Raw genomic sequence first — 72,089 nt, 5'->3', positions numbered from 1 at the left:
AGAATATAGAAAATGCTGGTTCTTCTAAGATAGCAAATGCCTTGTATGAATAACTGGCTGGAAACCTGTTGGTCTTTCTGAAGGATAATACCATAGTGGGGACTCAAGAGTTGTTCTCTGCTCCAGGCCGTTTGGGTATTTGGTGACAATGGTAGCTAATCTGTCTTGGTAAGTGGGAGTTCATATTCCCGGACCCATATAAAGCCTCTATCTCTGCCTCCATGGCTACTTAATTTATAAGCGCATTGTACTAACACTGGGGTGGTCAAGATGGACTGCCTGAAGTCCAGTAGCTGTGTCATTTTATCCAGCTGGTTTCTGGGATCCCCCGATCTTATGACTTCGCTGGTCTCACGCAATCCAGCCTATGATGGGCATTTACATCTGCACAGTCATTTGATGACTCATGTTCAGACTCTCTTACTGACAGCAGGAGCCTGACTGCACACCAAGAGCTGTTTTTCAAATGTGTATAATCCCTGATGCACTTGTTGTGGTCTTGTTCCAAAACCTTAGTAGGGCACATTATGATACTCCCATCGGTGCTTATAATAAACTATTCAAAACATCGTTTCCCATGAATGGGGTTGGTAATATCATAGCATCTGCTGGATCACATGGGTCAGGCATCAGGGCTATTTATACCACAGCCTGCACCTACTGCAAACCTCGTCCTCCTTTGAGCTCCTTTCAAAGCTGGCAAATTTTTGTGTCACCCAGTATACGGGTCAAAACAGTACTCCCAGAGAAATGTAATATTCTGCCTCAGAAACTGAGAGTAACAGTGTCTCCTTCCTCCTCGTGAGATGTACAAGGTACAACTAGTTGTCTTTGGATGATATTCTAGCATGTTCCTGGCCTCTGAACTCACTTAAGATTTTACATATGTGGCAGGCCCTGAAGTATTTTCTCTCTCACCCTTTAGAGAAACTGTTTCCCAAGACTTCCAAAATGCTAGCCATTTCTTGCTCATTTTGTCCAAACATTATGATTTCACCGATAAAGCACACCCCTAAGGAACTACCAAGATAGTCCAGATCCCTTGGGACTATATTGTGGGAGAACTCAGGATGTTTAACAAACCTCTGTGACAAAATTTAAAATGTATACAATTGCCAGTGATGTGAATGCAAACTGGTTTTAATCTTTTCTGATAAGGACGGAACCCTTTGCCACATCAATGGCTGCAGTGTATGTATCAAAGGTCATTTTAACCCTCTCCAATCAGGATGCTACATCTAGCACAGGAGCAGTAATTAGAGCTACTAACTACCACCTGGTTGCATCTGCAGGAATCTTCTAGTATTCTCCAGTTTCCCTTTTATTCCCCCAAGTACTGTTGAAATTCATGGAGATATAAGCGAAAACAACTCTTGAATCTCTGAGATATTTCAAGGTGATACTAATCCCTGCCGTGAAACCTGAGATGTGAGGCTGTTTTTCATTTTTCATCATGCTTAAAATAGAGAAGACCAGCGTAGAGGCTTCCATTTGGCCTTTCCTAATATCTCAGCTCTAATCCCAAAGACTAAGCAACGATTTTGGTGCTTGTGCTAATGAACAAGCACGCTGACTTGGAGATTGTATAAATGACCAAAGGGTGAGCCTAGAATTCAAATGGACACACTACGAGCCAAACATGGGGAAGGACTTCATTTATGACTTGACCCCAAAAATGCTCCCTAATAGACTGACCCTGATGATATTTTGGTCAACTTTCTTCCTGTGTTCAACAGTGCTGACAAGTTTGGAGGATTCCCCTTCACCTAGTGCCCAGTTAATCAAGTAAAAGGCCATACTCCCTGCAGACAAGGACTTGGAAGCAACGCCAGGTACCCTTGCAATGTTTCACACTCCCTCTCTTCCTGGTGACTTAGTCTCTTTAATCTGAGTCTGAAAGCTCAAATTTTGACATGGAGAAAGGCATATTAAGTTTTTATTGGGGTAATGGCCTTCAGCCTCTTGACTACTCTTGATTTCTTTCAATTGTTCAGATTGACTTGTATTTTTTGATTGCCCATATATTTTGTGCCGTGTTTTATTAACCATCTCTAACTCTTTGAAGGTCAGGCCACTCAATTCTGCCACTCATTGTGATAACTGTGACCACCAGTCTTCTGATGATGAGTGATAGGTCCTGTCCTCTATTGCTGTGGTGGTCCCGTCACACCCATTGCCGATAGTTGTTGTACGGAAGAATCTCCTACCATCAATCCTGGCATACAGAGCAAAACCACCCCTGAATTTCTACATGATTCTATTTTCCCTCTTGCCAGAGCATTAGACAGGGTCCCAAGTAAACTGGGATTACATTATTTTCAGGAGAATCCCCCCTGATGTTTCCCTCTTGTATGTCAAGATCCCATTCCATCTTAACCAGCTTCTTGACCTTGGCATAGCAAACTGGCCCGTATTAATAGTTGAAACTTCTTTTGGGCTCACCCACTCTTAAGTTCTGGTCCCCAAGCCTTTTCTGTCCTATCACCACAGGAGATGAGGACTCCTTTTACATGATATGAAGGAAGGCTTCCAAGTTTAACATTTAGCTTTGAATTTCCAGTTAATTGATCAACTTTTCATTACCTTTTCTTCCCCCTTAGCAACAGTCATCTGATTCCATTGTAACTGTAGTTACTATTTCATCCATATTTCTCAAATCCTTGAGAAATCATACCAGCCAATGGATTTCTTTCCATTGCTATAGCATCTCAGTTCTCCAGTGGGGAAGTTCAACAGTTGCATTGCCACTGTGTGCCAAAGGTGAACAGTGCTTTACTTACCACTTGCAGCGTGGTCCTCCTTACCAGCTGGTGGCAAATGATCGAGCTCCAAATCCCATCCCTGTGGCTGCTTTCTTATATCCCTCTTAGTTCCAATCATCAAAATTTGGGTTCCCTGGAAAACAGAACTCTCGCTTTTTAGAATGAAAGGGTGCCCTAGTCTGCTTAAGCTGTCACACCAATACCAAACCTAGGGGGACTGAACAATGGAGATGTATGGTCTTACAGTTCTGGAGGATGAAAAGTCAAAGATCAAGGTTCCAGCAAGGTTCAGTTTCTTGTGAGAGTGCTCTTCTTGCCTCAGAGAAGTCTACCTCCTCACTTTGCCCTCATATGGCAGAGAAAGAGTCGGGTCTGGTGTTTCTTCCTCTTTTATGAGGATGCCAGTTGTACTGGATCAGGGCCTTGCCCTTATGACCTCATTGAACTCATTAAACACCTCCTTAGAGGGCTCATCTCTAATACAGACATATAGGGAGTTAAGGTTTTAATACATAAATTGGGCATTATACAATTCCATAGCAAAGGGTCAGGTTTTTATACCCCCACATCAGGGGGTGTAGGCCACGTGGACTGTATCCTGGCCTAGGACAGGTTGGGCCTCTTCAGCTACGGGAATTTCCAAGGAACGCTGGCAACTGAGGCTACCTCCATTGGCACTCTGAGCATCTCCAATCAGCTGCTCCCTCTGGGTAATTGCCCTCCACAGAGGAGAACAACCTCACAAAGGCCATGATTCATTCCTTTCTAAAGACGGCCTACATTCAATGACTGGTTGAGAGACACAGAAAAGGCCAGTCACCTTGCCCCAATTCAGCAAAATTCTGCAAGGCTCTCTTAGCTTTAGCGTTCCTGTAACCTTTCTTGAATCCTCGCTGTTACTGTTTCACAGAACCCTTCTCTTTCTGCCAAGAAAGAGTAGAAACCATTCCCTCCCTACTGCAGCTGCTGAGTATTCCCTAGAGTATTCCCCAGGAGACTGCACACTAATCTCCGTCTCAAGAGTTTGCTCCCTGAGGAACCTCCCCATGGACGTTGAAAATCAATAATATATTTTAAAAACTGAATTTTGAAGCAAGGAAGTTTCCTTGTTTCATGCAGTCTTTGCAGAGCAGAAAATTGCATAAAACACTATAAAATTAGCCATAAGAAACACATCCACAAAATATGTATTACACTGGCAACGAAAATGCAACTAAAACTATAATCACTATTTAATATGTATTGTGCAACGGTATCAGTTATGCAACAGTCTTTTTTTATGAACCAGCACTTTGCACTTGAAAGTGCAAAGTCAGTGAATTGCAACTCAGTGAATCACAAGCTTAAAGATTGAAATTCAAATTAAGTAACTTCTTTATTCATAGCCATGTATCATGATGAAAACCAGCTATTTTTATTAGAAAACAATTTAAGAAACACTTAGAAAATTGTTTAACCTAATATTTGCAAATGTATATATATATATTTTAATGTTATTTTTGAGAGAGAGAGAGAGAAAGGGGGTAGGGGCAGGGAGAGGGAGAGACAGAATCCAAAACAAGTTCCAGTCTCTGAGCTATCAAGACAAAGCCAATGTGGGGCTTGAACCCATGAACCATGAGATCACGACCTGAGCCAAAATCAGAGGCTTAACTGACCGAGCCACCCAGGCACCCCTGCAAATGTATATTTCTTACTAAATTTATATTCAGCTATACCTCTCAGACTATATATAGTCACAGTAAAGTTCTTTTATATGCCTTCCTAAATCTGACGATGAATATGATGTTAAAAATAGAGTAGACAAGATGATCTTTCGCAGCTTCCAAATTCCAGAAGGTCATTGCACACTACGAAAATATTTGAGTCTCAAAATCTTCCCATTACACAGGAAGAAATACAAATATCACTCAGGTCGCCCAAACGCAGTGTCATCTACATGAGACTTCTATTCTAGTTTAATTCAATCAAGTTTTTTTCAGCAAATAGTATTGTTCGGTGCTTATGAACTCAGAAATGTCAGAAATGAGAGGTCGAATTTTGGCTTGCCACTTTCCAGTAACCTCCGGTGACGAATTTAATCTCTCCCAGACTATTATCAGAATGATGATCATAATGCCTATACCAAAGAGATGTTTTTAGAATAAAATGGGGCACTGGATGTAAGGTTATTAGTGGGGCGTCTATCTGTAGCAAGCAATCAAGAAAGGTGAGCCCCTGCTATCTTGCCTTTTACTGAAAAGCTTATAAATTAGGTATTATTTACGAAAAGAGCTTCAGAAACTATAAATAGTAAGGGTTTGTTTAACTACCACCACCCAAGTCATAGCTCTATGACTAATAAGGAAAGCCAGTCTGTCACTGTGCCCAGACCAAGCTAATGATTAATAATCTTCATAACAGCCTTAAAATTAGGCTTCATTTGCTACATGTGAGAGCTTTGAAAATCGGAGGGGTAAATGATTTGTCCAAAGTCAAACTTCTGGCACATAGTGGAAGCCAGGGTCAAATGTACATCGTTCTGAATTCAGCTTGCAGCTCCTTCCTCATGCTGCATCAGCTTTCTAAAGAAAATGGTGACAATAAAGGCAATTAATTGCATTAGTTATTCTCTAAAAGCTCTTTCAATGTCAACATTTAAAGATGTTTTAATTGGTGAGTCTCTCGTGTCTTACTTTCTCACTCAATCGCAGATATTTACCACCAGGGGAAGTTGTAACTCATTGGCTGTGTGAGTTTTTATGCAGTCCAATTTATAAGGTCCATGTTTTTAATCTCAAAATTGCTGGCAATCTTATGGCTCATAATAAGACACTACACTATCCACTGGCAAAATACCAAAAGTGATGAAACGTGGGTATTCACGGGTCTGTATTTTCAACCCAGACACGGGACATGGTTTGCGGGTACAATAACGAATGTTTTTAAATGGTTAAAAGGAGGTGGAACTTTCTTCGTCTTATTCTTTCTCCTTTCACAATGAAATCATTGACTAGGGAGGAAGAACTGGGAAATCAAGTATTTTTTAAAGAGGCAGAGATAAAAAAGAAAGAACAACAAACGTTTAAAAGATTAGCTAGATGTCAGGCACAGGTGGTTTGCCACAGGGTCCCCGGCACCTTCGTAACTGTTGTAGGTGCCAAACGCAGATCTCACGAGAGTGTGCACGCACGCGTCACAGCCACAGTGTATATCTACCTATTATCTATCGATCTCACACCGACTCAGGGAGCTAGGGGGTAGGCCTTTTTGTTTCTCTTTTCTTTCCTTTTTAAAGAACATAAGGATAAAAGAGGTTTATTCATTTTTGGTCACAAAATTAAGGAGCTAGAATAGGCCCGTCTCTGTCTTCTCCCCTCCGGCCCCCAGGCGATTTTCTAGACAAACCTGTATTCTGAAAATAGGAACTGTTGCTCTGAATATAATGACAGGGAGGATGGAGCAATCCAGCCTTTCATGTATTTGTATATTTACTTATCCTTATTTGAGACAGTCCTTAAAAACTCTGAAACCAACTTTGTATAGATTCCTTATATCCCCTTAAAATTTATGTTTTATCTGCTTCTTAGCTCTGGATATGTAGTAAAGTAAGACAGAACACTAGAATAAAGAATAATTCACAACAATTATATATATTTGGTATGATGTTAACTGTTAATTACTCTTCACTAAGTACTAGGGCATTGGTGAAAGTCCTCCCTGGACCAGTCCATTATGTTTCTCTCCATTTTCATTCAAAAACACTTAGGGGTACCTGGGTGGTTCGGTCAGTTAAGTGTCCGACTTTGGCTCAGGTCATGATCTCATGTTTCATGAGTTTGAGCCCCGCATCGGGCTCTGTGCTAACAGCTGGATGCCTGGAGTCTGCTTTGGATTCTGTCTCCTTCTCTCTCTGCTCCTTCCCCGCTCACGCTCTGTCTCTCAAAAATAAGTAAACATTTTTTAAAAATTTAAGCCACTTAGTATCTTGTTGTCCTATTCTGGGTCTATACTACATGATCTATACTTTTATGTAATATTTGGACTAAGGTGGGTCTTTTACTTCTTGCTGAAAACATTCATTTCTAAGATTAAGTGTTTTTTTTTAAATATCTAAATAGTAAAGCTTTTTTTAAAGTTATTTATTTTTGAGAGGAGGGGAGACAGGGAGAAAGAGGGGGGAATAGGGAGGGAGGGGGGAGAGGGAGCGAGAGAGAGGCAGGGAGGGAGAGAGAGGGAGAGAAAGGGAGAAGGAGGGAGAATCCCAAGCAGACTCCACACTCAGCTCAATTTGGGGCTTGATCCCACAACCCTGGGATCATGACCTGACCCAAAATCTAGAGTCAGACGCTCAACAGACTCAGTCACCCAGGCATCCCGAATTTCAGAGACTATAATACTTAATCACTGCCTGGGTGGCTCAGTCAGTTAAGCGACCAACTCTGGATTTCGGGTTAGGTCATGATGTCCCAGTTCATGAGTTCGAGCCCTGAATCAGGCTTCACACTTGGCAGTGTGGAGTCTGCTTGGGATTTTGCCCCTCCTGCCCTCCTTCTCTCTCTCTCTCTCTCTCCCCACCGCCCTGCGTCCCCCCTCCCCCGCTCCAGCTCACTCTCTCTTTTTCAAAGCAAATAAACTTAAAAAAAAAGTGTTCTGATTATCGTCTCCAAAATGATTAGTTCACATCTACGAGTTGAATCGTTTACTTGAGCTTAGTAACTGTACTATTAGATCCTACCTTTTCCAGCTATATCCATGGAAATCTGTATCTTTTGAGTTAAGCTCCATTCAGCTCCTGAATCATTCATAACTAAGGCAAGCAGTATGTGAAGACTAGTGTATTCCACGGTGGCTGGATTCCAAATTACTGTTGTCTTCTTAAGATGGAAAATGTGCCCCCTCTGCCTATCTCCCTCTCCGGTGCATCACACTTTATGTAAGACGAATCAGTCTTTTCTCTTGCTTACATGCACAGTAAGTCATTGCTTTGTATTATTTCATGTTAGGGCTGACACCTAATTCCTGGCTTAGGTTTGTCCCTACAACCTAGAAAGGCGAATACCTATCTTTCATAATCCCAATTAACATTGGCACTTTTGCTACCAAGTGATCCTTCACCCAGAGCCACCATGCAATCAATCCAGGTGAACTTGATTATCAACCGTGCTCTGTATTTCTGCCATCTCACCCTGCCTCGTACGACCCTCGGAATAGAGCATTTATTTTTCAATATCAGGTCAGATCACGGTTACACCAGCATTTTTGGACACCAACGTTAGGTTTCTGGTTCTCATTGTGCTACTAATCCCAAATGCATGTTAAAGTTCACATTCAAATTCTATCTGTTCATCCCAACTCCCCTCCTGGCCTCCAGGTTCAGGAATTTGAACTAAGCTGCATAAAAGTTTACCAACTTCTTTTGAATAATTTTCTTACCAAGTCAAATCGAATAGTGGAGCAGAGGAATCTGCTCTGCCCTTGTTCCCAGCATGGTCTCCAAGATCCACCTGGTTCTCCAATTCTTCCCGCTCTTTGGTGAAAGGATAGAAAGATGACGATAGGTAGGTAGACACACAGCCAGACATAGACAAAATTGTATTCTCTGTGCTTATTAGAAAATCAATTCAGAAAACAAATAAGTGAAGGTTCTGTCTGCCCTTTGTAACTATTCCAAAAAAGTCACCCCTTTATACCATAAACTCAGTGGACGTTCTTTATCATTTCGCTTTGCCTTTGGAACACAGCAAAGATTCTTTTGAGGGATGATTGTCAGAACTCTGAAATTCTCCTGGAGAAATTCAAACCAAGGTATTAAGAATGCAAATATAAGGCTTGCCCCATTTTCAGGGAACTTAAGATCCATTGGAGTAGACCCCTAATATATTTGAAGTATACTTCCAATGCCAGGTATACTTCAAATCTTTGTAAACTTTATTTCATCTACCCTTAAATCTATGCATGTTATCTTGTCTTTATCACATGAGGTTCAGGATAGATGTGACAAGTGCCCCTTACAAAAGGAAGGTGTGCCTATAATGGAACTCTATCGGGTGAGGTCTTTACTCAAAGTAGCCAGAAAAAAAAAATAAGAAAATAAAAACGGAATACAATCCGAGTCCCTAGAGACAGAGGAGAGTCAAACTGTGGAAAGTTACAACATCTTCTGAAATCCAAGTTGTAAGTATCTAAATGATGAGAGGCAATGGAAAGATTCTGAAGAAAGAAAACATTGTAATAGACTGAATAATGTGTGTGAAAGGTAAAAAAGAAAAGAGCAAAGAAAAGAAAGGAAAAGAAAAAGGTCTCAAAGAAAATTATCTCTAAAAAAGTCAGAGTGCCTCATAGTTTCTTTAGCTAGCTATTAGTTTCTATTCTAAGACTACAGATCAAAATTATGATTCTCCTTTCTCCACACAACTTTGTCTTACATTTGCCAAGACAACTAACATATAAGCCTGTCGTATCCATGCCGAGAATACTGGAAGGTAATTTCCAGGTGATTTAGAACCATCATGGGTTGAAAGTTCAGGAAACTTTCAGGATTTAATTTGAAGGTGACCCAACCGACCCCCACACTATAGATACATTCTTATCTTGCAATTTGTGGATGGATATGGGGAAAAAAAGAAGTGGTGAAGTCTCTTATCTTTAAACTCACAGAATACCAGAGTTAGAAAGGGACCTAAAACACTTATAAACTCAGTCCTTTATAAAGTAAAGAATCTTCGATATATGATTCTGATTGACTTTTGGTTAGTTATCCAACGTCTATTTGCCCATCTTGAGTAACAGGGACAGATCACCACTCTTTATAATATTATATTAACATTTGCTTCCTAGAGTCTCTCCATGTGAGATTTAAGGAATGACACAACACACAGTATTTTCTTACCCACAGGACAGCCAGAGATTTGAAAGTATATTTAATATCTCCCACGAGTCAACAACCTACCCAAATATTCCAGGTCATTCTATGATTCTACCTATAGGAGGGCTTCTCAATAATTTCCCCATCCGAGGCACTCCCTGGTAGTTTTTCAGTGTCCCCGCTCTGGTGGCATATCACTACTCACTCATGTCTAAGATTTAAACACCAAGACGGCTATTCAAGATCATCCACATTCTTTTGTCGAGTGTTTGTTTTGATAGTGTAAGGAAACATGGAAACATTTGTTCTTGGGAGATAATGTCAGAATTAGATCTGTATGCCTTTCTCCAGATGAGCTCATCTTTCTAATCCAACTCATTTATTATACGGAGCATAGAGAGGTAGAAAAATAAAATGCTAACAGTTGTTGAAAAGATGATGCCATCCGAGAGTGCAGATAATGTGCTTTAGCTCTAGCATACAATATGAGAGCAAACTACTGAAGGCTTCGGTGAATTGGGTCACGAACTGCACTTCCTATTACGGCTTTATACCTAATAGTACTTTATATCTTGTTGAGATGCAATAACGCACTATGGCCTTTGAGGGCAGAGTAATAACAGTACGGGTTGCAGAGCCCAGTAACATTAAATTCGAGTCTCTACGACAGCATTTTCTGGCTGCATGACATCAGAAATGTTAATGGATTTTTTTTCCTTATTATTTATTTATTTGTGAGAGAGGGAGAGCGAGTATGAGCAGCAGAGGGGCAGAGAGAGAGGGAGAAAGAGAATCCCAAGCCTCCCAAGCAGGCTCTGCACTGTCAATGCAGAGCCTGATGCAAGGCTCCATCTCACAAACTGTGAGGTCACAACCCGAGCTGAAATCAAGAGGCAGACACTTAACTGACTGAGGCACCCAGGCGCCCGTGTTTCTGAGATTTGCATATCTAAAATAGAAAAATAACGCTTGCCCAAAGAGATCAAAATGCATAACCAGAGTTAATGTTTAAACATGTCACACCCAGAAAATGGCACAGAATAGGGTGTTCCCATATCTCGTATCATTGCCCTGGTGTTTATTGTTATTTATTTGCATGTGTTTGATATGCCTTTTGCCATTCGTATACGTGAATGTATACAGATAGACATGAACAGTTACACATGCTAGTGTAGAGCGTACACACATAGATGTCATAAAAATCTAAAAATCCAGATTTTGTTTATAACTTCTAAAAAGTGGTTGGGGTGCCTGGGTGGCTCAGTTGGTTAGGCGGCCGACTTCGGCTCAGGTCATGATCTCGCGGTCCGTGAGTTTGAGCCCCGCATCGGGCTCTATGCTGACAACTCAGAGCCTGGAGCCTGTTTCGGATTCTGTGTCTCCCTCTCTCTGACCCTCCCCTGTTCGTGCTCTGTCTCTCTCTGTCTCAAAAATAAATAAATGTTAAAAAAAATTTTAAAAAGTGGTTAAAAGCCCTTTACTTTAGAGATTTGGAATATATTAATTCACTACTCATTACAATCTAAATAATTAATTTAAAAGCAGCAGTCGGGGCGCCTGGCTGGCTTGGTCGGTTAAGCATCCGACTTCGGCTCAGGTCATGATCTCACGGTCTGTGAGTTCGAGCCCCGTGTCGGGCTTTGTGCTGACAGCTCAGAGCCTGGAGCCTGTTTCAGATTCTGTGTCTCCCTCTCTCTCTGCCCCTCCCCTGTTCATGCTCGGTCTCTCTCTGTCTCAAAAATAAATAAACGTTAAAAAAAAAAAAACAAAAAAAAACAACTAAAAGCAGCAGCCATAACCATAGCAGAGAACTGAGTGATACAAGTGACAGAATTATTCAGGTATAATTTGATGGCATTCAATAAAGGGATACAATATACTGAGGATGGGAAATGAGGACATGAGAAAAATATGGCACAATGCAATAAATATAAGGCTTAGAAGTAAATTTCCTTGATCAAAGGAGTGTTTCCTGCTTTTAAGAGCCAATCACACTTTTAAATAGTTTTACATTAAGATGGAAACCACTTCATCAACCAGATTAGGGGAATTGAGTGCAGAGATTAATGGAGTAACAAATGTCTCAGTCAGAGCTCTTTCGTATGAATTATATTCCCAATTCAGTCACTTAATTCAGTATAATCTTGGACAAGAAATTAACTGTGATGATCCTTAATTTCCTCAGCTATTTTAAGAAGAAGATAAACTTACTAGGACAACACCTCCCTTAAATGTACTAAAAGAATATAATGGAATAATAGATGAGTATTGTGGATTTAAGTTAGCTATAAAATATCAGGTGCCAGTGTAATGAGAACAGAATATTCAATAAATGTGATCTGATGGCTGCTTATTCATAGGGAAAAATCACCTCAAGATTCTTGCCTCACATCATTAACAAAAATAAATTTGGGGAACGTTAAAACTTGAGGCACAAGGAAAAAGAAAAACTTTAAAATTTCAGTACGCTAAAAGGATTGTGGAATTCCACTTCTGGGCAAGATAAAGATAATAGGGATCTAATTTAGCCACTTAGAAAAACACACAAAGACAAAAATATAGGGCACAATAGTTTTCAAGATGCTGGCAAATGAGCAGTACAGAACACTGATCTTCCCCATAAGATGGGAAACAAATGAAGTCAGGCTCATAAACCCCTTAGCTTATGGCCTTAAGAGAGTTCTCAAAGCACACAGAAGACCACAGCACAGAGAAGAGGAACCCAGGCAGAATTCACCTGACTCTCGGAGTTGAAGAAATCAAGTCCAAGAGTGAATCGCAGTGGCTAGATTTGACAATTTCAAGAATTTTCATGGGCAAGCAAAAAATCCAGCGTTCTATTTACAATGATAATTTATAATATATGTATGTATCCAGTTAAAAATTACCATGCAGGCAAAAAAGGTACGAAAATGTGAATTATAATAAGGAGAAGAATCAATTGATTGAAATGGTCCCATATCTAATACATGTTAGGCATACTGGGCAAAGAAATCAAAACTATTATTATAACCATATTCCATATGCTTAAGAAAGCTAGGTAGGCATATAAATGTTATAGAAGATAGAAAAGATAAACATTATACGTTGAGAGATGAAAATTATACTCTGTGAGAGTAATAAAAATGGGTGGGATTAAAAGTAGCCTAGACATCACATAAAAAGAAATGAAGGCAAAACAATCTAAACTATATATGGGGGAAAAAAGGTGAAAAAAAAGACCAGTGAGCAATGGAAAATCTTCAAGCATTCTATAAAAGACAGGTGAAGAAAATATTTTTTAAAATAATGGCTCAACATGTATTCAAGAAAAAAAATCCAGTCCCTGCTCATGGATTAGGAGAACAAATATTGTTAAAATGTCAACACTATCCAAAGTAATCTACACATTCAATGCAATCCCAATCAAAATCGCACCAGTGTTCTTCTCAAAGCTAGAACAAACAATCCTCAAGTTGTATGGAACCACAAAAGACCCTGAATAGCCCAAGTTATGTTGAAAAAGAAAACCAAAGTGGGAGGCATCACAATCCCGAACTTTAGCCTCTACTACAAAGCTGTAATCATCAAGACAGCATGGTATTGGCACAAAAACAGACACATAGACCAATGGAATTGAATAGAGACTCCAGAATTGGACCCACAAGAGTATGGCCAACTAATCTTTGACAAAGCAGGAAAGAATATCCAATGGAAAAAAGACAGTCTCTTTAACAAATGGTGCTGGGAGAACTGGAAAGCAAAATGCAGAAGAATGAAACTGGACCACTTTCTCACACCATTCACAAAAATAAACTCAAAATGGATGAAAGACCTAAATGTGAGACAGAAAACCATCAAAACTCTAGAGGAGAAAACAGGCAACAACCTCTTTGACCTCAGCCGCAGCAAATCCTTGCTCCACATGTCACCAAACACAAGGAAAATAAAACCAAAAATGAACTATTAGGACCTCATCAAGATAGAAAACTTCTGCACTGCAAAGGAAACAATCAACAAAACTAAAGGCGACCGACAGAATTGGAGAAAATATTTGCAAATGACATATCGGATAAAAGGTTAGTATCCAAAATCTATAAAGAACCTACCAAAGTCAACACCCAAAAACAAATAATCCAGTGAAGAAATGGGCAGAATACATGAATAGATGTTTTTCCAAAGTAGACATCCAGGTGGCCAACAGACACACGAAAAGATGTTCAACATCATTCATCATCAAGGAAATCAAAACCACATTGAGATACCACCTCACACCGGTCAGAGTGGCTAAAATTAACAACTCAGGAAGCAACAGATGTTGGCAATGATGTGGAGAGATGGGAACCCTCTTGTACTGTTGGTGGGAATGCAAACTGGTGCAGCCGCTGGGAAAATAGTGTGGATGTTCCTCAAAAACTTAAAAATAGATCTACCCTATGACCCAAAAATAGCACTACTAGGAATACATCCAAAGGATACAAGACTGCTTATTCATAGGGGAACATGTACCCCAATGTTTACAGCAGTGCTTTCAACAATAGCCCAATTATGGAAAGAGCCTAAATGTCCATCAACTGACGAATGGATAAAGAAGATGTGGTTTATATATTCAATGGAATACTACTTGGCAATGAGAAAGAATGAAATCATGCTATTTGTAGCAACATAGATGGAACTGGAGGGTATTATGCTGAGTGAAATAAGTCAGCCAGAGAAAGACAGATATCATATGTTTTCACTCATATGTGGAACTTGAGAAACTTAAGACATGGGAGAAGGGAAGGGAAAAAATAGTTTCAAACAGAGAGGGAGGCAAACCGTAAGAAACTCTTAAATACAGAGAACAATCTAAGGGTTGATGGGGGTGGGAGAGGAGTGAAATGGGTGATGGGCATTGAGGAGGGCACTTGTTGGGATGAGCACTGGGTATTGTATGAAAGCGATGAATCACAGGACTCTACCCCCAAAACCAAGAGCACCCTGCATACACTGTATATTAGCTACCTTGACAACAAATTATATATTTAAAAAAATCATTTAAAAAACTATGAACCCTTTGATTCAAGATAATCATTGATCTCCAAATACAAGAAAACTTCACAAAGTGCTCAACGTTCAAGAGGTATCATGATATTATTTTATAAAATTTCATATAAAAATTTTCACATGTACTTTAAACTCTTTAAAAGTTAATCAAATTTTAAAAATAATAGTTTTTTTTAAATGCTTATTTTTGAGAGAGACAGAGCGTGAGCAGGGGAGGGACAGAGAGACAGGAAGACACAGAATCCGAAGCAGGCTCCAGGCTCTGAGCTGTCAGCACAGAGCCCGACGCGGGGCTTGAATTCACGAACTGTGAAATCATGACCTGAGCCAAAGTCGGATGCTCAACCAACTGAGCCACCCCGGTGCCTCCAAAATAATTCTTTAGTGAGGACTATATAACATATCTAAGAGTTAAGTGTACATCGACAATAACAAGAAGGCTAGACTGAAGGGGAATATATTATTGTAAGTTTCTTACACTGTAAGTGAACATACACATCACTTGAACATGATCTGGCATAAGTAAAATATAAGTTAAACTCCAAACAACTACCTAAAAAAATCAGTAACAAAACACAAAACCAAGAGATTACAGTCAATAAGCCAAAAAAAGAAAAAAAAGATAAAATGAAATAATAAAAACACATCGTTAATTCAAAAGAAAGAAGAGAGGAAAAGTTGAAATAAGAATATATGGGCCCAAGAAAAAACAAATAGCAAAATGATAGATTAAACAAAGCCTTATCAATATCACAGTAAACACTAATGGTTTAAACACCTCAATTAAAAGATTTTTCACTGATTATAAAACAAAAACAAAAGAGACCCACTCTATATTTCATAAAGCATAACTGCTTTAAAGTCACAAGTCATTTGAAAGGAAGGATTAAAATGTATCATACTAAGAGAGGCAGCATTTTAAAGATCCCCCAGCCACCCAGGATTCCCACCCTCTAATTATTCAAATGCTGATCTAGATGCCACTATGAGCCTTGCTAATCTGCTGACCTTAAAACAGAGGAACACCCTGGATACTAGTGTGGGCCCAAGGTAGTCCTGTGAGCCCTTGGGTAAGTAGAAAAGAGAGTGGAAGATGGAGAGAGGGGAGAGGTGGAAGGGGTGGTCCGAGAGACTTGAAGCAGAGAACTGGACTCTCAACTGTTGGAAAGTTCTTTTTAAGGTGGAAGAAGATGGCACAAAAACAGACACATAGACCAATGGAATAGAATAGAAACCCCAGAACTAGACCCACAAATATATGGCCAACTCATCTTTGACAAAGCAGGAAAGAACATCCAATGGAAAAAAGACAGTCTCTTTAACAAATGGTGCTGGGAGAACTGGACAGCAACATGCAGAAGGTTGAAACTAGACCACTTTCTCACACCATTCACAAAAATAAACTCAAAATGGATAAAGGACCTGAATGTGAGACAAGAAACCATCAAAACCTTAGAGGAGAAAGCAGGAAAAGACCTCTCTGACCTCAGCCGTAGCAATCTCTTACTCGACACATCCCCAAAGGCAAGGGAATTAAAAACAAAAGTGAATTACTGGGACCTTATGAAGATAAAAAGCTTCTGCACAGCAAAGGAAACAACCAACAAAACTAAAAGGCAACCAACGGAATGGGAAAAGATATTTGCAAAGGACATATCGGACAAAGGGCTAGTATCCAAAATCTATAAAGAGCTCACCAAACTCCACACCCGAAAAACAAATAACCCAGTGAAGAAATGGGCAGAAAACATGAATAGACACTTCTCTAAAGAAGACATCCGGATGGCCAACAGGCACATGAAAAGATGTTCAACGTCGCTCCTTATCAGAGAAATACAAATCAAAACCACACTCAGATATCACCTCACGCCAGTCAGAGTGGCCAAAATGAACAAATCAGGAGACTATAGATGCTGGAGAGGATGTGGAGAAACGGGAACCCTCTTGCACTGTTGGTGGGAATGAAAATTGGTGCAGCCACTCTGGAAAGCAGTGTGGAGGTTCCTCAGAAAATTAAAAATAGACCTACCCTATGACCCAGCAATAGCACTGCTAGGAATTTACCCAAAGGATACAGGAGTAGTGATGCATAGGGGCACTTGTACCCCAATGTTCATAGCAGCACTCTCAACAATAGCCAAATTATGGAAAGAGCCTAAATGTCCATCAACTGATGAATGGATAAAGAAATTGTGGTTTATATACACAATGGAATACTACGTGGCAATGAGAAAGAATGAAATATGGCCCTTTGTAGCAACGTGGATGGAACTGGAGAGTGTGATGCGAAGTGAAATAAGCCATACAGAGAAAGACAGATACCATATGGTTTCACTCTTATGTGGATCCTGAGAAACTTAACAGGAACCCATGGGGGAGGGGAAGGAAAAAAAAAAAAGAGGTTAGAGTGGGAGAGAGCCAAAGCATAAGAGACTGTTAAAAACTGAGAACAAACTGAGGGTTGATGGGGGGTGGGAGGGAGGGGAGGGTGGGTGATGGGTATTGAGGAGGGCACCTTTTGGGATGAGCACTGGGTGTTGTACGGAAACCAATTTGACAATAAATTTCATATATTAAAAAAAAAAGATGGAAGAAGAAAGCCACAAGCCAAAAAAAACCCTGCAGGTGCTTCTAGGGAAGAGAACAACCCATCAACAATTGCAATGGAAAGAGGGCCTAAGTTTGAATGAGCTTAGAAGCAGACTCATCTCCAGAATCTTTAAAAAAGAAACACAGTTCTGCTGACAGCTGGACTTTGACCTAGTGAAACCCAAAGCAGAGAACCAGCTGAGCCGTGTTACCTCTGAAATTCTGACCTATAGAACTGTGAAATAAGTGGATGTTGCATTAAAGTACTAAACTTGTGATTTGTTGAGGCAGCAATAGAAAACTAATACACATATTAACACAAGTCAAGAGAAAGCTGGAGTTCTCTTTATTGATAGTGCACACAAACACACACACAAAAGATTTTTTTTCAATGTTATTTTTGAGAGAGAGCAAGAGAGAGAGTGAGCATGTGCAGGGGAGGGGCAGAGAGAGGGGGACAGAAGATTCCAAGTGGGATCCGCACTGACAGCAGAGAGCACGATGCGGGGCTCAAACTCATGAACCCTGAGATCATGACCTGAGCCTAAGTCAGACACTTCACCGACTGAGCCACCCAGGCACCCCGAGTTCTTTTACTTTTTTATTCACACCCAGATTAATAGGCCAATTTTCTTGGCTGAGTGCCTAGTATAAAGAGGATAATTAGACTGAAACACGAATGATGCCAAATGCAGACTGTCTATTTGAAAGTTAGACTTACCTTCCAATTTATTTAACCACAAACCTCGAAATTCAGCTTAATCGGTATGGCCACAGAGAATAGAAACGTATTTGGCTAATTCCAGTTCAGTTTCCCAAGGTTCTTCAAAGTCCCTAATGGAACAGTACAGCTGGTATTACTCCGTTCTGTGCAAGGGTGACCTTGCTGCTTCCAAAATGCTTAATGTTCGCTGTGCCATAGTCCTGTTATGCTTTAGCTCATATTGTCATTTAGGAAGGATTGAATCAAGCGAACTATGCACTCAATTTTTCGATTTAAGGAAATATGTACAAATGGCCAATCTCAACATCAGGAAAGGCCTATTCTTAGCTCAAGTAAAAGGCAGTCACTAAACTGATAGATCCAAATCTAATTAGTTATTGACTGTTTCCTGCAATATTGACTTTCTGCTACCCTGTTTCCTATTACATTGACTGGAGAGCCTGGGAACATTTGACAAAGCTGGTCAATCTAAAACTGAAATTCTGTACTGACTTCAGTAGGTACCACTAAAAGAAGATTTTTTATACACACACACACACACACACACACACAATTAAATAAAAACAGTAAAGCAATGATATACTAGGTAAAACCAAATAAGAAAGTTCAGGTGATAATATTTATATCATAAAAATATAAGTGAAAAAATGTGAAATAGCATGAATTGGGTCAATCTATGTTACATTGCCAATTTTTCTAATTGATACACAACTGATATCTGAGCAATACTCAGGTTTTTTTTTTGCAATAATCTAGTAAAAGGTAAGAAGAAACTTCCAAAAAAACAGCTGATTTTGGAAATATGAACATGTTCCTCTCAGTTGTTGACATTTCAAACAGAAAGAAAATACATAGATTTTTTTTAAGTGAATTTATTTATTTTGAGAGAGAGAGGAAAAAAAAGCATGAATGGGGGAGGAGTAGAGAAAGAGAGAGAGAGAGAGAGAGAGAGAGAGAGAGAGAGAGATTGAGAGAATCCCAAGCAGATTCCACACTGTCAGCACAGATCCCAATATAGGGCTTAATGCCTCTGAACTGTGAGATCATGACCTGAGCCTAAATCAGACGTTCAACCGACTGGGTCATCCAGGCACCCTGCATAGATTTTTTTTTTTAATTTTTTTTTCCTCAATGTTTATTTATTTTTTTGGGACAGAGAGAGACAGAGCATGAACGGGGGAGGGGCAGAGAGAGAGGGAGACACAGAATCGGAAACAAGCTTCAGGCTCTGAGCCATCAGCCCAGAGCCCGACACGGGGCTCGAACTCACGGACCGCGTGATTGTGACCTGGCTGAAGTCGGACGCTTAACCGACTGTGCCACCCAGGCGCCCCCATAGATTTTTTTTTAAATGAAGAGACTCTTCTGTGTAAATATCAAAGAAAATAAAAACACCAGAAAGACTGTCTCGACATTAAGAAACTGCAAACATCACGAGACTATGTATATAAAGGATGAAAAACTGGTCGTAAAATTAGATGCCAGATTTTAGCAACATATACAGAGATTTAAAAGAAAAAACTGTGTCCTGAGAATTTTACACCTGCCTTAAGTTGTCAGTCACTTGTTTGAAGGCAACAAAAAGATATTCACTCTCTGCTTTTTAAATGACAGAACACATGCTAGATTTGCTCATTTCTAACCAAAGCCAGAAAAATAACAGAAAAGTTCATTTACACATAAGTTAATGAATATTTAGCAGCTATCAAACACATAAAAGAGTATTCTTGTGGTCAAGATGCATTACATAAACCCAGAACTATCAAAGTAATATACCATGGATCCATATGATCACACTTGGGAAGCCAGAGTTCACTGGCCATTAAAAAGGAATGATAAGAAAAGCAAAATATTTATACTTTTTGGAAATTAAATACAAATTTTTAAACAATGTACTAAAAAAGTGATAAAAAAGGAAATAGAAAAAAATATTTAAAACTAAACCTACATCTCAAAGTTACAGAATAAAGCCAAGATAGAATACCAAGAAGATCAAGGAAAATGTACCTTCTTCAGTGAAGTTACTAGAAAGTAATATACTGGGGCCAAAATTACACGTATCAGTTCACATGTATAAAAACATAGCTTTCAGGGTGCCTGGGTAGCTCAGTGGGTTAAGCACCCAGCTCCTGATTTCAGCTCAGGTCATGATCTCGCACTTCTGAGTTTGAGTCCCAGGTTGGGCTCTGTGCTGACAGCACAGAGCCTGCTTGGGATTCTCTCTTGTCTTCTCTCTCTGCCCCCCACCCCGGCTCACACATGCTCTCTCTCTCTCAAAATAAACAAACTTAAAAAAAAAAACAATAAAACCTAGCTTTCTTGGTTTTCTCTGTCTTCCTGTATAGCCCTATCCTTTCTGTGGTAGTTAAGAATTGGACTTGGGATCCATCTGCCCAACTTTGTACCCAAGCTCTTCCATTTCCTAATTGTGCAAATCAAAAAAAAAAATTCCCTGTGACTCAGTTTCCTCATTTGCAAACCATGGATAATTTCAGTTACCTATCTTCTGTGGTAATTGTTGGGATGGATGAGTTATATAGAATCATATGGGGTCCATAATAAGTGCTATGTAATTGTTAGCTACTATTTTTTACAATGGAGGCCAACTATTCCGAAGTTTTCTAATTAAATACAGGAAAGCCTTTCTGTTTTAAGAAACTGTCTTTGCACAATTGTATGGTCACTTCAAAGATCACATTCCCTATTAAAATTGTTCTATCACCTTGAGGTTTAGGTGTCAATGTATACATTTTTCAAGGACACAAACAAACATTCAGACCACAGATGTTCACCAGTAAGAACTTCTGACTCTCAGGTTTTCTTTTTTGGAAGGCTCTTATTACTGATTCATATATTTATATATTTTCAAGCCAAATAACTTCTCTTGATGTGAATTTCAGTAGTGTGTCTCAAATAATTGACCCATTTCCTCTACAGAATTTATGAGCTTAATTTTGTTCACCGTACTCGTTCATTCTCTTTTGTTATTTTTATGATTTATTTAATACCCATGGAATCAACAATAATGCCCAGTCTTTCATTTCTGAGATCTGTCATCTTCATGGGGGAGAGGGGGGCGGGGAGAGCGGCCTAGAGGTTAATCACTTTTGGTGATATTTTCAAGGAAGCAGATTTTGTTTCCATTGTTTAGTTTTTCCGTATTGCTTTCCCATCATAACGATTCAGATACTAAAATTTTATCAAAATATCTTTTCATTTCTAAATTCGCATATGGTTGTTTTTAAAAACCCATTTGCTATTTTCAATAGATTTCTCGCATTCTTACATTTTCATCGTTGTATTTTATGTAGCTATTTTAATTATTACTTTAATCAGTTTCAGATTATTCCTAACTCTTGCCCTTTGCTTACTAAAACTATTGGTCATTTGGTGTTAATTATGTTTTGTTTTTGTTCCTCTAAAAATACCCTTGCCTGTTTGAACATGTTATTCAATACAAATTTAAACATAAGATCTATTCATCTAATATGGGGACAACACTGTCACCCTGAACTAAAACATTTTATCCTTTTCCTGTGTTCCTGGATTCATGTGGGATTTTCAGCTATAGCTGTTAGAACTTATAGCTGTCTAAAGGCTTAGTTTACAGATTATAATGCTAATAATAAGTATTTTTTCAGCCAAACTCCCTGATCTAACTTGTGCTTACTTCTCATTTCAGTTTCAACTCAATTATTTTTGTCGCTAAAGATTCTTTATGTCTTTCAAGCTTAAAAAAAGAAAGTATTGAAAAATATGTGTGTAGGGTACCTCAAAGAAGCTTTTCTTCCGTATTTCCATAATCAAAATTTCCCTTTCAAAAAAAAAAACAAGCTGCAGGAGCGCCTGGGTGGGTCAGTCAGTTAAGCGTCTGACTTTGGCTCAGGCCATGATCTCCTGGTCCATGAGATCAAGTCCCGAGCTGCTCTGTGCTGACAGCGTGGACCCTGCTTGGGATTGTCCCTGTCTCCTTCTCTCCCTTTCTCTGTGCTCCTCCCTGACGCGCGCTTTCTCTCTCCCCAAATAAACAAACTTTAGTAAAATAAATAAATAAATAAATAAATAAATAAATAAATAAATAAATAAATAAATAAACAAATAAATCTAAACTCAAGAAAATAAACTAAAATAAAATAGATGGGGAGACTAAACAAAATAGATTGTTTAGAAAACAAATAGAAGAGAGAGAATAATTTATAAAGATGACATGTTTACTAGATTCGTGTCACACATATTTTGTTACCTATACTCATCAAATTGCTAAAATATATAGATTTTATAATTGCAGTTCACACAATAGACGTTGCTTCTAAAACTGAAAGCATTTTAAACACAAATATACTATAATGCAATTCAAAAATGGGACCTAAACTCTGAACTTTGCTTTGTTGCTGTGCTTACATATTCTCTTCCATTTCTGAGGATATATTCAATAAGACCATGCAAACCGGGAGCCAAAATAATTTAAGCTCAGGTAATTTATATTTGGCCCAACACCGCAAAGAATCAGTTTATATTATACACACATACAGATTATCTACATATATATATATTTTGTTAACAAAAGACTGAATTTTTGAGGATGGACAGACTGTTTCCTTGATTATATTACAGTGACTGCATATAAAAGGATCTTAAAATTATTAATAAAGAAACAAACACCATCACGTTTTATTGCTCTAGAAATTGAGCAGAATGCACTATCATAATTTTTCATTTTCTTTTCTGTTGGCTTGTTTCAATTAGTTGAAGAGAGTGGAAAAAAAAAAATCAAGAGGGGTGCCTGGGTGTCTCGGTAAGCGTCCGACTTCAGGTCAGGTCATGATCTCACGGTTCGTGAGTTCGAGCCTCGCCTCGGGCTCTGTGTTGACAGCTCAGAGCCCGGAGCCCACTTTGGATTCTGTGTCTCCCTCTCTCTCTGCTCCTCCTCCACTCACACTCTGTCTCTCTCTCAAAAATAGATAAACATAATTTTAAAAAAATCAAGAGAAATTAAGTATATCTGCATGTACTGTAACGATTGATGTGCAAATTCCGTAGTGTGATCAATGTCTAGTATGTGTCACACAATGCTGTCAAGTAGCTGAGATTAATAGCATTTATGTAAAAGATCCAGAAAATATTAAAAGCGAAGATTTTCGGCCCAGGAAAATTTAGATGAAAACATATTATCGAATTATTAAAAACGCTGGAGTTTATATGATAAATAATCCCAATAACAACCTTTCATCAATTAAGAAACTGATAACATTCATACTGTGTGATATCAAAATTATTAAGAAAAACGAGAAGACCTTCAAGAAGTCATTTTTCCGATTTCAAAGTAAATGATGGAATTTATAGTTTAAAGGAATATACCGAATTACATGTTTGAAAAACTTAAAAAAAAACTCTTTTGTAAAAAATCTAGATCTGAAATAAATTTGAGATAATTACACTGAAAATCTGGTAGAAGAAATGTTATTTTATTTAAAAAAATGGTGGCTAATACCAAGGTTGATTCAACTTAAATCAATTTTGTTTTTAGTAAATGATCTAAATTAGAGGAAAAGAATGAGCTGTAGAGTGGGGAGCCCTCCATAATCCTAGGGATCAATCATCTTTGTCAGTGGGGAAAAATTCTGTCTGTAGGATGTATAGTATCACTATATAAAAAAGTAATTGCCACTCAATGTGTTATAAAAGATATTTTCATGAAAATAGAGTTCCATGTTTCCTGGGGTAGGAAAATGTGCTAATATATGTGAGTCTAACTTCCCCATTGGTAGCATGTGATCAACCATATATATATATTTTTTTTATAAAATTCTTGCAAGTGTTTCTTTCTAAAATTCCATTACACTGATTTCTTCTCAAAGTTTGCTTTTTGAGTTTACAACTTTACACAAAATTTGTATCTTTGTTTTTAAAAAGAGACGCCATAATAAGATTGAGAAAGCCTGGGACGGCTAGGGAGGCGTTAAATGTCCACAGCTTTATGTGCCATAATGATATTTTGGACCAGTAAACTATGAACCAAGAGCTCAGTGGATTACTGTATGATGTTCATTACTTTGTCACTTTATTTCATTGTGAAACTCCCTGAGCCATTGTTTTTCTTTAGTAGCCGCAGAAGAATTTTCTACATGGATTGATCTCCAGGATCTGTTTCAGCTCTAATAGTCTATGACTCTGCTTTAAAATTAACCTTTTTGGGGCGCCTGGGTGGCGCAGTCGGTTAAGCGTCCGACTTCAGCTCAGGTCACGATCTTGCGGTCCATGAGTAGGAGCCCCGCGTCGGGCTCTGGGCTGATGGCTCAGAGCCTGGAGCCTGTTTCCGATTCTGTGTCTCCCTCTCTCTCTGCCCCTCCCCTGTTCATGCTCTGTCTCTCTCTGTCCCAAAAATAAATAAACGTTGAAAAAAAAATTAAAAAAAAAAAAAAGGTTTAGAACTCATATCAGGCACCCCAACTTTTAAGACCCGCACCTGAGATACAAGCCTCCAAAACACCTAATTTTGAAAACAAACAGGGCTTATGTCCTGAGATCCACAAGACTGTAGTGATCTGAGAAACCACCCTTTAAAGCATTGTACACTCAGACCTCCTTGTCCCAGGGCCAGGCTCAGAAGTAGACAGTAGTGCCCAGACTTAACATGAAAAAGGCACACCTGCTTATATTACAGTGTTAGCCTGAGGGACAGGCATCTAATTTAATACATTCCCCCTAGGAGCCTGCTTGAACACTGTCCAAGGATAGGCGGCTTGTTTCATCTGCCACATGGAAACCAACACAGAGAGTCAAACAAAACGAGGACACAAAGGAATAGGTTACAAATGAAAGAACAAGATAAAATCTCAGAGAGGGGAGGGATGTTAATGAAACAGAGATCAGTGATTTCCCTACTAAAGAGTTCAAAATAATGCTCACCGAACTGGGGAGAAGAAGAAGAGAACACAGTGAGAACTTCACAAGGAGACAATGTAAGAAAGCACCAAACACAAGTCACAGAGCTGAAAATTACACGAGAGGGGTTCAGCATCAGAATAGATGAAGAGGAAAGAATTGTGATAACATAAAATGAAATTATAATGACTACGCGCCCTCATGATTTCCATGCTCCAAAAATGCCATATTAGGTAAGTCTCATCTATAATCAAATACCTTCTCTCTGAGAAGAACTAAAGGCCAATTTAAGGGATAATCACTTTCTTTTTTTTTTTAATTTTTTTTTAATGTTTATTTATTTTTTTTGGGGGGGGGGCAGAGAGAGAGGGAGACACAGAACCCAAAGCAGGCTCCAGGCTCTGAGCTGTCAGCACAGAGCCCAACGTGGGGCTTGAACTCACAAACGTGAGATCATGACCTGAGCCGAAGTCAGAGGCTTAACTGACTGAGCCACCCAGGCGCCCCAGGGGATAATCATTTTCATTCATTTCAACTTCATTGTTAAGTATATACAAGAAATATATAATTTGTAGGTGAAAGATTTTGAAAAGCACCATAAATCCAACTGTAAAATTCAATCGTACACACAGTACATGCACAAAAAGAATTTAATGGGGTTCTATTGTGTACCAGAAAATGGTCCCAATTTTAGGAACATGAACATAATCAGATACAAGTCCTTCGCTAGAGAAACACAACGTCTCGACTCTGGCAGATGTTGACATTGTGTTGTTGCTGACGATAATGGCAGCCGCAGCCTATGCACAACACTCTCAAATACAAGGCAACTTTTAGAGACGGAGACAGTGCTGTGAGCATTTGGAAGAGGAAGAGATCATTCCCAATGGAAAGGTGTATGTGGACGTAAGCATGATGGTGGGATGGAGGGGCTGTGTCTTAAAGAAGACATGGATAGAAGTAGCTTTCAAAAAGATGCCAAGACATTCACCAAGAATGGAATATGTCCTATTTCCTTTATAAGGAAATACTGGCCAAGTATGGATAAGAGTGATGGACTCAAAGATTAATGGTGTAAATAATCCTTATATGGTATTATGAAACAAATGTAAGTTTATTTTAAAAATGAATATTTGAAACATATGCCCAGTCATAGAATGTGTGCATATACCAAAATGTAGACAGTAACTTGCACATAGATTTAGTAGGTACTAAATAATTATTGAATAAAATAATGAATAAATTAATTAATTCTAAAACATTCTGTGACTCTATTATCTTGAGGTTTAAAGGCCACATACTCTTTCGGCAGGGACAGGGATTTATTTACTGTGTATCCCTAGCAACTAATACTGTCCCTGAAACATATGAGTCCTGAAATAAATGTTTGTGGAAAGTTGTTAAATGGATTAAACGTTGCTGTTTGGCTTAGTTTGTGAGCTAAACAAGTGTAGCTAAAGCCACATAAAATACTCACTGATTAAACTTTATGTAAATAAATCTATAAATCATTTGTAAATATTGCTGCAGCAAATAGTTACTCTTGGTCCCAGAACTTTTTTTTTCCTTTTAAAGTAACAGTTTTTGCATAAAATATTGTTACACCTTTAATCACAATGAGTTGGAAAGAAGGCATTTCCATGGTGGGCTCCTGGGGAAGTGGTTAGATAATGTCTGTCTGTAGGAGAAGATGAAAGCAAGAATCGTAGTGCCCCCCCCCCCCTTACTTCTCTGATCTTATCTACATTCTACATTCTTCTTGCCTCTGTGGTTTTATACATGTGAATTGAGTTTACATTGTTTGGGCTATAATTGCTCATCCCTGCCATAATTACTTTATTAGTTTAGCTATACCACTGGGAAGATCATTTCCCATTGTGGTTATACAAATTTGTTTTACAAGTCGATATAACTAGAATTTAAATTATGCTGCTGTGGGTAAAAATAATAACAAGTACTTTTTTAGGGATTCCTTCAGAGATCAGCTAAAAGGATGAATCAGTGTGCCCAAGGAAATAAGATAAAGTCTGTCCTTCAGAATTTTTTGTATCAAGTCCTCAACTGCTTCAAAGAGTTTCCTTTTTATAGGATAGACTAAAGACAAACTTTGAAATAAAATCCACAATAGTACATTATTTTTAAGTACCGTTAATGTAGCCACCAAGTATTTGAGGGCTCTGGGTAGTGGGAATAATAGTAGCTAAAGAATAAAAATAGCTAAGTTCATGGTACTTTTAGTCCATAGCAACAAATCTTTTTGGTTAGATGCAGGATGTATCAGACAATTGAATGTCAAGATTTAGATGAGGCATATTCATGGGTGCGAACTAAGTTTGGCAATATTGTTTTGTGCTGATAAAAACTAACAAAACCACAAAAACAAAACCTGAATTATAGCTCTGGAGTTTCACAACTCACTTCCCTACCACTCAGACACTATTTTTATTTAAAGAGTTGACTTCATGGGGTACCTGCGTGGCTCAGTTCGTTAAGCATCTGACTCTTGATTTCTGCTCAGGTCATGATCTCAGGGTTTATGAGTTTGAGCCCCTGCATCTGGCTCTGCACTACCAGACCCTGCTTAAAATTCTTTCTCTCTCTGCCCCTCCCCCACTCACTCTCAAAAAAAATAAACATTTAAAAAATGATAAAATAAATAGTTGACTCCATTTAAAGGTAGGCAAACATCCAGAAGAAGTCATAAGACATACAGTCTGAAATACTGGAGGTGGGGAAGGCAGGGGGCAGGGAGATGGATGGTTGTTGGTAGCAATGAGGGAGCACTCCCTCATGGTGGTAAAGAAAGAAAGTTTGTTTTAAATATAATTTATTGTCAAGTTAGCTAACATACAGAGTATACAGTATGCTCTTGGCTGTAGGAGTAGATTCCCATGATTCATTGCTTACATAAAACACCCAGTGCTCATCCCAACAAGTACCTTCCTCAATGCCTGTCACCCATTTTCCCCTCTCTCCCGCCCTCCTCCATCAATCCTCAGTTTGTTCTCTGTATTTAAGAGTCTCTTATGGTTTGCCTCCCTCTCTGTCTGAAACTATTTTTTCCTCTTCCCTTCCCCCATGGTCTTCTGTTAAGTTTTTCAAATTCCATATATGAGTGAAAACATATGATATCTGTACTTTCATAACAATTCAAATTGGAAGAAAAATAATCTTCAAAACCAGAAAGTATCAGACAACTGAAGAAGTCAATAGCGTATTTAAAAAGATAAAATGGAATTTAACCATTACAGAGATGAAAGTCACATGAGTAAGCCACACAGAGTTCAATACATAAAATTACAAACAGTCCTGATGTGAGCTGTAGCATCAATTAAGGTTCAAAAAAATATATATACAAACTCAAGTATTCCTTTTCTATTGCTGTGTAACAAATTACCACAAAGGTAGTGGCTTATTATTGTGGATCAAGAGGCCAGGAATCAGTTAACCGGGCACTTTGCTCAGAATTTCACTGGGCCACAATCAAGGTTCGAGTGGCACTGTGGTTCTTATGCCGTGTTGGCAAAATTCAGTTCCTTACAGCTATAAGACAGAGGTCACTGTTTTCTTGCTCATTGGCTGGCCAGAGACAGTCTCAGCTCCTGACACACAACTGGATGTTTACTTACTCAAAACCAGCAAGAGAAACTCTCTGAATCTGCTACAAAAGAGTCTTACAGAACAACGTAATCTTGCAAGTGACTATCCAGTGTTCACAGGCCCTGCCCTGCCTCAAGGAAAGGGAATTACATGTACACCAGGGGGCAGGAATCTTCTAGGTCATTTTAGAATTCTGCCTACCACACGTTACAAAACGGAAAAATAAGATGACAAATCAAGAAGTTTAGTGTTCCTCAAGTTCATGAGTTTGAAAATAGCATAACAAATAAGAGTATCTGACTTTAAGATGGCAAGGAGCTTTGGGGGCCTCTTTCTTCCCCCAAAAAGCACAGAAAACAAGAAGACAACACAGCCAAGTGATAGCTGAAGACTTAATGTCTAATTTGTGAGAGGCAAATGCCGATGAGAAAATTCTTAATTTATTTGTGGACCTGAGGACAATTACAAATGTCTGCAGATACGAGCAAGAACCAGTGAGTAAACTCTGCAGAACCAATACAGCTTAGGAATGAGACACCAGCACTAAGGCAGCTGGTGGGGACTCGTGTGAAAACGGAACGATCTTCCATTTTCCATACACACCTCAAGAAGTCAAGGGCCTATTCTTTATGGAACCACGGATAGGGTATGTATTCTCTAGAGGAGTTTGACAAGGAAAGTGCCAGCCTTGAGGACACAAGTCAAACAGCACATGAGCAAGATGCAGACTGAGAATAAGAAGGGTCCACTCTACTGACATTAATTGTATGCCACCCTCATAACTTCCATTTGCTGGTGATCATTATACCGCCATGCTAAAGCTGAAATGCCAAAATACTAACATTTATGGTCACTATCTTTTTAAATTTTATTTATTTCGAGCCAGAGAGAGAAAGTGCATGCACATGAGTGGGGGAGGGGCAGAGAGAAAGAGAGAGACAGAGAGACAGAGAGACAGAGAGACAGAGAGACAGAGAGAGAGAGAGAATCCCAAGCAGGCTTTGCTCACAGGGCTCTAACTCACCAACTGTGAGATCACGACTGGAGCCAAAACCAAGAGTCAGATGTTTAACCCACTGAGCCCCCCAGGTGACTCTATGGTTACTAAAATTTAAAACCATCCAGGATCTTCTCCACAGAGAAATTTACCAAACAGACTTATAACCTCCCATACATCCTCCTTCCAACAAGCATTGTGGTTTCCCTCTCAAATAGGAATAGATAAGAGTTGACACTAACTTTAATAATTATGAGTAAGTTCATAATAAAAGATGCAATATAAGGGAGCAACAGAAGAAAATTTCAAAAAGTGATGTGCAGTTATCTTCAGAGACAGAAAATATCTGGCATCATATACAGCTCAAAGGAGGAGGAAGCTATGAGAAATGAGAGTTTTTGAAAATTACGAGCTACAATTGCTAAAGTAAAATATTCAATAAACAGTTGGAGGTCTAATACATTCTTGGAAGAAATAGTCAAAATTGTTGCCTCTGGGGTGGATTGTCCACAGCAACACTCGATACCAAAAGGCAATGAAGCAATGACTACAAAATTCTGAAAAAAATGTAACCCTATAATTCTGAAATCAGTCCTGTGGTCTTGCAAATGGAATGGAATAAAACACCCATGAGTTTCACTTTAAAATCTTACTGAATGATGAAAGCTAGCCAAGCCAGACAGAAATGAAAAGACCAAGAATATGAATACTTAGTAAAATGAATGATGCCAGGAACTCTATAAATACGGAAGTAAAATTAAAACAGAACTTTGTAAATTATAATTAGATAATAACATTTTAAAGCGTTGACAATGTAAGCTTTAGAGTGTAACCAAAAATATCAATCCATATGGAGAACAGAGGTAAAAATATCATGTCTTCTATTAAGTAGGGACTTGAGGAGAAACATTTAAAGTTAAATCATAAAAAAAAAGGATCCCGAAGTCTTACCTTATTTATCTTTATCATCTTATGTTTTTGTTGCTCATAACTTAGAAATCTGTTTTTGGACTAAAATCTCTCTCGATAGAATAGAAATTTACTTACAATGTCATTTTACTTCTGATTCATTTTATTCCATTAAGTATTCTAAAAATAAAAAATATGTAGGGTGATATAGAATCCAATATGTATAATCAGTTGTATCAGCTTACCATTCTATTTATATATCTATACATAAGTACATACATATATACATTTATATATCTCTACATAAGCAGAGAAATACTTGGCATAGCATATGACAAGGTATAAGTAGTTTTCTATTTTGGCTTTTTTCTGGGTAGTAGGATTTTGGTGATGCTGGAGGTGGTCACTGAGAGGATGTGATCACTGGTTGACCCTCAAACTGGACTCAGGCCATCAAGGCTCCTCCCCCCACCTCCTTATCCCTGGAAAGCATATTCCACCTACCATTCTCACAGCTAGAGCTGATCCAAGGACATGGTTTTGAGAGAATAAGGTGTTGTTGAGACCATCTGGACTGCATATGTGACTGAAGCCCGTGAAGGCCTCTAATATACTTTTAAAATTCTGGTGGGCGGGGGTAGCCATCTACCCATCCTGTGGCACTCAAGCCTCGTGTAGAAGTTCCCTTGCTTACTAAACCCTGCACCTACCAATCTGGAGTGGTCTGCCTCTTCCTTCAGTCTCTCCCTGCCCTCTGGGTACCGGGGGCCACCAGGGGAACTCCTAAAGTTGCAAACTAACGATTGGCAAGTCAGCCAGGAGACCAAAGAAATGGGTCTTGGGAAAGCAGCAGCAGTGAAAGGAATCTTGAGTTAGCATCAGCCTCTAGAAAAGGGTGGCCCATGTGTTAGATGCTTAGGGATGGCTATGTGAATATCAGGATGCCACGAAAATGCCAGTGGGCCTAACACACTCTTTAACTGCACAAGACAGCAGGGAAGGGAAACGTCTGGTCACTGCAGGGGGTGGCCTCTACCGCAGGCAGTCAGCGGCCACTGATACCAATTAGAGGCTTGGGTTAAAAAGCCAGAAGAAGAGCGGAGATTAGACAACAATGTGTGATGTCCACCGTTCTGCTAGTTTGGGGCTAGCAGGTGAGGTGGGAGAACAGAATAAACTAGAGACCCTGGGCTATTTTGCAAACCTAAAAGGGCTCAAGCTGCCATGGATTAAGTTCTAAGAGTCTGTGACAAAGCCAGATCAGGACACTAAGAGATGGAATCCCTGGGACAGTGAAAACAAAGAGGGGGCACAGAATGGTGACGGATGGTGAAACGGAACTGGTGCCCCATGCTGTCCAATCCCTGCTACAAAGGAAAATGTTAAATAGCAATCACTCTAGACTGCTGACAGAGAAATATACCCCAAAATTCTTAGGAATAAACTTCCATTCTTTCTCTGGTCCTTGAGGATGTAAATCGTATGTTTTTGAAACATAAATACCCAGGAGATAATTAAAACAGGGACCTCCATTGCTTATGCCCAAAGAAGAAACAGAAAAATTCTGGGCTGGGGAGACACTATTAAAAATAGAGACTGTTACAGAAGCTCCTTTGTCAAGGGCAAATACAAATCCTAAAGGTTTTCTCCACAAATATTACTAAAAAGCTTTAGTCATTTGAACAGGAAACCTTGTTTCATCTGCCAGCGATACCATTTGGATTCAACTTTTACAAACATGTGAGCTTTGGATCATTGTACCCAATTCATGGCTATGGTCCTGCAATAAAAGATAAAGGGTCTCTGTAGGTTTGTGTGTATCTATGGGTGCATGTTATATACATGTGATGTTTTTCTACCTTCAGATGGTACCACCAAAGATCTTCGTGTAATGGATTCCTTGGCCTTTTGATAGGAAATCTACTTGCTTTGTGCGAGGATTCTTTCCTGCTGGATGCTTTTCCTTACCCAGTCTTCTGGTCCCTCATCACCATCCCATGTTAGACAAATGCCTTCTCTCATTGCCTCCTGTGCTTAAGTTGACCACTGCCTGTTTCAAAATGTACAACAGCTGTCTTTTTCAGGTATCTCTCAGTTAGGTTTTGAGGTCCCAGAGAAAGTGGATCTCATTAATTTCTAGGACCCAATGTGTCACAGTGATCTTGGTGATGCCCTCAATAAGGGCCTGAATGTATTAGTTAATGACATAAGTTGTCCTCAGGTCTTCCTTCCTTAGTCTTAACCAAGAATTGGTGACTACTTCCTCTACAAGGACAAATAGTAAACGCAATTTCTGCATGTGGTCTTAGCTGCATATTCTTCTGAGTTTTTCTAAACAACCCTTTAGAAATGCAAAACAAAATAAAACATTCTTAGCTGCAATGTCAGCAGAAAGACAGGCCATCACATTTGGTGCATGGGCTATAGTCTATCAATCACTGGTTTTAAAAACCATAGATACCAATGAACCATTTATAACCCTTGCCTCAGGTACTTTTCCCCTTTTAGCAGAGGTTATTCCAGACTATCAGAGACATTATTTGGGTTTGTAAACATATAGGCTTAATCCCACATGATAACAATCCCCACCCACCCTCATTCAGAAGTAGAATCCCCTTTCACTCTGTTGACTGTCCTAATCTAGACATTTGGCCACCCCAGATTATTTGCACAACACATACCATTCAAACTAATTCAATGGTGGATATAGGACTATGATCTGCCACCAGTGAATGTGATAGGATACAAAGATGAGAATCCTATTGTTCCTACACTCTTAAAATTTCATTCTTTACAGCTGTCTTGGATAGCACTAATTATATGGTTCACACTCAGATGCTTACATAGTGAAATGCAAATATGCTAAGGAAGGATTATTATTTTGATCTCAACTTGCTGCTTTTGTTTTAGTCAGATGAGTCAGTAATACCCACTAAACTTTCTCTTTAGTAGTGAAGGCAACTCTCATAGCCAGTTTTTAATATGGAATTGAACTTTGTCAAAATCCAAAAAAAAAAAGGGTGAAAAAAAACACTCAATCAAGATAGCATGATAAAGAAGAATATTCAGGGGCTGAAGCTGAAGGTGAATCTCCCAAATTCTGAAAACAAAGACCAAGTACTGATATAGACCTCACATATATCCACTTCACTCTTTGCAAGTATTAATGAAAACATGTCGTATAATTCCCAATTAACTGATGCTCAACATTTGATAAACTTCCAGATATCCTTCAATCAGTGGATTGGGAGTTAAGAACTTTTGATACAAAACTTATTCTTCCAGTCAATTTCTTGGGAAGATGGTTATAAAAAGAAATACAATAGAAGCTCTGACTTTTCACCTTTGGGAATTTTTTAAAACTGCATGGAAGTGTTGTGATCACTTCACTTAATCGGAGATCAAATGATGGCTTCGGAACTATTTGTTATATCCCATTAAATTGATTGAAAGTCATTAGATTACAATAACTAACATGGTATTTACATTGTAATCAACATGACTTCATGCATTAATAAGAACAGACCTGACACTGTGTGAGGGAAGATTTTTCTGTGCCTCACCTATAAAATGAGATAACCACTGTGAGAAACAAATCCACTGGCCCAATCAAAGGAGGGACGCAGAGACTAGGAGCACAGTGAAGTGAGGTTTTAATCAACATTCTTACAAAAGGGGTGTCTGACTGACAGGCACACACTCGGGGCAAGCACAACAGACAATGTATCTCCTACTGTGCCAAATTCCTCCCCTGATTCCTCATTGGCTGAGTACCACAGAGGATACAGCCTTACCCAGATGGTGCCTATGGCCATGTAAGGCAAAAAGTGGTCTGATTGGAACAAATGTACATTTCCTGAGGTGATGCAGAGACTTTCAGTTCCTCCCTTGCTCTTTGGCGCATGTTCATTGCAAAGCTTGTGAAAATAAGCCTGCAGAATGGGAGGGGAAGAACCAGGAATTGAAGTGTGGAATGGTTTGGGAGTCTGTGTGTGTGTGTGTGTGTGTGTGTGTGTGTGTGTGTGTGTGTGTGTGTGTTGCGGGGTTGGGGGGGATTGTTTGTACATTATTTCCAATAGGTTGTAAACCTATCGTTAAGTAGACAGCACAGCTTTTATTTGGTCTTTCTGAAGATGAATCCTCTCCCTTCTCACATCTTAGAAAAGAGATAGCACAGAGCTCCCCAGTCCCTTTCTCCACGCGAGGGTGCAATCAGAAGACTATGGCCAGAAAGAGGCTTCTCACCCGGCGGCCATGTTGGCATGCTAATACTGGGTTTCTAGAACTGGGAGAAATAAATTTCTGTTGTTTATAAGCCACCTAGTCTGTGGTATTTTGTTATAGCATCCCAAATGGACTAAGACAACTAGCTTCATCTTCAACAAATATCTAGAAAGTGGAATAGTGGTCATACTGGAATAAATATCTTAGGTAACAGCATCTGAGTATTGTCATGTCCAATTACACGGACTGGTGAGCTACTCGTAGATTGATACAACTCCACTCAGAAACATTCAACTAAATGAAGTTTTATAGATATGAACTCAGATACAAAAAAAAAGGGGCTAAATCTATCATCCTATGACTCAAATATAACAATGAGCAATAGTATTTTGGACAGAAACAGGATTTAACAACTTTTCAAAATTTAACCTGTTGATAGAACAATCACGATAACAAAACAATACCTAATTTTTTCATGAAATTTCCTTAGTGGATAGAAAAATGAAAGGCTGATTTCAAACAATGGCTTTTGAAATCTCATTAATCTTTTAAAAAATATGCATTTTTATTTTATTCTATAACACGTTAATGATAATTTTCATATAAATTTCATACAGCTATTGCTTTATGAAGACCAAATTGATTTATTTATATAGTAGCTGCCTAGGACAAGCAGCATTCTTCTCTGGGGACACACAAACTAGTTTAATGGGAATTTTTTCAAAAGTCCTTTAATTTACCTGATGACCTCACAAGGTACTTACCAAAGGCAAGCGCTTTCAATACCTAGAAAACTAACAAGTTCCAAGACAACCTACGGAAATGTAAACCCTCACAATTCAAAGACTCTTGGGTGGATCTGCAGTCCAGGGGTGGCCAGGCCAGGCCTTGGGGCAGGTAAATGTGTCTGCGTGAGGTTAAAAAAAATAAAGCTCCCAACGTCAAAACAAAAACAAAAGCCAGAAGTCAGAACAATAATGATCTGGCAGAAAGAATGCAGATAATATTCATGTCTAGAATAATCAGAAAGCTGAAGTGCCATACAGCCTCTCTTGGGATTAATGGATTACACACATGGCCAGAAATTTCCAGTGCACAAAATATCAGATGAAGACTTAATGCTTAAATGCTGAACGTTGGCCAAATGCACTGGTGTGAAAACTAGGAGTCTGAAAGACTCTGGAGTAAGATCCAGATATCCTGAGTGAGAAAACAGGAGATGAGGAACCATACACAGAATACAGCAAAATCTTCTCACCCAGCACGAGATATCCCACCAGCCACTCTGGGTGATAAACATTGTTTAAGGTGGAAGAAACCAGGAATTGAGATCAAAACCCACTCTGGTCACCTTATTCATTTACGGAAGAAACCTGAGGATAGTCCGCTCCGTGCATCTCTCATTCCAGCGTGTGAATTTGGTCATTCCCACAAATCTCTTTGTTGTTTTAATGAAATTCTGAGTTCAGGAGGCTCTGCTGCTCTTGAATGGACAGATAACTCAGGTTTATGAAGTCTACCTGTGGTGTCCACAGTAGGCAAATGAGAAAAGCAGTCCAATTCAGAAACTATATTAACCAGGGCTTAACTGAGTGTTGAACATACCTTATTATGGCAAGATATTTGGATGACTTTTTTTTAAGAATGGATCTGTAGGTGGTCAATTCACTTTTCAACAACCTCTCCTCTGGTGACAGGCTGAAGTGATTTCACATTAAGGGAAAATGAGTTTTGCTGCTCTTCACAAATTGCTAATGAGCTTTTTGAACAACTGTAGCCCTAACCTGATTCACAAAAGAACCTTCTCAGATTTGCCATTAACAGGTCTGTAACAATAAAGGGGGAGAAAAATACCAAGTAAGTTGATACTGCCTGCTGAGAACTATTTTCCTCTCCTCATTTCAGCCCGTTAGATTATTTCTTCCCATGACACTGCTAAGCAGCGTGGGTGCAGTTTGACAGTTAAGCCTTCAGATGTCTCTACTGCTAGCCTGTCTCACTTGGCAAAGGGAAGAAAGCTTCGATGCTGTGTGGCAAGAAGGATGTCAGGAGAACTAGATTTCATTTCCAGCTCCTCCCACTCGCCAGGTTGTGTGACCCTGGGAAATTTATTCTTCTGCTCTGAGTAGCTTCTAACATGTCAAATATGTGTAAAGTACACCTGCTTCCAGAAGGCTAGAAGACCTCTAAAGTCCCTTTCATTATTAAGTTATGATGACGCTAGGAAACCCTAACTTCCAAAACCACCCTTTTGTGTTGTGCAGTGATTTCTCCCTGAGTGGCTTCCCGTTGCTTACCTCCATTCCTCTCAAACCAACAACTCCTGAGATATTGCATTTAGACTAGAGTGTATGGAGACAGACTTGAATAAAAACGCGGTGGGTTCCTCCTTGACCTTATCTTGCTTTGTTTAGCATATAGACAAAATAGAGAAGAAAATATAGACCACTCTTCCTGAAAATTTCCTTAGCCAGATTCCCAAGCTCATTGGGTACACTTTCCACCTTCCAAGGAACTATAGGTGGCAGTTTCACTAACCTGGTATTACATTGTAACGGTCTTTCTCTTAAATTTTTTTTTTAACGTTTATTTATTTTTGAGACAGAGAGAGACAGAGCATGAATGGGGTAGGGTCAGAGAGAGGGAGACACAGAATCTGAAACAGGCTCCAGGCTCTGAGCTGTCAGCACAGAGCCCGACGCGGGGCTCGAACCCATGGACCGTGAGATCATGACCTGAGCCGAAGTCGGCCGCGTAACCGACTGAGCCACCCAGGCGCCCCGTAACGGTCTTTCTCAAGTTAACAGTCTCTTCCCTCAAGGTTCTTTAGCCCCATACCTGCCTCTGGATCCCAAAGCCAGAGCTTCGTATTTTGAGTTTGTTCCTGTGGCACCAATTTCGATCCATTTTTATCTTCTTCCAGGTAATAAACTACCCTCTAAACTTAGTATGTTATAAAATAGCAATTGTTTTATGGTTTCTCCAGATTTCACGTAGGGCAGTGGATTTACCTGTTCTCATCCCAATGGCCTATGAAGGCTGGAAATTCTGCAGTGGTTCAGTCCTGCGTCTCATGTCTCTACTAGAAAAGTTCAAATAGTCGATGGCCACCTCGAAGAGCTATGCTGGGGTCATGTGTGAATTTTCAGCTCTCCCGCAAGTAATCAGGGCCCCTTCCTCTCCACACAGGCCCTGCATATTTTCTCTTAACATGGTCGCACCTAGAATTCTGACATGACATGGCTCTCCAGGTTCAGAAATGGAAGCTTTACAAAGGTATGCCTTCTTAAAGTTCAGGCAAGAATTGGCACAGTAACATTTTTGCCATATTCTATTCTTTTTTTTTTTTTTAATTTTTTTTTTTTCAAAGTTTTTTATTTTATTTTTGGGACAGAGAGAGACAGAGCATGAACGGGGGAGGGGCAGAGAGAGAGGGAGACACAGAATCGGAAACAGGCTCCAGGCTCTGAGCCATCAGCCCAGAGCCCGACGCGGGGCTCGAACTCCCGGACCGCGAGATCGTGACCTGGCTGAAGTCAGACGCTTAACCGACTGCGCCACCCAGGCGCCCCGCCATATTCTATTCTTAAAAGTGCCTTAATTCAGGCTGCTCTATAAGAATGCCATGGACTAGGTGGCTTATAAATAACACATTTATCATGGTTCTGGAGGATAGAAATTGAGAATCAGGTTGCCACCACGGTGGGGTTCTGGGGAGGATACTTAGCTGGGTTGCAAAGGTCTTTCTCATATCTTCATCACAGGAGTGAGAGGGAGAGAAGGTTCTCCGGGGTCTCTCTCATAAAGGCACTAGTCCCCTTCATGCGTCCACCCTCAAGACCTAATTACCTCCCAAAGATCCCCAATTAATACCATCACATTGGAGGTTAGGATTTTAACACATAAATTTTAGGGGAAACACAAACATCCAGTCCATAACAGCAAGTCAGAACCTTGAACTTAAGAGGTGAGGACTACAAAAAAAGTATAAACACCAAAACAAAATTCAGTCAATATTCCCAATGCAACGGACTCCCACAGTGACAGAAAATTCACAAAGACAAATGATTCTTCTTTTAAAGATTAGGAAAATGGCTAAGTCTCCTGTATGTTAAATTTAAAATCACAGAAAGATAATTATTTCTTTTTTTCAACCAAAGGATGGCAATGAAGATAGAAAAAAAAAGAGTCTTGCAAAGTATTTAAGAAATAAAATTGATAGGACTTGGATATTTCTTGAATGTCAGAATAAGGAGGAGAGGAGGTAGGGCATATACAAAAAACAAATGGTCAAATACAATAGCATACAAAGACCTAAAACATGGAAAGTGAAATGGATCCACTATCACCTTTAAGTATCCCCTACATATGGCTCTTAACTACCATTTAAGTATCCCCTACATTTGGCTCTGACAGAGCTTGGAGGTCCACACAAAGCAAGTCACACATTGCCCTTCAGGGACACACATACTACAAGATAGATGCATCTGTGGATGTACATCAAGGGGAAGCAAGGTGATAAGACAACCCAATATACATTACATGCCACAGAAGTATATTTTACCGATGGACAGAAGAGAGGACTAGAACAAGGGGGACACATTCAGTATGGGGATGTGTCAATTCTACTAGCAGGTATACAGTTTCACTCATTCATCAAGAGTGAGTGGAGAAGGACAGGGGCACCTGGGTGGCTCAGTCAGTTAAGCATCCAAGTTTGGCTCAGGTCATGATCTCGCGTTCCGGTCCATGAGTTCAAGCCCCTCATCAGGCTCTGTGCTGACAGCTTGCTCAGAGCCTGGAACCTGCCTCAGATTCTGTGTCTCCCTCACTCTTTGCCCCTCCCCCACTCACACTCTGTCTCTCAAAAAAAAATAATAACATTTATTCAAAGAGTGGGGGGGGGGACAAATAGGAGTTGTACAGTGGCTGGGCCTGAAGTCTTCCTGACTGGTGGGCCATCAGAACATAATGATTCATATCTGGAATAGCCTGCCAAAAATATCTTACAGTCTAGAACTTGGGAGCATCTCATATTTGTAACATGTTAGAATTAGAAGGGAAATTTATCAGGTACAGAAATGGATAGAGAAAAGGCAAGAGAAGGAGCAAAACCTTTAGCTCAGTGGTGATACACATTAAGATGTGAGAACCATTCATTTAAAGATCTATAGGAGTCATACCAATCAATTTTTTAATTTTTATGTATAGATCTTCTGGGGACCCTGATTTGAACAAAGAGACTATAAAAATGTAAACTACAATTGAGAAGAAGAACTGGGTGGATTTGATGATATTAAAAAAAATTGCCATTAGTTTTTGTTTAGTAGCAAAATAATCCTTTGGTTATATTTAATAAGAATTCACGGCTTTTAGAGATACACATACACATATTATAGAGGAAATCATATAATGATTTAAACCAAAATAATATAGGCCTTGTGATGTCAGTGGGTGAGAGCACTGACAAAAAATAAGATTGATCATGACTTGATAATTGTTGTAGTTAGGTTTCATATTTTATATATATACATACAGATATATTTATACACACACAGATATATACATATATACACACATATACATATATTTTTCATTAGAAAAAGTAAAATCCTACAACAAAAATAAATTCCAATATCAGGAATTAAAAATGGATCATCAATACAGATCTTACAAACATTAAAAAATATTTTGAAATCTAAAGGCTAAATTTGACTTTTAGATTAAATACCCATTTCTTGAAAATGGAAACTTGCAAAAAATGACTTAAGAAAAAACAGAAAAACTAAATAGTCCTATGTAAAATAAATTCATTAATACCCTAAACAATCCAAATTTTATGCACACATGATGTTTCTAAATGAATTTCCCTAAATGTTAAGAAATAGCACCAATATTGGGGGCGCCTGGGTGGCGCAGTCGGTTAAGCGTCCGACTTCAGCCAGGTCACAATCTCGCGGTCTGTGAGTTCGAGCCCCGTGTCAGGCTCTGGGCTGATGGCTCAGAGCCTGGAGCCTGTTTCCAATTCTGTGTCTCCCTCTCTCTCTGCCCCTCCCCCGTTCATGCTCTGTCTCTCTCTGTCCCAAAAATAAATAAATGTTGAAAAAAAAAATTAAAAAAAAAAAAAAGAAATAGCACCAATATAAAAAAATGCTTTTAGAAAACAAACAAAAAAAAAAAAGGAAACATGAGAACATTTCTTAATTCCTTTCATGAAGTTAAGTTACTCTTCATAGTACAATCTGACAAGAACATGGGAGGAAAATTCCAGAACAATATCTTAACATAGATATAAATACTTTTAATAAAATATATGAAAAGATTATATATTACAGCCAATTGGAATTTATTCCAAAAATTCCAGAGTGGTTTAACTCTTTTTTATAAATTTTATTTAATGTTTATTTAAAAATTTTTTTCTTAATGTTTATTTTTGAAACAGAGAGAGACAGAGCATGAATAGGGGAGGGTCAGAAAGAGAGGGAGACAGAATCTGAAACAGGCTCCAGTCTCTGAGCTGTCAGTACAGAGCCCAATGCGGGGCTCGAACTCACAGACCGCGACATTATGACCTGAGCCAAAGTCAGACGCTTAACAGACTGAGCCACCCAGGCACCCCTATTTAATGTCTATTTTTGAGAGACAGAGACAGAACACGAGTAGGGGAGGGATAGAGATAGATGGGGACAGAGGATCTGAAGCGGGCTCTGAACTGACAGAGGAAAGCACAATGTAGGGCTCAAACTCACAAACCAGGAGATCATGACCTGAGCTGAAATCAGATGCTTAACTGAGCAATCCTGGCATTCCGTGAGTGGTTTAACATTTTTAAAATCACTATAACTCATCACATATGAATAAAAAAGATATTTGATATATTTGATATATTTGATATATTCAAAAAAGTGATGAAATTAATCAATTATTTCACATAAATATAGATGTAAAAGGGAACTTATACTATGATAATTAAAAATTTACTGTTAATTTTGTATTTTTCCATGAATTATCAAAATCATCCACTGAAATGACAGTGCCATAAGCATATCTGCTCTCACCACTTATGTTATTTTACAAAAAGTCCTGGCCAATGTAATAGAGCAAAAAGAAGTATAAAATCGAGTGAAAGAAAGAAAACTCTCATTATTCACAGATCCCCTGATTATATTTAGAAAAATTCAAGAGTATCTTCTGCCAAACTCCAGAAATTACTAAGTGAATTTAGCATGCTAGTTCTATAAAACTAAAAAAATAAACAAAAACGTTACATGTATATTCTAGCAATAAGAATTAGAAAATGGAACTTCAAAATGGTTTTACAATATCAAATAAATAAAAATCTTTAAAACCTTGACACTAAAACATATAAAACATTAAAGTAATTAGAGCTACAAAACTATATATACATTTACATATATGTACATACATGATATTCATTTTGATTGGATAAAAATACTTGAGATTATAAAGATGACATTGTTTTCTCAAATTTAATTTTTTATAAATCAAAACTAGTATGATTTTCTGTTGTATTTGTTGAAATTGACATGCTTTTTCTAAAGTTAATTTAGAAGGGTCTTACATAGTTAAACTATTTTCAAGAAGCAAAACAAAACTGGATGACCTACTCCAGTTTAAATCAAGATTTATTATAAAGCTTTAGCAATTAAGACTCTTTAGAACTCGTGATAGTATAGACAAATAGACCAATGAAATGCAGATAAGTAGCAAAGAGGCAATTTCACAACTTCACATACAAGCAACCTCCTGACACATGAAAATGAGACACTATGGTGTCGAAAAGATGGTCATTTTAGTAATTGAAATTGATATAATTTGGTCCAGAAACAAACAAAAAGAATCTGTATTTTTTTTTAATTTTTTTTAATGTTTATTTATTTTTGAGACAGAGAGAGACAGAGCATGAACAGGGGAGGGTCAGAGAGAGGGAGACACAGAATCTGAAACAGGCTCCAGGCTCTGAGCTGTCAGCACAGAGCCTGATGCGGGGCTCGAACTCACGGACCATGAGATCATGACCTGAGCCGAAGTCGGAAGCTTAACCGACTGAGCCACCCAGGCGCCCCAAGAATCTGTATTTCTATCTTATACTATATGGAATAAAAATTGAGCCTAAATTGAAATGTATAAATTCAAACTGCCAGAAGTTAGAATATCTTTATGGACATGAGTTAGTAATATTTTTAAAACCAGTCTAAAAAGCATTAATCATGAGAAAAAATTGTAAGCTCAACTACAGTACAATTACAAATTTCAAAAGGTACCAGGGTGGCTGGGTGGCTCAATCAATTTTGTGTCTGACTCTGGATTTTGGCTCAGGTCATGATCTCATGGTTTGTGAGATCGAGCCCCATGTCAGACTCTGTGCACAATGTGCAGGCTGCTTAGAATTCATTCTCATTCTTATTCTCATTCTCTCTCATTCTCTCTCTCTCCCCTTTGAAAAAAAAACAGAAAGAAGAATTTTAAAAGTTACCATAAAGAGTAAGAAGGTAAGCCACAATGGAATTTTATCCAACATAAATAAATCAGCAGTCTTTAATAGGAAAATAAGAAAAAGACTGGAATATGTATATAAAATAGGGTATCTATATGTCAAATGAACATATATGAAAAAGTACTGAACTTCACAGTAAATATAATTAAGTGTTTAAATATAAATTATACTCAAAGTATGAAATCCTTACACACCAAAAGAATGGCTAAAATGAAAACAGACATCACGTGTTCATGAGAATGTGGAACATTTGGAATGCAAAACTATTGAATTTTCACATGCAAATGAATAAAGCTAAATTATAGAAAGCATTTACTCAAAATGGATCTAGATATAAGAGTTCAAGCCACAAAACTCCTTAGAGAAAACATACAGGAATTATAAAAGACACCAAAAGCACGAGCAAAAAAGGAAGTGGATTTTAACAAAATTAATTTTGTGCAAAGGAGATCATCAAGAAAGTGAAAAGACAAATTACAAGACAGAAGAAAATATTTCCAAGTCACAGGTCTAATAAAAGTGTAGTATACAGAACATATAAAGAATTACAATTCAACAGTAAAAGGGCAACCCAATTAAAAATTGAGTCATGGAATTGAGTTGACACTTCTTCAAAGAAGATATACAAATGTCAAGTTAGCATGTGAAAGATGGACATCACTATTCATTAGTTATCAAACCACAATGAGATACTTCATACCTAGGATGACAATAGTAAAATGGAAAATAAGCATTGGCCAGGATGTGGAAAAATTGCAACTTTCACGTCTTGTTGATGGGAAGGTAATATGGTGCAGCTTCTGTGGAAACAGTTGGGCGATTCTTCAAAACTTACCAGAAAATTACCATATGACACAATAATTCCACTTGTACGTACCCCAGAGAATTTTATAACAGAGAATCAGATAGTTGTATACCAATGTTCATTGTAACATCGTTCATAACAGCCAAGAGGTGGAAACAACCCAAGCGTCCATCAACAGAAGAATGTATAAACTAATATGGTATATACATACAATGAAATATTCAACTCTGAAAAAGAATGAAGTTCTAGTAGATGCTATAATATGAATGACATTTGAATATCTTATGCTAAGTCATATAGCCAGACACAAAATAGAAAATACAGTATGATTCAGCTTATCTGAATTCAGCTTATCTGAAATTATCTCAAATAGGCAAATTCATGGAAAAAGAATATATAACAGAAATTGCAAGATGGAGGGAGCAAAGAATAGAGAGTCACAGCTTAATGGGTACAGAGTTTGTGTTCAAGTGATGGAAATGTTTGGAAACGGATAATAATATTTGCACAACATTGTGAATGTAATTAATGCCAGTGTGTTGTAAGCTTAAAAGCAGTTGAAAATCAAATTTTGTATTGTACATATTTTATCACATAAAAATAATAAACACTACCAGAAGTTTCAATTTGTAATATCACTTTGGAACACTGTTGGAAACTATCAAACATTCATACCCCATAACTCAGTATTTACACTCATTCCAAAGAACTGTTTACATAGCTCCACCAACACATTTTCTAAATTATCACTGAAGCACTGTATACACATGAATACACGAATTGTGGTATATTTATACTCCATTGCAATGAAAATGAACAAAGCACAACTATGTACATAAATGTGCAAAAACCTCACAAACCTGCATTTCAGTGAAAGAAGCCACAGGCACAATGCATATTATGGGATTCTAGTAATATATATCCAAGATAGGCAATGTTTATCTATGGTGTGAGGTAAGAATACAGTCATCCCTGCAGTCCTCTCAAGTGTCTCAAAGGATCACGGACGGGGCTGGGAGGACTCTGGATCATGGTAACGTTTTGTGGCTTGATGTGGTTGTGAATTTTACCACATCCACGGTATGCGTCCATTAAAAAAATTATAGAAGAATATAAACAGTACATTGTACGTGAGCAAAATTATCGGTTTCACTTATTTAAATGTGACACCATAGAAGCAAATGGGATTGCATTGGCAATTATCAGCTATGTCAACGGCTGCCAGATTTCTTGGTAATGTTAGATTCAACTATTGTGAGAGTTATTTCAAAATATGCTGACAAAAGAGAAACGGAACTATGAGAAGATTACTAAATAGCTGGAATTTATGGGCCGGCTGAAGGCATGAACATCTCTTGTTAGCAGCCCATTCACGGGCACCAGATCTGTGATGAACTTGCCAATTCTTCAGCTATGACCTGACGCACATTTCACCAAATCATCTCAGAGTTTATCCCAAAGTCATGGATGGTATCTTATTTACTGGATAACCACTTACTAATGTTTTTATACCTAAATAATACCCAGACACACTTTGGGGCTTTAGAAAGATCCCGAGGGTATACAAGTTTATTTCTCCACGTTGTTCAGATGATGACAGCCACTAAAGTGTCTGAATTGGAAAATGAATAACTAGTGACATTATGGGTATGTTGCACTTGTTCCTGTCTCACTGACAAGTAGGAGGCTTAACACACATGATTAATTTTGCATAGTATTTTGGTAATCTAAAGAGCCTTCAAGGGGCACCTGGTTGGCTCAGCCGGTTGAGTGCCTGACTTTGGTTTTGGCACAGGTCATGATCTCACAGTTCCTGGGATCGAGCCGCGCATCAGGTTCTGTGCAGACAGCACAGAGCCTGCTTGGGATTCTCTCTTTTTCCCTCTCTGCCCCTCCTCTACACACGTGTGCTCTCCCTCAAAAATAAACAAACATTAAAAATAAATAAAGAGCCTTGAAAATGCAATTCCTTTTGATCCAGTAATTCCTCTAGTGAGAGTCAAACCTAAAGAAACAGGAAAAACATGCACAAAGATCTCCATATTGATATGAATTGCAAAGGTGAAGGAAAGTAGAAGTTCTAGGCCATAAACTTTCAATAAGAGAGAGATGATTAAAAAAAAAAACTATGAAGTCGCTTGAATTATTTTTTTTGTCATTAATAATCACACCCTACTGCCAGGTTTTATTTTCCCATAATTAAAATAAGTCAATAATATTGGGGCAGTAGGGATTCTAGTTAGAAATTATATACATCTTTTATCCAAATATTTCAGAAAAAATTACTTTAGTACATGTAGTTTAATAGAAAATGCTAAGTTGTAAAAACACGCTTTACAAAAATTTCAATATAGACTATGCTTGTAATGTAATGATATACAACATATGTAATATAATCCAATATGTAAAAGTTATGATAAAGCAAAATATTTTACAATAATATGTCAACCGTGTGAAACAGACATTTAGGAAATTGAATACGTAGGACCTGGTAATTACAAAGAGGACAAACCTGGGTGATTTATAAGTTACTGATCCCTACTTCATAGTACAGGAAGAGTTTAGGGATGCCTCCATATTTTGTTCTATGTATCATGAATGTTACGTGCTTTATTTTTTTTTTTTAATTTTTTTTTTTCAACGTTTATTTATTTTTGGGACAGAGAGAGACAGAGCATGAATGGGGGAGGGGCAGAGAGAGAGAGAGACACAGAATCGGAAACAGGCTCCAGGCTCTGAGCCATCAGCCCAGAGCCCGACGCGGGGCTCGAACTCACGGACAACGAGATCGTGACCTGGCTGAAGTCAGACACTCAACCGACTGTGCCACCCAGGCGCCCCGAATGTTACGTGCTTTAGATGTTTAGGTGAGATTCTTTAGGCCTTCCAGCTGAAATACGGCTTCTTAGAATTCATCTCTGATCCAGTGCCCGAGTTCCCAGATCCCCTCATCTGCACCTGCACTTTAACAGCCCTGCCTTGATATAAAATATGGACTCTTATTTTGCCACAATTGTCCTATTACTTTAGAACAATTTTATATCCTGACTTGCCGAAGATTTGTGGATTTTTTCTCCCTAATATTTCAGGTCAACTGAAGGAGAGAAAGTACCCTGTGAGCCACATATCAACAGGGCTGTCATTAGCAAAAGACTAGAAGAGCAAATGAATTAGGTCTCAGTGCTTTGAGATAACGTAGAAGAAATGTCCTTAAGCAAAGGATTCCTTGCTACGTAAAGTTGTGTTTACCTCAGAGGGCATATCAAATAGACGACCAAGCTGATGCTTGAACTAAGTTCCTTGGTATAAAACTAGTGCTCTAGTTAAGTTGTGAGAAAAAAAAAAAAAAAAAAGAAAAAAAAAAAAACAGAGGAAGATTCCAGGGTTTCAAAAAGGATTGTCAGGTGAAATGAATAATGAGCCGCTGGCAACTCTGGGAAAATAGTGACTATGGATATCAAATTTCAACTGATTAAAAAATGAATGGGAGTTATAAGATGGAGATAATCAATACTGAATTTTCCTTTGAGAAGTCACGTTCTGGAAGAAATAGACGAGAAGATAATTTGCATCGTAAGAGGTATTTATATTGGAAGACAACTTTTTTGAGGTATGAAAAATCTAAACCTTATAGGAGGTATACTGGAAAGCTGTGTAAGAGATAAATTGAGGAAACGTTATTTACTACTCAAAGGGACTGAGTTTGAAACAGCGACACTGCTGATAGTGTCTTTGTATACCTACTATGGTCTCTTTGTACCTTTTATTGTCCCATAGAGACATATTTATGAACAATTTATTGCAGCAAATTTAACAGATCTCGGGTTTATTATGTCTAGTGCTGTATGTGGATATTATGTGGTTTCTTGGACTTGTAAAAGCAGGTGGATTTATTATTCAGACTTGTGAGGCGTTAAATGATTTATAATTAGAAAATGATCCATCATCAGACGGACTGTCAGGAAAAATACTGACAAACCAATTTCATGATGGCATTCTAGGTATTAGAGATTTTGAAAGTGAGAATCCAGATGATCATTCTCACTCCATTTAAATGTTTCTCAACCTCTTTCATGCAACTGCAAATTTCTGCAGAGGTATAATTGTTAACCCTTATGTACCTTAAGGTTTGTAAATGTAAAGCAGTATCACGGAGGGCAGGCTCAGTCTGGATTCTGCAACGTGTCACCTATACAATATACCAGCCCTCTAGGAAAAGGTAATCTTAACTGACCATATATAAAAAGGGCTTAATATCTACTTACACATTTATTTTGTGAAATAAAAGATGTATGTATAATGCTTAGCTTGGCAAAATACAGTGTTCAATAAAAAGAAGTCCTCGTGATTTTTAGTAATCTGATAAAAGGTAAAGAAATTATTTAAATTATATAAAGTTCAATGAACCATCCCACCTTTGAAGTAAAATTTAGCTGATGTGTTCATTCACACGGACGCATAGAAGATATAATTTGAATTCTTAACAGACAGTTGTTTTTGAAAAGGAAGTTCAATAATTAGCTGACTCCAGATCTAACTTTATTTCAAACTTACTTTTCTAAGGTAATGGGAGGGCAGATAAAGGGTTTTCTAGAGATTCACAAAGTATAATTCTCTCCAAGTCATAAATTCATTGTTACTACTTGTACACATTTCAGTTTTATTGAAATGGTCGTATATGATTGCATTTGATAGTGTGTCAGCTTACTATTAAAACAGTAGGAAGTTTGGCTAAGTTAATTTGTAATTTACTAGCTTTTTGAATGTTGATCTTTCATGTACTATCCTCCCAATTATGACTGACTCTGTCTTATTTGTCTCTTCCTCATCTAGACTGATGTTTCCAGGCTATAATTATGAAACGAGAAATTTTCGTAGTTAGTGACTTCTCAACTCCTACCCATATTTTACTCAAAAATATGTATCGCAATAGACTAAAGAAATGTGCAATCATTTTCACAATGGGTCACGTTCTCCTTTTGTGATTAGGGCTACTTTATGACGTTTTTATAGCATTTATTAAATGATAAACACTGTTACTACCTCCGAATTCAAATATGAAAAAGACACGTTTAACTCAGAAAAACTCATAGATTAAGAATGCTTTCTTCTTTGCTAGGAGATGATAAAAATGCTACAGCTTAGGTGTATAAATCAAACCATAGAGGAGATATACTCAACAGAAATATGGAAGCAAGATTTATAGGATCAAAGGGAATTGTACTTGCAGCCGAAAATAGTAAGGCATGTTTCCTATAACATCTTCCTCTAAGAATTCACAATGGGAACTGATCTTTGAGAGAGGGGAAAAGAGTGTACCAGCAGCAATCAACCAAAAAAGGCAATCACCTGTACAGGTAGAAATATCCAAGTATCCACAAGGTTTAGATTATTCCAGTTGAATAGGACACTTAGCCTAACTCTGTGGAAAAAATGCTAAAAGGGAAGAAAGGTGGGATGATTGGAGGTAAGTGGACGTACTGAAAATGCTCAAAAGTAAGACATGCTCCAAGCAGAAAACAAAGCGAGGGTGTATATGCCCTAGGATATATAGACAAAAATATTCATTCCAGTGGAATCTCCCTCGACAGAAATCTACATGCCATCAGATGCAGTAACGTAATACAGACGTTAGCCATTTTTGTGAAAACTTTGATTTTTAGGTTGTCATCAAAATAAACGTAGCCAGACCAAGCATTAGAGACCAACACAAACAGCCACACGGAGAAGAGAGCTAGCTTTAGAGCCAGGAAGAGAGACATCAGCATAAGGAGGTACTTAGGAGTAGTAAAAACAATTGGCTCTTGAACAATGCAGGGGTTAGGAGTGCTGACCCTCCCTCCGGGCAGCTGAAAATCTACGTAAACCTTCTGACTTCTCAAAACAAAGCTTCTAAGTGTCTACCTTCTACCAGAAGCCTTACTGATAATGGCTGATTAACACATATTTGTACTTGTATTCCATACTCTATTCTCACAACAAAGGAAGCTAGATAAAAGAAAAGCAAAAGAGAAGATACATTCACAGTAGTTAAAAATGCTGAAATTAAGGAGCTGGAAAACACAAAAGAAGGAGAACTTGGTTCACTAAGGGAAAAAAAAAAACATTCAGTGATCAGTTTTGTTTTATTTTGTTTTTACCTAATCAGAAGCCATCTATAAAAAAAATATTCTTTCCAGATGGATTTTACCAAATCCCTAGAGATAAAAGAATCCACATTACTTTAAACTACTGCAAACCATTAAAAAAAAATCAAAACTAAAGTTAAAAATTAGATTGTCTCCCAAATCATGCAAAGAGTATAGAAAAATAAAGGAGGTCATTGTCATGAATATTGATACAGATGTAATATAGGCAATTCTTGTTTGGCAGGTATGATGTTAGAAAGCACTTTTGCACACTCCTCTGATGGCTGAGATTTCGGAGATGCTGTGGAATGGAAGGACTACCTGTATGCTATTGAAATAACAATGCAAAGTAGATTGCCAATATCAAACTATTCATGTTTTCAAAATCAATTGCTTTTCCCAACTATGTTAAGGTGTTTCACTATCAAACATATCCGGGCACCTGGGGGGCTCAGTCAGTTAAACATCCAACTCTTGATTTCAGCTCAGGTCATGATCTCACAGTTCGAGGGATCGAGCACTGTGTCTGCCTCTGCGATGACAGCACAGAGCCTGCTCGGGATGCTATCCCTCTCTGCCCTTGTCTGGCTCATGTGCATGTTCTCTCTCAAGATGAATAAACTTTAAAATACAAAACAAAAAATATCAAACACATTAATATTTAATATGGAGGTTAAAAAAATCATACAACTATCTCAATAAATGCCGAAAACACGTGACAAAACTGAACAATTCATGTTAAAAACATGTCAGTATCTCCTCAACACAGATACAGAGGTAAATCTAGATCTCGATGTCAGCTTCTACCAAGTACCAGTTCTGTGAAACACTGCAGCCTTTCCACCGCTTTTTAAATCCCCTTTTCAGGAACTTTGACAGTATGGCCATCATCTCCACAACTACTCAACACTATGATGGAGAGGACAGCCATTTGACAAGAGATGGGAGGTGTAGGAATCAGGAAGAAGTTAAGTTACTGCTATTTATAAATGGCACCAATGTATACGAGTGCACCATTAAAACTTAACAGAATTAGAAAATCTATGGCAAACAACAAGGAGATCCAGTAAATTACTAGAACATATGATTAACAGCTACAAACTAGTTAGAAAACACAGCAGAAGAAAATAACCTACTTATGATAGAATAAAAGCAAATACCTCAATATAAATCTAACAAGAAACAACCTTAAGCCAAAGAAACAAACAAAAGACAAAAGACAAAAACCTAAAACCTATAAAATATTTTTGAAAGAACGTAGTGAAGCAGTGGCCTTGGATAAATGTCAGATCATACCATGTTCTTAAACACACACACAAAGATCAAAATCATGTAATTTTCCTAAATTTAAAAAATTTTGGGAGGCACCTGGGTGGCTCAGTCAGTTGAGCATCCAACTGTTGATTTTGGCTCAGGTGGTGATCTTATGGATCGTGGGATCAAGCCCTGCATTGGGCTCTGCACTGGCAGTGCAAAGCCTGCTTGGGATTCTATTTCTCCCACTCTCTCTGTCCCTTCCCGATTATGTGCACGCTTATACTCTCACTCTCAAAAATAAGTAAACTTTTTAAAAAAAGTGAAGAATTTCAAAAAAAAAATACCATCTATTGTTATAGAAGAGTTGATTATTAATCGCTAGAGCTCCTAATATAAATGAAATAGTAAAGTTATAATGAAATGCTTTTTTAGGGGTGCCTGGGTGGCTCAACCAGTTAAGCAGCCGACTTCGGTTCAGGTCATGATCTCATGTCTTGTGGGTTCGAGCCCCCACATCGGGCTCCATGTTTACAGCTCAGAGCCTGGGGCCTGCTTCGAATTCTGTGTCTCCCTCTCTGTCCCTCCCCCACTCGCACTGTGTGTGTCCCTCTCTCAAAAATAAACATTGAAAAAAAATTTTTAAAGAAATAAACATTAAAAAAAAATTTAAAAAAAAAGAAATTTTTAAAATTTTTTTTTTTTTTCAACGTTTATTTATTTTTGGGACAGAGAGAGACAGAGCATGAGCGGGGGAGGGGCAGAGAGAGAGGGAGACACAGAATCGGAAACAGGCTCCAGGCTCTGAGCCATCAGCCCAGAGCCCGACGCGGGGCTCGAACTCACGGGCCGCGAGATCGTGACCTGGCTGAAGTCGGACGCTTAACCGACTGCGCCACCCAGGCGCCCCAAAAAAAAGAAATTTTTAAAAAATGTTTAACCCAAACTGAAGTCAGAAAAGGGAAGAAAAGGAGAAAGAACACACAGATAAACAAAAGAATAATTTAAAGAAAAGTAGATCTAAATCCCAACATTTTACTAAGAATATCAAATGTTATCAGTCTTAAAACAGTAATGAAGAGACTGGACTTGGGTAAGGGAATAAATATAATAATCCAATGATAGGCTGTCTATAAGAAACTTAAAGCAACTTAAGGAAATTAACAAGAACAAAGGGGGATGTTACATAATGATAAAAATCCATTCACCAGGAAGACATCAATTGTATATGCACCTTGTTCTTTTTAAATTCAAAAACTAGGGCGCCTGGGTGGCTCAGTGGGTTAAGCATCCGACTTCAGCTCAGGTCACGATCTCACGGTCCATGAGTTCGAGCCCCGCGTCGGGCTCTGGGCTGATGGCTCAGAGCCTGGAGCCTGCTTCCGATTCTGTGTCTCCCTCTCTCTCTGCCCCTCCCCCGTTCATGCTCTGTCTCTGTCTCAAAAATAAATAAAACGTTAAAAAAAATTTTAAAAAAATTCAAAAACTAACAGAACAGAAAGGAAGAAAACATATATGCGCAATTATAATTGGAAATGTCAACATCCCTCTCTGTGATAGAGCTAGTAGACAATAGCAGCAAAATTTGGAACGGAACAACATCCATTAATCCAGTTGGTGGTTGATATTTATAGAACATACTACTCAGCAATACAACATTGTCAGGAAAAAAAATGTAACTATTCACCATGATAGACCATATCTCGTATCCTAAAAGAAACAAACAAATGTGAATGATCTGAATTCATGCAATACTGTTTCTCTATCTAGAATATAATTAAAACTAGAAGTCAGTAACAAACAGTAAAATCTCCAAATCTCCTCAAAACTAAATAATGCACTTCGAAATCTATGTGTTAAAGCCCACAACTGAATTAAATTACAAATCAGTAACAAAAAATGCTATCAAGTCTCCCAAATATTAAACAACATGCTTATAAAAATCTATTAACAATCTAAAATCCGAAGGGAAATCATTCAATTACATATTTCTAAATACAAAAAAACCCCATCAAAATTAGAGATACAAGTAAGGCTGTACTTGGACATTTCAAGCTTTAAATAAAGCTACCTTAAAAAAAAAGTACCATGTCAAAAGCTAATTTTACAGTTTTAGAAGATAGTAAAAGGGGACAAATGAAACCTATCATGAGAAAAAAATATATATAAGAGCAGAAATTAAAACAAAGATGATAGGGGTGCCTGGATGGCTCATTCAGTTGGGTATCCAACTCTTGATCTTGGCTCAGGTTATGATCTCACAGTTTGTGGGATCAAGCCCTGTGTCAGGCTCTGTGCTGACAGGGTGGAGCCTGCTTGGGATCCTCTCTCTCTCCCTCTCCCTGCTTGCTCTCTTTCTCACTATCTCAATAAACAAACAAACAAACAAAACATTATAAAAGAGAGCAAGAGAGAGAGAGACAATAGCCAAAAATCAGTGAAAAAAACTGGTTCTTTTAAAAGATCAACAAAAAGTATAAAACCCTTAGCTAGATTTGCCAAGAAGTAACGAGAGAAAACACAAGTAGCCAAAATCAAAACAGGAGAAATCTGATCCTGTATAAATTAAGGGAGTGTTATAAACTTTGTCAAGTAATTGGACAATTTACATAGCATACACACATTTTGAGGTTGGTATAAACTATTGATATTTAGTATTTTTTCAACATGAATAAGCCTATAAAAAAATTGAAATAGTAACTGAAAACTTCTTGAAAAAGAAAAATCCAGGCCCCAATGAATTCATGGTGAATTCTATCAAATATTTCCAACAGAAATAGTTATCCTTCACAAATCCTTCGAGAAAATTGATAAGGGGAGAACATTTCTCGACTTATTCTAAAATGTTAATATTGACATCAAAGCTAGACAAAAATACTACTAGAAAACAAAACCAGATGTAAAAATTCTTCGCAAAATAGCAGACTGAATCCAGTGACATTTGTAAAGAAACATTGTGGTCATGGGTTTATTGCAGAAAAGCAAGATTGTTTTTATCCTACTTGTCTAAAAGTATTAAGGACAGAAACCACATGGTCATCTTATTTGAAAGAGAAAAAAATTCAGGATAAAAACAAAAGCTAACACCTTTTCATAATTAAACAAAAACTCTCGTTAAAGAACAGGCGACTTCCTCCATTAGCAAAGAGCATCCTCTCCAAACCTACTGCTCATAAGTCAACAGTGAAAGTCTAAATGTTTTCCTTCTAAGATCAGCAATAAGCTAAAGATGTCCTGTTTGGTCAAAACCTCAGGAGTTCCTTGGGTGAAGTCTGAAACTGGCCCCCATACACAGAGGGCAAAGAGAGACCAAAGAAAGAGGCAAGCCACTCCAGACTGGCATGCGACGGTTTTAATATTCAAGGTAAATTACACTGGTCTTGGGTGGCTGCTGGACACGTAGATTTCCACAATTGCCTGAAATTTTACTTATTTTTAATTTTTTAATGTTTTTATTCATTTTTCAGACAGAGAGGGAGAGAGAGAAAGAGACAGAGCGTGAGCTGGTGAGGGGCAGAGAGAGAGGGAGACACTGGGTCGGAAGCAGGCTCCAGGCTCAGAGCTGTCAGCACAGAGCCCAACACGGGGCTCGAGCCCACGAACCATTGAGATCATGACCTGAGCTGAAGTCGGACGCTTCACCAACTGAGCCACCCAGGCACCCCTTGCCTGCAACGATTTTAAAAGTTTATATAGAGGCCTTTACTGGGTTCAGTCACATACCATTCAAATGGTCTCAACACCTTACTCTCTCAAGAACGCATCCTAGAAATGGTTGCTACTATGGGAATAGTATGTTGAATGTACATTCCGCGGAGAGGAGAGTGGGTAAGGAGTCTCCAATTGCTTATGTCCAACTTGTGGGTCAGTTTGTGGTCACATCCTATTAATAACCTCCTCCAACATGGCCTCGTTCTTCACTTCCACTAAATATTGTACTGTATGTTCTAGCCAGTGTGATGGGGTGCATCTGTTGATCAGAAAAACTAGTCATCCTACTAGGAAAGGAAGTAAACTGTCTTTGTTCTCAGAGAATATAATCCTGTAGAAAATCCTTAAGAATCCACATGAGAACTACTACAAGAAAGTGATGTAGCCAGGTTGTAGGATAGGAGGTCAATGTAAAGAATCAATTTCATGTGTATATACTAGCAACAGATAATTCAACATGGAATAAAAACATTTTACAATATCAGTAATCGAATAGAAATCTGTTTAAAAGCTTCAAGACACGTCCAATTAAAACTACCACAAAAAAAAATGCCAAGACAAACTAAACTAGTGCCAAATAAATGGAAAGCCACTCCATTTGCATTCATTGTAAGACTTAATATTGATAAGATAGCAGTTCACTCCCAAATTGATCTATAGAATCAATGGAAGTCTATCAAAATCCCAGCACACATTTTTGTTGAAATTCATAAACTCATTCCAATTTCATATGCAAATGCAAAGGCCCTTAAATAGCCAACACTATTTTCAAGAGGAGAACCAAAACAGCAGGAGGACTTATAGAACCAGATTTCAAACTTAACTATGAAGCAGAAATAATCAATAGTGTGGTACTGGCATAAAAATAAGCATGTAAATCAACAGAATAGAATTGAGAATCTGGAAACAAACCTTTCCATTACAGTCAAATGATCTTTCAGAAAAGGAGTGAAGATATTCACTGTGGAGATGTTGATCTTCCAAGATCTGCGCCAGGACATTAGGTATCAGATTTAAGGCAATGTACATTGTTATTGTCAACCCAAAAATTCAAGCTGGTGTTTACATTAGATTTAAAAGGTACAAATACAAGAGTCAGGTATACCTGAATCTCCAACTAGAAATGATCTAGGTAGCTGATCAACCTTATAGGTACTAAATAAAGCAAGGAACAAGGGTGGATGTGTGAGAAGCTGTACTTCATTAATAACAGCGTTAGCTTCCTGTGCATTTCTGATTACAAACATCCGTCAGAGGTTTTGGTCCATAGTACAAATTCACAGAAGGAAAGCATCACCGAGTGGACTCTTGGCTAGATTTGGATCCCTAGTATGTTGCAATCAGTTTTATTTTTAAGTAGAGACATTCATTTTGGGGTTAACTATGGGGGCTGACTTTTTTTCTTTCATGTGTTATTTTATGCTAAACAACATAGGGTTTATAATCCTTACCACGCCAGGTTGTGACTTTTAAATTAAATATGTAAACCAACTCCCACCATCAACACACAAGTAAGCATGTTTGTTAGGGTATGTACACACAAACATACATGCTTAAGCAGCATGTAACAGGGAAATTTTAACAAAGTCAGAATTCTCTCCAAATGTGGGTAATAGGAGAGGGCTGCCTCTTATATTTCAGGATTATTGGTGGCTGTCCTGCCCAGGCAATACATTGAAAAAATAACAATGACACCCAGATCCCTAATTGGGTGAACCAAAAATGGTCGATTTAATGAAAATATTCAGAGACTGATGCACAGTAAAATTGACTTCTGCTTGGGGCGCCTGGGCGGCTCAGTCGGTTAACCATCTGACTTCGGCTCAGGTCATCTTGCGATTCATGAGTTCGAGTCCCGTGTCGGGCTCTGTGCTGACATCTCAGAGCCTGGAGCCTCCTTTGAATTCTGTGACTCCCTCACTCTCTGCCCCTCCCCTGCTCACAGTCTGTCTCTCTCAAAAATGAATAAATGCTAAAAAAATAAAAATAAAAATAAAAAATTAACTCCTCCTGGACACTTCCCACCCCAAGGAGGTTGAGATTAAACCTCCCTAAGCTCATCATTGTAGGTCTTTACGTGACTAATACTCTGTTCTGCTTTTCTAATCCAGAGATGGGTCACCAACGTAGTGTCTGAATATAAGATGGTGGCAGAAACTGCCACCTGGGAATTGGTGCTTCAGTGATATTTTCCTATACCTCAGCAGTAATGAAACAGTAGGAGCGCACAGGAATAGATCACATAGTCAATCAGAGTTAATGAGGCTGAACAGGTTTAGAGTTCTATGAACTTTTAGGACAAAGGTCTATGGAGATATAAAAGCAAATCTAAATAACCAATTTGGGAGGAAAAACTTACTGATCTATAATGTTGTGAGGCCCCACAAAGATCACACTTTCTGTGATCAGGCACCAATTATGTATAGGGGGGTATTCAAATTCATGTCTATGTATCTAGTGTGATAACTTGTTTTCTTAACAGACTGATTTTTTCTTAAACCACTGTGAATAATCTGGCTTAGAAAATTTTGAAAACATAAAACCTCATACTGTGTTGGACCAAAATGATGAATCACTACACCAGAGAGCAGGCAATAGGAGGCAGTTACCAGAAAAACCTACAAAAAAAAAAAAAAATCCAGGTCAATATCTATAGTTCATGCTTGGAAGGATCCTACTCTTTGGTGAACACAGTAAATGCCTATATTTTTCATGTTTGCAAAGGCCTGCACCAAAGCAGTATTAAACCAACATTCACATACTAATAATTGTGGGATGACACTATCATTTTTAAATGCTTTTGCATAGAACATTGACGATATCAGACTCATTTCATTGATGTGAAAAGTGGAGTTCATGAAATCAAGGGAATTCATTTCATAGCCAGAGACTGGAAGAACTGGTTAGTCTCCTATCCAGTTTTCCTAATTTTTGTTATACCTGTGGGATCTTACACAGTCATTATGAAAAAGAGGCATTGATAAGCATGAAGATTACTTCTGATAATAAAAATAGTACCATCAACATCCTGAAAACAGTAGAGAAAGCCTTGGAATATCTATTCTCCTATTCCCCTATTACTACTAGCTACTTCATCATATGCATATTTCGAAATATTATGAATTATGAATTTGTCTACAGTTTCCTTCTGGAGCAAATAACCCCAATGTATGAACTAAGAGGGTACCATAAATCAGAAACTACAGCAAATGATTGTTTTCTACTTTCTAATCAACACTGCCTAAATAATCCAGCCTCATTTTTCTTATGAACAATCTTATAGAATCATTACTCTTTTTAAAATTCTTATTCAGGTTACTGGAAGAAAGATTTATATTGTCTTACCACACACCTTGATATGGATATCATTCCCCAAGAAAAATGATGTATTAGTGGTGATATAATGCTCTGTGTGGCACTAAAATGATGGAGTTTATTTGTTAAATGCCAATGTCAGAAACAAGACAATTCCACTGAAAATAGAGTCCTGAAGAGACAAGCCATGGAATCAATTCAATGAAACCTCTTACTTTTCAGCCCAAACACCCTTGTACTGGTGCTGTTCAGGTGCTGCCCTCCATAAGCTGAGGTTGAGAAAGAAGGAAGGGGCTCATTCAATATTGACTATGGATCAGTGTCTGATTAGTCTACAGTGTTCATTTATACTCCCAAATATGAGGGGGAGAGTATGCAGATAAGACACAGAGAGAGGATCTGAACTGGGACTTCCATGATCGTGGTTATGTTGTCAACATTTTATAAAATCAAACAAAATAGGGGCGCCTGAGTGGTTCAGTCCTTTAAGTGTCCAACCTCAACTCAGGCCATGATCTTATGGTTTGTGAGTTCGAGCCCCCACACAGGGCTCTCTGATGACCGCATAGCGCCTGCTTCGGGATCCTATCTCCCTCTCTCTCTGCCCCTGCCCTGCTTGCGTGCCCTGTCTCTCAAACATGAGCATTTAAAAAAATGAAAGAAAAAAAAAATCAAACAAAATAGAACAGAACTCCGATTTCTCACCTCATTAAAGGCAGAATCAGACTCAGTGAGTTGGAATGACTCCTTCAAAGTCACACGGGCGGGCAGTGGACCAGTACAGACTCTTATCCCTGGGTAATTTAGGCTATGGCTTACCTGGATTGATTCGGAAGATCTCCAATGTTTCACTCGGGTTCCGTGACATTCTGGCTTACAGAAAAATGGGGCCGATAGAGGACTGCACGCTATAGGCTAGACTTTAGACATGTACAGTCCATTAGTAGATATTTAAAGAGTAACTACGGACAAGGCATTGTGCTGGGTCTAGGGATGGACTGGTGAACTACCACAACAGCAAAAGATAATTTTTATGCTCATTGAACTTGAACTCTCATTGAACCCTCTTGCCCACTCCCCTAAGAGTACTGAGATTCCTCCATCAAAAACATTTTCCTGCAGGTTTAAAGAGGCTTCTGCTCCAGTTAGCTGCAAAGCATCTCAGAGCACCTTCTCTAGATTAACATCCCCCCGTACATGCTGTAAAAACACTAACAGTAGCTATTACTTTATCAAGCTTGTGTATGTGCTTGAAACATATTTACACAATAAATTCCCAGTGCTACCTTCCCTTTTACAGTTGAGTAAACAGAGGCATAAAGGGTTTAAACAGTGAACCTAAGCTGTCACTGTATGGAGGTTATGGAGCCAGGGTTCAAAACAAAGCAGTCTGGCTCCAGAACTCACACCCATTAACACCTGACTGCGTTGCCTGCCATTTGGCTAGACAGCTGTCCTCCTACCTTATGTTGAGCCCAGTTTTGACACAGGCTGGAGTGCCCTTCCCTACCCCGGATTCACATATGTGAACCTTTCCCTTCATGCCAGGCCCACGTCAGTTCTGCTGTCATCCAGAAACCTCATCAGAGCTCTAGCCGCTCATTTGGTGCTTATGCCTCATTGCATTAACTACACAAAATGATGGTCTCCACTGTGGTACATTTGTTTTATTCTGACGTCCTACTGTGGCACATAGCAGATGATTTACATATATTTTCTTATTCCTCACAATGCCCCTGTGCGGTATATGTTATCTCTATTAAACAAAACCATTTTGTAGTTTAGTGATTAGCCCAAGGTCACAAATGTCCTGTGTTGGGCTAGGATTCCAGAGCCATCTAATTTCTAAACTCACTGTATTTGCACTGTATCATACATCCTTTGATATTGAAAGACACTGCATACAACTTTATCCCTGTTGGAGGTAAAAAATCCTAGGTATTCATATGCAAACAGAACAAACCAAACCCCCTATTTTATATTGTGGTGTCTATATTAGTTTCCTAGGGCTGTTGTAGAGAATTACCAGGAATGCAAGCATTACACAACACAAATTTGCAATCTTAGAGTTCTAGAGATCAGGAGCATGAAACGGGTCCCCATGGGCTAAAAATCAAGGTGTTGGGAGGACATCATTCCCTTTGTAGGTCTGGAGGCCAATCTGTTTCCTTGCTTATTCCAGTGTCTCTAGGCGGTCCATATTCTTTAGCTCCTGCCCACCTTCCATTGCCAAAGCCAGCACAGCTAACCAGGACTTTCTCACACTGCACCATTCTGACACTGAGCCTCATGCCTCCATTTTTGACTTAGAAGACCCTTGAGAACAGATGGAGTCTCAGGATAATCTCCCCCATCTCAAACTCAGCTGATAAAAATTTCATCTGCAATATGATTTCTCTTACCATGTAAACTAACGTTATAGTTCCTGAGGATTTTGGTCTGCGGGGTAGGGAATTGATCTGCCTACTAGTGTCATAAACACAATCCATGCATTTAATTACCTATGTGAGCCAGCAATGTGCTAAGTGCTAACACAAAGATGTAAGGACCAGAATTACAGGAAGTCAAAGAAGAAGTCCAGTAGGGTAGGACTTTTGATTTGAGTCTAAAAGAATAAGCAGTTATCAGTCTATTCAGTAGGGCAGTTGGGACAGAAGACAAAATGAGGAAAAGGCTGATGGGAAGAACATTTTCATTTAACTTGTATTATTAATTTGTTTACATTCTTTTTTTAAATTTTTTTAATGTTTATTTCTGAGAGAGAGAGAGAGAGAGTGAGTGAGTGAGAGAGAGAGAGAGAGAGAGAGCACGCAAGTGAGCAGGGGAGAAGCAGAGAGAGAGGGAGACACAGAATCCAAAGTGGACTCCAGGCTCTGAGCTGTCAGCACAGAGCCAGATGTGGGGCTTGAACCCATGAACTGTCAGATCACGACCTGAGCCAAAGTCGGACACTTAGCCAACTGAGCCACCAAGGCACCCCTAGTTTGTTTACATTACCATAGGTTTTAAGAAGTTAGCACTGGCATCCAGATTTAAAGCAATTTCACAGGCTTTCTGGTCCAGGAGATCAAGCTATAATATTTAATCCAGCAGTTTAATTTTATTTGATTAAAAATATAGATTCTTAGAGGACAAAGACAACCTCAGCAACGATACACTGTATATTACACAGTCAAAAATCCAGATGTTTACTTGTTGGGGCTAAGAACTATATACTTAGAGCAAGTACTATTTATAAGAATGAACTCAGCGGGTAAGAAAGGATACAAATGCAGGGACTTCAAATCTGTATTGGACACCTGGTGAATTCCTGCTACCTCTCTTACCGTGGGTGGGCAAACTCTGAAAACCTTGGCTGTTGTTCCTCAGGTTTTCCCCCAAGGAAGCACTGATGGGGACCTACAGGTGCTGACACAGCAGTGAGGGCCAGTGAACCTCGTAGATACAAAGCATGGTTCAGGATATACATAATAAAGTCATCTTGCACAAAACAAATGCAGCAGGAAGATTGATTCTATCTTCTAATTCCTTCAGACTCCACAAGATGGCTAGCTGATACTGCCCCAGAGCTTTTGTGCAATCTCCCAGAAAGCCTGACAAAGACACTGCAAACAGAGCCATGCTTTAGAATTTGCAACACCCTTTTAAAAGCATTTATCTTGTTCAATTATAATTATTTCCCTTTCTAGGTACTTTATAAATTATTTTCATCATTCACTTCATTTCTCTTTTTTCTGATCCTCACAAAAACACAGTCAAGAAAGCAGGAAAAATTTTTCCCCAGTACTTGAAAAACTTCACATAGAACATGTGAAATACATATAATAAATATGCATTGCAGACTGAGGGTTTCACAGATAAATTAACGGAAGCTCAACGTGGCAAGATGAGATTTCACAAGTCCTATGGACATATGCCTTGTACCTATGTGGTTTATAGATATAGTCAATATACCTTATGTATTCTAGTTACTTCCTCTATTAACTCTTTCATTGCTTTAAGTCATAAAAATCATTTCCCAACCAGAAACAGTCATTTACATTGCTTTCATTTTTTAAAACTAGGAGTAGCCAAATGGCTGTATGCAGGGGTTAGCATCCCCAGGGGAAATAGTTTTTACTTGGTTATCAGGTACAGAGGGAATCAGAATGGACATAAAACCTGTTGCCATATGGATATGCTGAGGTCAAGAGAATTCAGAGCTCTTTGCATTTTTTTTTAATCTTCCAATTTATAAGATTATAGTGGTGGCAGCCATTTCATATACTTAATCATGCCCCCAGCTGTGTTCATAGTTGATAAACCACAAGTCAAAAGTTGACCAAGCTAGTGCAATCAAAGACCTTTCTCTTGGAAGAGGGTTGGGGGGGGGGGGACAGGAAATTAAATTTCTGGATCATGTTAGTGTTTATTCACAAAGTCACATAAAAATCCACAGCCTTTAGAGAGAGAGAATGTTAAAAATAAGTCGGACTCTTTCTGGAGAGAAGAACAAAGGAAAACAAAGGATGTTGGTCATGTTTCTAGTTTCTGGTTCCAGAAATTTCCTCAAGCCAATGGACACCCTGATCATTGGCTTCCTTTATTTAGCACCCTTTTTCAATTTCCCTTTTTATTTTTTTAACGCTTAGTTTTGAGAGTGAGAGAGACAGAGCACAAGTGGGGGCGGAGGGGGGGTGTGGGAAGAGAGAGGGAGACACAGAATCCAAAGCAGGCTCCAGGCTCTGAGCTGTCAGCACAGAGCCCAACTGGGGGCGGGGGGGGGCCCGGGCCCACAAACCATGAGAGCTGAAGCTGAAGTCAGATGCTTAACCAACTGAGCCACCCAGGCACCACTGAATTTCCCCATTCTTGTTAACACTTACCTACACTATTATGCATTTGCAATCACTTGAAGGTGAAATTCATAGGGTCTTGTGGGTTTTGTCACTATTACTTGAAAGACTGCTTACACACAGAGGTCTCAGTAGGTAGCCATTGACCAAGTGAATGACTTGAAAGAGATCAAGAAAAAGTATCTACACAATGTCTTCTATAATGTGGCTATTTCAAGGGAGGTTTTTTAAAAAAAATGTTTATTCTGGGAGGGAGGGGGGGAGAGAGGGGGGGAGAGAGGGGGGGAGAGAGGGGGGGAGAGAGGGGGGGAGAGAGGGGGGGAGAGAGGGGGGGAGAGAGGGGGGGAGAGAGGGGGGGAGAGAGGGGGGGAGAGAGGGGGGGAGAGAGGGGGGGAGAGAGGGGGGGAGAGAGGGGGGGAGAGAGGGGGGGAGAGAGGGGGGGAGAGAGGGGGGGAGAGAGGGGGGGAGAGAGGGGGGGAGAGAGGGGGGGAGAGAGGGGGGGAGAGAGGGGGGGAGAGAGGGGGGGAGAGAGGGGGGGAGAGAGGGGGGAGAGAGGGGGGAGAGAGGGGGGAGAGAGGGGGGAGAGAGGGGGGGAGAGAGGGAGGGAGAGAGGGAGGGAGAGAGGGAGGGAGAGAGGGGGGGAGAGAGGGAGGGAGAGAGGGAGGGAGAGAGGGAGGGAGAGAGGGAGGGAGAGAGAGAGGGAGAGAGAGAGGGAGAGAGAGAGGGAGAGAGAGAGGGAGAGAGAGAGGGAGAGAGAGAGGGAGAGAGGGTGAGAAGGGAAGGTGGAGGGGTGGGGATGACGGGGGCGGGGAGGGGGTGACGGGAGCGGGGGTGGGGGGGTGGGGGGGCAGGGCTGAGATTCCCAAGCAGGTTCGGCGCTTCAGCGCAATGCCTGATGTGGGGCTCTGCCTCACGAACAGGGAGATCATGATCTGAGCCAAAAATCAAAGTTTAACTGACTGAGCCAACCAGGTGCTCCACAAGGGAGTTTTATGTAGAAGAGGACATGAATATGCATAAGCTCTGAGCTTTCAGATAAATAACTCTTTCAAAATATGGGCCAGTGAGGCTCACGCTGGTGCAACGTTTGGCCTAAATGCCAAAGGATGTCCTAATAATAACCAAAGTGGTGATTCAGGTTGGAGATCGCTTGATACAAAGAAATAAAAAAATGTGAGGATTCCCAGAGGCAAAAAATAAGGTAATTTTCAAGGGTCCAGACAATATTCACCATGACTGACCTAGGGTATATATGGGAGCCTATGGGTGAGATTAGAGAGAACTAGGTAGGGGGATCACATCGCTAGGGTTCCTACAATCCTAATAAGGAAGCTATTAATATTCACACAAAAGCAACAGGAAACCACTGAAAATCATGCCATCCCTCAGAGTAACTCCTTAACTCCCAATATTGCAATTTGTTCGTGTCCTGCCCACTCAACCTCTACCTTACCACTCCTGCTTTCGAATGACAGAGAAGTGAAATAGCTTACATTTTAAGTTGTTTGGCCCATTATTTTCTTCATGGTACATTGCTTGGCTGATATACTTTCCTATAGTATTTCAAAATTCAAATTTTAGTCATTTATGATTTAAAGCAGAATAAAATGCCTCACTGTGGCACATATATTTAAAATGGAAACTAAATGTATTTTTCAGTTTTAAAGAGCTGAAAAAAATATTGCAGAGAAACTTGACTTCTCAAGTGAAATTAAACTTTCCCAGATAAACTGCAAAAGGGCAGAGATAATTTGGTTGAAATTGGAATGAACTATATCTCATGTTTGTCAGTTCTCTGAAATTCATCAAAATCACACCGGACTGCATCAGATTGGGAATAAAATCATTTTTTTGTGGACTGAGAACTCTTATTTCATTTCAACAGCTAGACCTGGAATTTTCCATAGAAGCTAGATAAAAGCAAGCCATTTGTCCTAGGTCCCAGAAAACTCAGTGCCTCCACAAATTCCATAAATACCTGAGTTAATCATTTGCTAGATTCTAAATATTTCAATTTGTTTAATTCCTTCTAATGAACACAAAAAAAAAACAGTAGAAATCAGGGCGAGTCAGTTAGAGGGAGTAGATCAGAGCAGATAGGAACACAAGATATGAAGTCAGAACAAGTGTGTTTAATCCAGGATGGAGTCGTCCCCAATAGAATTTTGGGTTACCAGATTTTTCTTACGACAGTATTACTGACAGTACCTATCATTTATGGCTAACACGATTGAATGAGATAGTTGGAAAAGCATCTGTCTTGTAAGTAAGCACTCAATAAAATGTTCGCTCTTTCTAGCCTTTTGGACCCTTAGGTTACATGAGGACAAGGAGGCAGAGCCTTAGAATGATGCAATCATGTGTGCAGAGCACCAAGCTGTATCTTAGATCCTTTCTTCGATCTAGATCCTTCTAGATCCTTAGAAGCCAAGGAAGGGACCATCGCCAGAATGCGGTTCTGGGCTTTGATAACAAACGGGGGAGAATATTGACTGCTTTAGGTTTTATAATATGCATATAACCTGATATATATTCTTTTGTGATATATACGCAAAAAGAGAAGATATCAATTGTGGTGCTTACTTCCATGAGTTAATTTCACTGGGCCATGGGGCGACCAGATATTTGGTCAATTATTCTGGGTACCGTTGTGAAGGTCTATTTTGATGAAGGAGGGCAGGGTAATACCTCCTGCCTTATCCCAGCTGGGACACTGGTCTTCTCCTGACTTCATATTTGAACTAAACTATTGGCCTCTCTGGGGTCTCAAGCCTGGCACCTTTTAGACTGGAATTTCACCATTGTTTCTACACCCACACCACAGCTATTATGGAGAACTCTGGCTAAGACATCAAGAGAAAGAAGGTAAACACCTGATACTGGGCTCCAGACAGAACCCTGAAGTCAAGAGAAGGCAAAATTAACAGTCCTATACCTGGCTCCTGTGTAGGAACTTTACCTATCCCCAACCTACGATTAGAGTCCAATCATAGGGTCTTCACTATTCATGGATTCCATATTTTCAACCTAGTCCATAAGCTAAGATTTGTAAGCCAGAATCAACACCCAGGACACTCTCCACTCACTGACACGTGCAGAGTGGCAAGGCACCCAAGTCACCCAGTATGCACTTTCCCAGCTGATGTCAAACCAGGATGATCTTATTTTAACACTCAAGCTATAAACAAGTGTCCATTTCATGATTTATTTGGTACCTTTTTCCATGTTTGTGGCTTTTGTTGTGATTTCACTGTTTAAAACGCTCCCTTTAAAGCCTACTGCTGAAGTGTTGTCTTGTGTTTCTAAGTACAAGGATGTGATGATGTGCCTCAAGGGGAAAATATATGTGCTAGAGAAGCTTCATTTGGGCATGAGTTAGTGTTGTGGGCTGTGAGTTCAATGTTAATAAAACATTATAATTAGCTATCATCACAGAAACACATAAGACAAAGTTATGTATTGATCAGTTGATGAAAATATGATCAGAGGCTTGCAGAAACTTAAAACCCTCTGTTTCTACTAGGAATAATTGCTCAGTCCTCACTCATCCAGTGTTTTCTGTGGTCTTACAGTTGAAACAATAGTTAATATTCACAATGAATCAGCAAAATGAGGTTTGCAAGGTATTTATCTCCTAGTACGTAATATCATTTATTCTACACCTGAGAGTAAGGGAAGACTTTAGCGCCAGTTTTCCAGATACATGGCTTTGGTAAGGGTCAGAGAAATGAAGCGGTTTGTTTCATGATGATTCCCATGCTAAGTGACAGAGTCAAGATTAGAAAACCCTCAAGCTGTGATTTTTTTTTTCCATAAAAATCAGACTCTTCAGAGCCATCAAATGCACCATCCTGGGCTGTTAAGTGGGGCCAACCTGCTGGCCTAAAGCCAGCGCAGACCCAGAGCAGTCACCAGAAAAAGACAAAAGGCCAGGGCACCACAGTTACCCGGGGAGCTCTGCCTGTGGATAATTGATAAAGGACGAGGTTGTGGGCAAGGCTGCGGTTCAGAAAACCACCACCTAAGGAAAGAATAGCTATTGTTTATTGATGACCTGGTATATTATAAGGATCCCGTTCAAACACTTTACAGTTAAAAAAGGACCATGCTTAGGAATAAATATTGTAAATGTGTTTTTCCTCCATTATTTCAATTTTACATTTGAAACTTCCATTTGTTTTCTAGTGTAGACTTATGTGAAATTGCATATCTTATGCTCCAAAACACATCAACCTTTTATTTTTCCCAGAATATTCTCCATGTTTTTTTTTAATTCCTCAGTTTCTCTATATTCTTTCCACCCCTATTCCCTTTATAATGGTTTCCTATCTCCTGCTACTCTATCCTTCCTTTTTGTTTAAAGGATCAGAGTCAACAGACATTGCTATTGATGATTTAGTGTGCAATGGCAGTATTACAAGGATAACTTTTGGTAATATAGACAGATTACATAGATGTACAGGATAAGTGGTTAGGATTTAATGATCAATTACTTTGTTGAATATAGGGTAAAGAAAGGTGTGAAAGTATGCTGGGTAATGTCGTGATAATGTGGTCTTGGCAAGTAGCTGAATTCACCTTGGGAAGATGCACATAATGAAGTCTATTTCATTTATAGAGGGTAAGGAAGAGAAGGAATTATTGGTCAATGACAAGTTTGAAAGTGATATAATGGAACATTATATGCAATGGTAGGATTGGAGAAAGTGGGGCAGGGATAACAGATTCTATAAGCTTCCTGATAGCAGGAGATATGTTCACCATGGTTTCCTGCAGTGGTCTACAAAAAATTATGCCATAAGGGAACAACTTTATTCAGCTATCTATCCTTTCATGTATGACTCTAGCAAAAGTGCCCAAATTAACAGCTCCAAAATTATACCCTGATTAGTTGATGAAAATTAAGTTTACCCTTTTCAAGGTAACTAATTTTAAATGACCTGGGTTTCAATGTTGGTCAATGAAATTCAAGGAGAATTCTATAATAGATCCTCTTTTCCAAAAGACAAGTATCTTATCCCTCTAATTACTGACATTTTGGAAAATATTACCTGGAGTTGCTACCATTTTTTTTAAGTTTATTTATGTATTTAGAGAGAGCACCAGCAGAGAGAGAGAGAGTCCCAAGCAGGCCCTGCACTGTCAGTGTGGAGAACCATGTGGTGCTTGAAATCAAGAATCTGGAGATCATGAGTTGAGCCAAAACCAAGTCAGATGTTCAGTGGACCAAGCCACCCAGGTACCCCTGGGATTGCCATCATTTTAAGCATGAAGTCAATACACAGAAAGATCAAAGTCAAGAGAATCCAAAAGAGCAGAAGACCTAGAATACCACAAGTGAAGAGATCTTCAGTATCGAGGTTATTGAATGGGAAGATGTAATCTATTTTGAATTAGATTTCTTTTACTTACAGAAGAAAGTATCTCAGGATAAAGGATCCTACAGAATAAATGGCATGGGACAGGTAACTACCAAAAATTGTTTAATAAATGGTGCTGATGCATACAAAGTTTGGCAGTCTTCCAACACTTGCATCCTGTAGGGTCATCATGGTAAAGGTTATTCTCTGTGCCCTTTTACACAATGAGTTGATTTAGCCATGTCTAGTATTTCATGGGGAAACCTAACATGTACATATGCACTTTCATGAATATTTTAGAAATTTTAAACATAATTATGAAATATAATTTTCCAAGTTACTCTACATTCAAATTGTATTCACTTCATATAATGCCCAAGGATATCAAATAGTCATTTATATTCCAATTTTGTAGGTGACATCTATTCTATGCATGGTATTTTTATGTATTCTTTGGATCATTGGCATATTTCTCTTTCCATATTTCTCTCTTGTCAGTGAGAATTTAATTATTTTCTTGTGGTTTTAACATACATCCTTTCCATGTACTTAACAGAAAATAATAAATGGCATCAAATCCTTTATTTTTTGTACTCATTTATCCTGGCATAGACTTCCTTTTGCTGTTCAAAGTTAACCTTCTAACTGGTTTCCAGATATCCTCCTTTCCTCCTTCTTTCCCAACTCCACACATGGTATAACAGAGTATTGAATCTTGAACCTTTTTCACTGGCACATTTTCCTTAGTGTACAAGTTAGATTTTAAAAGGGTTTTAAAAAAAAAAAAATCAAGATGTTTCCAGGGGCATCTGGCTAGCTCAGTCAGTAGAGCAGGAGACCCTTGATCTTGGCGTGGTAAGTTTGAGACCCATGTTGGGTATAGAGGTTATTTAAAACTCAAAAGTTTTCAAAAAAAAAAACAAAAACAAAAAACACTAAGATGTTTCCAGCAATACACACACACACACACACACACACAGTTTCTTGATAAAGAGAATTACATCTTGGCTTCCATCCAATAAGACCAGAAGAACACTTATTGAACCAAAATGCTCTAGCATTTTTTTTTTTGTTTTTCAAAGCATTATTTGCTATTAGATCTCCATTTTATCCCTTGTATCTAGTGTGGTCAGATGAAGTAATTGGAATATGGGGGGGGAGGGGGGTTAGTTTTCTTAGCTTCCGAAAGGACCAAAGAAAGGTCTTGAAAACTAAATAGAAAGGGATTTGGGGTAGGTGGAGGAGTCCTTTTATTCTAAAGAATTTGTGCGTGTGTGATTCTCCGGCACAGTATTCATAGGGAGCCAATGTCATGTTGTGGGCATAAGAAACAAAAAACACATATCATTCAGCAGGTTTTTATTTTTCTAACATTGACTCTTTCTTGTGGCCCAGGAAAGGCTCCAAGTGTCCTAGCCTAGGTCCACCAGAGATGGTCTTCGATTCACGTGAAGAGGTTTTAAGCCCTATGTGCATCATCTATCTCCCTGCAGACTGTGTTGGGAGTAGATAAATGGCGTCAGGATTAAGGGCTCCTCTCCCTAAGTGCCATTTCATACCAATAACATCGCCTTTGATTCCAAAGCTCCCAGCAGACCCTTTCAGCCCCAGTTATTAATATCATGTCACTACAAACTTCCACTGACATTAGCATTTTTCAGTTATAATCTAATCTGATCTTTTGGAAGCTTCTAATACTATGGCACATCTTTTCCAGATTATCTTTGTAAATTCAGCATGTTATGTTCTTCTGAATTTCCTACCTCATTAACTGTTCCCTCTTCTCTCTTTTGCTCTGGCTAAATATTTGCTTACTTGGACTTTTTGCCTTGGATTGATTTTTTTCTTTTTTTCCTTTCTCCTCCTAGTTTAGGTGCTGTTCCCACATTAGGTGCCAAGCTTTAGCTTAGTGACATTCCCCCCCCCCTTTTTTTTTTTACTTCTTAACATAGGCTTTTCTGAACTTTGACAACTTGTATTCCCCCTCCCTCCCCCCCTTATGTGCAACTTTGGTAGACAACAGAATACACTTCTCACCACTTTGGGAGTATTAGTTGGTGAGGTTAACATTTTTATATATTGCAAGCTTAGATATAGTAGGACTCGGATTTACTAGACTGTTTTCATCTGTTCTATTTCATCTGTTCTGCATTTACTGCCTTGCCTAACTGTCTACTGGTTTCACTGCATCCCCAATTTTCATTATGCCTATAATGTGTAGGACTTTTGTTCTGTATCATCAGTCCTCTTAACTTTATACTTTTCTAGGGCCCTCATGCAATGCCAAACATTTTTACTCATCACAAAGTGAATGGGGTGTGTGTGGCAGAGTCCGTTTATACATCCATACGTAGTTTTAACTCTGGAATTTGACCTGGACATCAACCCTCCATATTGCCATGCAATTCAAAGTGCCTTAAAGTGCCTCAAAGTAAGCAAAGCAGATGAAGAGGAAAAAAATATTAAGTGCCTCAGATTGAATCCTCCACAGTCCCCTATTTTTTTTAATGCTTATTTACTTATTTTGAGAGAAAAAGAGAGTGAGCAGGGAAAGAACGGAAGTGGAGAGAGAGAATCCTAAACAGGCTCTGTGCTGCCAGTGCAGAGCCTGATGAGGGGCGCAAAGTCATGAACCTTGTGATCAGGACCTGATCTGAAACCAAGAGTCAGACGCTTAACCTACCGAGCCACCCAGGCGCCCCTTCAGTCCTCTATTTTTAAAGTACAGTTGATATTAGTTTCAGATGTATGACATAATGGTTCAGTAATTAGATCATTATTGCCCAAGCTTCCCACCCACACTCAGGCTCGTCAGTCAATCCTAGGTTTCGTAGATTAACCCTCCGGCAGGTGTTTCCTCACCTCAGAGATCTGACATTTATCACCTTTTCCCTGAACTACTTGGACAGGTTATTAGTCTTCTCAATCAAGCTTTTAAAAACTCTTATACATCCTCCAGGTAGAGAAGGATTTAATACAATTACCTCGATGAGATTATTCCCTGTGCCAACAACTATTTATAAAATCCTTTGGACAGGCCTCCTCTGCCCTATAGGCCACTCGACTTCTACACCCACGTATATTATATCAAACTCATTCCTTACCATTCTTAGTCATATTCTGGAACGTCTGTGTATTTTCTTCGTTGTCTGGGATTTCTTTACTCTTTTTTTCATTTAACTATTATGTATACTACTACATCTAGACTACATACCTCCCTCTGTTAAAACTACAAAGTACAGTTTAGGTAGAATTAATTGTTCCTTTTTTTTTTTTTTTAATACATTCCCTCTGCTAACCTTCATTACAATGCATTGTAATTAGCTATGTTTCAGTTTGTTTCCTTAAGCTACATTATGAACCTCTTTAGGACAGGGAAAATGCCTTCGTTGTCCTTTGTAGTGTCAATTTCAAGGTGAGGCTTCTTGAATAAATTAAATGCTACACTCCGTTATTGTTCTGAAGAATAATGCATGTGAAACTGACCTGAGCTCTTTGTGTTCGTAGGGGTCACTATGCAAAGTGACATAGTGGAAAAAGGACATGGGACTTAGATCCAGACAGGCTACCATAAGTGTTTGTATTTATTTTTGCTTAAATC

The sequence above is a fragment of the Prionailurus viverrinus genome, chromosome A3 (assembly GCF_022837055.1).
Source record: "Prionailurus viverrinus isolate Anna chromosome A3, UM_Priviv_1.0, whole genome shotgun sequence".
NCBI classification, from domain to species: domain Eukaryota; kingdom Metazoa; phylum Chordata; class Mammalia; order Carnivora; family Felidae; genus Prionailurus; species Prionailurus viverrinus.
The sequence above is the reverse complement of the archived record's forward strand: the minus strand, read 5'-3'. Positions refer to the sequence as shown.